The following is a 72,089-nucleotide window of genomic DNA, read 5'->3' as shown; positions in this document are numbered from 1 at the left end:
CAGCCGCTCGCCTACCTTAGTCATCGCCTACCTGATGCTTCGCCAAAACATGGACGTCCACTCCGCGCTGGCCACCGTGCGTCAGAAGCGAGAGATCGGCCCCAACGACGGCTTCCTTCGGCAGCTGTGTCGGCTGAACCAGAGGCTGGCTGCCGAGGGAAACTTCTGGAGCAAATGAGGCACACAGACTGCGAGAGAACAAAAGTAATTGCACATCACTTTCTTTCACTTGTTCTACAGCTTTAATGAGCCGCAGATCTGTGAAGCGAGAGGAGCGGAGAATGAGAGAAACCACAGACTGACAGCTCAGAGGCAAAATGATACATGTTAGACACAATCCTTTGACACGTACGTGCGGTAATTGTGCTCAAACACTGGTGATACGTGTGCTGATCGTATAACGTGTAAATCCAGGTGCACTGTATTCACTATATTCTGAATATTTATCAGGTCAAAGTGACATTGAATTGTCTTGTATAGTTTGGTGTGTTTTCCTGCTGCTCTCTATTCCAGACATCAATATCAGCCTATAAAGGGATTTAAATTCACTCACAGTGGGAATAGATGGTGTAACAGATACGACACTGTCACCGTCTTCTCTCCCCCGTCTCCACCTCTCCTCCTCCCTCCTGGCTGCGTGCCCTTTTTGTCCTCACTCGTGCAAACACTGCCAAATCTCCGTCCCAGCAGCTCCCTGCAGGGGAATCAAGAGGACACTGTGATGTTTCATTTTGAATCAGATTTTACAGTAATAGAGGATGTAATATCTAAAAAAAGGTTTTAATATGCTTTAGAAAACTGCACATCTTTGACCTGCATTGCACTCAGAAGCCTCTGAAGTCCGCCTCAGTGAGAAATTCGTCCGGTGTCTTGTTGGTGCTTTTTAGGAATTCTTGACACTATTTCATGCTGTAAGATTATTACACTTTTAATTGTAAAATAAAGCTGCTCTGGTGTTATTTGAACAGCTAAAACAAAAAGGCATAGTTTGTCATTTTTGGAAATATACAATCTATTGGCCTAAAAAGAGCAATCCCTTCCAGGTAGCAACTGATTTAAATTGCAGAGATATTTGACTTTGGTAAACTTGTTTATCTCTGTTTTCTTTTTCAGCCTTAAATGCGATTTTTAAAGATAAATAGGTCCAACCTATTTTAAAATTTTGTGTCTTTAATAAACTAAATCTAAAGTTAATGTAAACACGTACGTAAAGGTATGTTTGGCTGCAGATGGGTGCTGCAGCAAGACATATTTTAGCCACCTAAAAAAATTAATATCAGTTTAAGTGTGCACTATATTTGGAAAAAAAACATATAAAAGTTATGTTCACATGTGGGAGGTTGGCCATGACTATATATTTAATGCAAACGAGAAGCCTATTTGAATACTTAAGTTCTCTAGTACCTGCGCCTTTCCCTGCTAAATACAACGTTAAACTGCTATTGATTTTTGTAAATTGGCTTTTTTTGGAGGTCAAAAATAAACCAGTTGTTGCACTGTTTGCGCAGTGCTGTTACGTTTTTTTGTACGTGAAGCAGGGGTTTTCTACTGTAAACACACATTGTGCGGTAACGCTAGCAGCAGGTTAGCCTAGATTAGCACAAAGAGAAACAACTAGCCTGGCTGCGTCCAAAACTGAAATCTACCAATCAGCATCCGAAAACTACAAATTAACATAATTATCCGTTTAAATGTCCTAAAATTGAAATGTGCCGAACTAGGCTAACTGATTCAAGTCTTAGTGCTAAGCTAAGCTAACTGTGTGCTGGCTGCAGATTCATATTTTTTGTACAGACGTGAGGTTTTAATCTCGTGTAACTCAGCAAAAAAGTTAATTGTGTCTCAAAAATCCTTTATTGTCAACTTAAGGGTACGATGTGTCTCATCTCTGCATCAAGCGACTAAATCCTCTGATTGTAATCAAACACTGCCAGAATGTGTTATTTGAGAACTTCTCAGTCAACACTTTTTGCACATTATTGTGTTTACATGTGTGTGTGTTTGAATTTTATATTTTACAGATGCATGCTTTGTGATTTACGTGTGAGCCAAAATGTTGTTTATACTCCTTTGTTAGCACAGTGATGTATATGTGTATTTATGGAGTGGTGGTGTGTGTTGTTATGTGTCGCACTGTGCATCATTACGCCTGTAACGTGTGAATCATCGTGTGCAGTACTGAGTAGGACGTGATGTCGTAGGCTTTCATCGAGTCTCACCGTTAAACTGCTTATATGAAGTGCACTTTATCTAATGACACTGGTGATTGTTGTCGCTCTTTTTTCATACATTGAATAATAAACTGAAAATGACACCACTGATTTTCCTTTAGAGTTTCTTTGCGTCGGCGTTGACAGTCGGCACATTGCCTCCTGAGTTCAAGACAAAATTACTGGCTCGTTAGGGGAGTGGTGCTTTCATGTCTGATCTGATTATTTTACTACAAAAATCATTGACACATACCTTTATAAAAATATTCAAGGAAAATGCAGGAAATAAAACGCAATATCAATGTACAAAATAGCCTACCTTTATCTTCTGCAACTTAAAAAATCATGAAAATAACCGAAAGTCGAAACCTAGTCGAAACCGAGATGGCAGTAATTTGCTAAGCTAAGCTAGTTACCTTTTAACCTTTAAACACCTGGATCAACGCCAGTTTTTGTTGTAGTGCATTCAGACGCCTTTCACAAGCATTTAAACCTTTAAAACCTGAAAAAATGGTTTGATTTCTCTGAAAAACATGGGGGAAAAATGTCCCAAAAACTGCAAAAGAAGTAAAAAGTGAAAAGAAAATGGCCTGAAAAAACTTTGAAAATTAGCTAGAAGAATATTAGATATTATCCAAAAACTATAAAAGGATGCTGGACCGTGACCTCTCTCAGTGAGGTTGGCCCCCAAAGGTAGCTTCTCCCTCGCCTCAGGTCTCAGTGCCTAGCCATGTCTCTCTAGTAACAATTGGTGTGTGCTGGTGTGTGTGTGCGTGTGTGTGGGTGGTGAGGGGGGGTGTTCGGGTGCTTTTGCGAATATGTGTGGGAATATCTACATGAATGTGTGTGTTTTGTTGCGTACGTTTATGTGGGGGTGGGAGGGTCAGGCTGTCTGTATTTTTCTTGATTTTCTTTGATGTTTTTCATTTCTGTTATTGTTTTTAATCTCTGTTAGGCACTTTGTGTTACTCTTTGTATGAAAAGTGCCATACAAATAAAGATTTGATTTGATTTGATTTGATCAATATTGACAAATAAGGTCTCTTCTGGGTGAGTGAGTTGCAAAAAATGGTATGTAATTACTGAAAAAATAAAATTAAAACAACAATTTAAAAAAGCTGAGAAAAAGCAACAGAAAGGGTTAAAAGGATACGATACCGTTAACAGGAGATAAAATGAAGCACACCTTGAATAAAATCACAGATTTCTCTAGGTTTTGGACATTGTTGGAAACATTCTGGATAATGTAAGTACACAACTCAACAAAACATAAAAGCAATCATTCTTAAAAACTGAATGCAGAAATGTTTTATATTATGTCTTTAAATGGATTTGGCTGTCTTACTTTTGTTGTATTATTGACAGTTTGGTTTGGTTTTGGTTGTGTTTTGTTGTGATTGCACATTTTTCATTAAAATTTTACATTTCTGTGAAACATATGTGGCAGAATACTTCTGTAAATGAACAGAACATGTATTTTCTGATGTATGGCGGTGTAGTAGACGAGAACACGGTGGTTAGTCAGCACTTTGTCCTGCAGAGGGAGCAGTAGGACCAGTTGTACCAGTGCTGAGCTCAACTGGGTCACTAATTTAAACTGCAAGCTTCACCTGCATCACAATAAAATAACAGAAATCTGCTGCTGCTGTTCAGCAGAATTATGTAACACAATGCAACTTTATCTGGGTGCCTTAAGTTTTGGTTTCATAGATGTTTAAAAAAACATATAAAGGATTTAATGGGGCAGTCTAACTGACTGAGTTTCCACTGACTGATGGTATACAACTTCTTCTCAGGTGACAACATCCCAGTAACCATGGCGACAGATGTTCAAAACATTAGCAGCTTTATTTCTATTGCAGCCGCCGCACTAGCCGTCATTATTTCCAATCCGAGGCCACGTAGGCGTGTTATGGAGCCATGAGGGAAAGGCGAGCCCCTTATACGTGGGAGCGGCCACGTATGAGGGATTTCTGGGAGATGTAGTCCACGATTTCACAGAGGAATTGTGGGTTAAAAAACGTTCTCAGAGTTGTGTGATGCAGTAACAGCTCTTGTAGCTCCTGCTGCATCATGAGGGAGCCAGTTCCTACTGACAAGCACGTTGACACAGCATCATGTGACCTCAGAGCATCATGTGACCTCAGAGCATCATGTGACCTAGAAAAGACTAAAAAGTGTTTATAATATGGCTTTTTCCAAAAATCCTAAAATACCACCGCATAAGAGCGTAAAACCTTATTTGCCTTTTTTTTTTAAATGACGTAGGTGTATTTTCTATTTAAATAATTTCAGAGTGTGCAGTTTGAGGGTTAATGGGAGTCCACGCGTTTAGAAATAGTCTGATGACTGTGTTATGGAAACTGCAGGATCAAGTCCACATGGGCGGCAACGTGTTTCAACACAGCTGGACGGAACGAATCATGTCGCTGAAGGACAGCGTCAGGTAGTAATACTGTAATATAAGGAGTGCGAGTGCGGTTATGGGGTGAAGCGGGTGGGGAGGTGATGGGTCCCACAAACAACTGACTTTCATGAAGGAACCCACAGTTGGCTTCCTGTGTGGACGTATGTGTGTATTTTGTTTCTACACCTCACAATGCGCCTCTTTCGCCTAAATCTAACCGTCTGGGACTGCGTTGCCAAATCTGACCATCGTGTCGTCCGCACTGTTGTGTAAACATAAGGACCGTGCTGCTTCATCCCACCGTGTGCATTTGTTGACATCATGGTAAAAGCATACGGCAGCCGACCCAGACGTGGAAGGTCACTGACAGAGCGGCGCCATGTGACGAGTTTGGAGCGGGAACGTGTCGGACTGTTTCTACCTCCTGTGGCGGCTCAAAGGTCAGACAGCTCTGTTCCCCATTTCTGCGATCCTACCTCATATACAGGATGGCGTAAAGGCACGATATTCGATATGTATGAGGGGCTAGTGTCATCTGATTTATTAAAGTGCGCAACTTCATCTTTTTAAAATGGTCCTCGCCATGCCGACGGTTCAGCATCAAAACAAAACATCAGTCGTGTACTCACTCCCCCCCCCCCCCCCCCCCGCTGCTTCCCTCTAAATCCCCATCATCCTGCCAACAGCCTTTTAAAAGGCGCCTCCTCCTTGTGTGTGTGTGTGTGTGAGTGTGTGTGTGTGTGTGTGTGTGTGTGTGTGTGTGTGTGAGTGTGTGTGTGTGTGTGAGTGTGTGTGTGTGTGTGTGTGTGTGTGTGTGAGTGTGTGTGTGTGTGTGTGTGTGTGAGAGAGTGTGTGTGTGTGTGTGTGAGAGTGTGTGTGTGTGTGTGTGTGTGTGTGTGTGTGTGTGTGTGTGTGTGTGTGTGTGTGTGTGTGTGTGTGTGAGTGTGTGAGTGTGTGTGTGTGTGTGTGTGTGAGTGTGTGTGTGTGTGTGTGTGTGTGTGTGTGTGTGTGTGTGTGAGTGTGTGTGTGTGTGTGTGTGTGTGTGTGTGTGTGAGTGTGTGTGTGTGAGAGTGTGTGTGTGTGTGTGTGTGTGTGTGTGTGTGTGTGAGTGTGTGTGTGTGTGTGTGTGTGTGTGTGTGAGTGTGTGTGGTGTGTGTGTGTGTGTGTGTGTGTGTGTGTGTGTGTGCGCATTCCACAGGTTTGAGCTCAATGTTGGGGCCTCTCTCCCTGATGTTTTCCCTCCTGCTTGTCTTTTTCTGTCTCTTTTGGCCTCTCATCTGTTTTCTCTCTCTCTCTTTCTGTCTCTCTCTCTGTCCCTTTATCCGTCCATCTGTCTGTCTGTTTCTCTCTTCATCTCCGTCCAGGTCTGATGCGGGGAGTTGACACAAGGTCGAGTCTGTTAGGAGAGGAGGCTAACTCTCTTACGTAACACCCGTCTGCATGAATGAGTCCGTGGGGGTGGGGCAGCCATGTGTTTTCAAGTGTGTGTGTGTGTGTGTGTGTGTGTGTGTGTGTGTGCTTTGGGGAGAGTCAGGTGGATGAGTGTAATGAAGTATGACTGCACCATGGAGATCAGCAGCATCTGAAACAAGTTGTTTCTAACTGGTAGATTCATCTTTAGCCGTTTAAACTGCCCTTGCCGGAGGGTCAGTGAACAAACTCGGCGGTCGAGCAGCCAAACATTGTTCAAAGAAATAGAAATTTGTTTTTAATTTAAACAGTGAGCCCTAATTTTTAAATGTACAGAATATACTGGTTGAATTTGGGAACATTTGCATTAAATGATGCAAAAAACATCCAGAATATTTCTATGTGATACAATCACGCAGTAATAAAAAACAAAAACCCAGAGTACTGCATCTGAATATTTGGCCAGTTCTCACGACAAATTTATTGAATACAGACGCTTTAACAGTGCTATTGGTGTGTGATCCCAACACCAAAAGCCAGAATTCGCATCCACATGATATGCTGCTGGACGGCATCAGCTGAAAACGAGACCGGACAAAACCGGTAGCTGTGTTATTATACGCCGCTGGACGGCTGGGTGGCACCTGCCGCGGCAGCATGACATGCGGCTGGACAGAACCTATCACGTCTGCATGATACGCCGCTGTACAGCATCAGGTTGAAACGCTGATGACAACGACGTAATGTAATACGGTGTGCGGGAGGGGTGGTGGATGGATCTAACAAACCCCGGACTTTCATGTGGGAGTCCAGTGTTCTCTTCCCACTTTGTTTCCTCTGAGCATTAACCAAACCATCTGTGCCAGCACGTGTTTGTTGACGTCCCACAGTTGGTCGTCATGTGACTTTGTTTTCTAAACATAACCACGTGCCACATCATCCCACCATGTGCTTGTGTTGACATCATAGGAGCAGCATCCCGTAACGTAAACGACAGACACAGAAGGACACCTAAAACGTAATATGTAGACGCAGAAATCCAACATGGAAGCAGCAACACGTGACGAGTTGATAAGAAAAACTTGTTTTAGCAGTAAAGAATAGGTTTTGTCTGATATGGATCTGACATCTGATGAATTGATATCAGATTTTTTTTAACGAACTCCGAACACCATGATGAAACATTACGAAACATCATGAAATTAAATCAGGTATACTTCATGTAGCAGCATCAATCAGAGGCAAGCGTGTGTGCGAAGGTGCAGGATTTTCTTTGCAAAGGAGTCAAAATGATAAAGAAGAGATGTCAGCGAGTATGAGCATCATCAAAACACACAGATCTATTTTTAGAGCTTCGCTGCGAGCACTTTTCCTTTAGTTGAGGGGAAAAATCTGTAATGGATGTCCCAGCCTGTCAATCTATGTAAATCTCTCTTTACACACACACACGCACGCACGCTCGCACGCACGCACGCACGCACGCACGCACGCACGCACGCACGCACGCACGCACACACACACACACACACACACACACGTGCACATCTGCTCTGTACCAGCTGTACCCTCCTGAGTTTTTTCGTGAGGGATGGAGGGGGTTGGTGGAGAGCAAAGCTGCTGATTGTTACATCATTACCTCCAAAAACAACAACAACATTGCTAAAGCTAATTTGACATCAGCAGGTTTTCACGAGTCTAATCTGTTTCCAGATTTAGCAAAAGTCCCTTATTCAGACTAAACATGTATAGTGTAACTATAACGAGGACTGCAGACAATAATGGTCTTAATTCCATATAGATGAAGCACATAGAGACTATTTTTGGAAATTAGATTCATTAGTTTAATTTGAGAACACTGGCGTGCTAGTAGTGGATGAAATTCACTTTGTGGTCATTATATGTTCGTGTGTGCAGAATCTATTTTTCCATCTTTTACATGTTCTTCTGTCTAAGAACTAGTATTTATCCTCTGAATGTGCATGTTTTTTTTCCATTAACTGATTGCAAAAAAAATGGGGAAACTGATCTTAAAGGTAAAAAGTTTGCTTAGGTACGTGTATGTCCATTATTCGCATGTACGGTCTAAACTGAGACGACTAACCCTAACCCACATGCTGCTAAATGCTAACATCAGGGGAAAACCTAGGCCTAATCTTGGCTGCCCATGTTCATTTTTTTCTGATATTGGATTTTATTTCCACTGCATTGCAGCGGGAATCAAACTAATCATTTCTTGACTATACTGCTACATGTAGCTACATGCTAACGGCAGGAAAACTTGTAATCTTGGCTGTCAATGTTGCTAATATCGCCCAGATTTTTAATAATATTTTGCAACGTGTTGGTTGTGAAAATTTTGGTATTGAAGCTTATTAATGATTTTTCATAGAAAAAGCAGGAACAACCTGCTACAATCGTTTCCTGTCCCCGAGTGCACTGCTACATGTAGCTACATTAGGGAAACCTATCATTGCTGATGTTGTGAATTTCTTCCCAATTTTGACCTCTTTCCTACTGGAACATGTCCGGTTGTGTTTAGCAGCTTTTATTGGTGATTTTCAGTGTAGAAAATGCCACTTTTCTTAATTTTGGTCATTCCCTTGCTGAAAGTACACTGCTACATGTAGCTACATGCATTAATTTTTGGACTAGATTTCCGCTGGAACATGTTCGGTTGTGAAAATTTTGGTTTAGAAGCTTATTAATGATTTTTCATAAAAAAAGCTGCAACATTCTGCTACAATTGATTTTTGTCCACGAGTGCGCTGCTACATGTAGCTACATGCTACATTAGGGAAACCCATCATGGTCTTTGCTGAATTTGTGAATTTCTTTAAGATTTTGACCACTTTCCTACTGGAACATGTGCGGTTGTGTTTAGCAGCTTTTATTGGTGATTTTTCAGTGTAGAAAATGCCACTTTTCTTCATTTTAAGTCATTCCCTTGCTGAGAGTACACTGCTACATGTAGCTATATGCAACATAAAGGAAACCTCTAATAGCCGTTGCCTGTGTTGTTAATTTTTGGATCAGATTTACACTGGAACATGTTCCCTTGTGAAGATTTTGGTTAACCTTTAACACGTAGGAATCTGGTGCCGCTGGACAAAGACAAAGAAGGCAAAATTGATATCAAATAATTTTATAATGTCGAAAATGAATGTCACATAGCCACAAACACGAACAGCTTTGAGCCATTGAGATGCCATTCTCTGATTGTGCCATGAATGATTTGTCACAGAAAACAAGACAAACAACAACCGTGCCCATTACAAACCCACGAACCAGCATTATAAAAGAACACCATCAAACTCTCGTCTGGGGTGCTTCAACCTCATTCAGCTTTACATTCAACACTGTGCTGTGCCAAAAAATTATGGCTGCTTTGCAAACGGGGAATAGCCTACTGCGTGCGCGGGGGGCCTCACATGACGTCTCTCAGATACACTGATTTGGGCTGCAGGGTTGTGTGCTACTGCATAAAGTCACTGTGAAGGGGAGCTGCAGGGGGCGAGGAGCAAAAACAAGAGAGGACATTTTCATCACGGGAAGTTTGGGAACTTTTCTCGTTCAAGGCACAATTTACTGGCCTGAATTGAAGTACACAAGGAAGTGTGTAATTGCATATTTGCACTTGAGATTTGAAGGCCTGAAGAGGATTACATCTCTCTTCAAAGCTTTTCAGGGGGGCAGGAGCACCAGTTTTGATTTCTTAGCCGTCACCGACTCTTTGAAAGTGTAATTTGGATTTAAATTGGCCAAACCACTCAATGCACCCCAACGCTTGTCCTGCTGATGCATCAGTCCTCTCTTGGTTTGTCAGGGCAGAAAACACGTAGAGATGGAATATATATCTGCCAGCTGATGATAAATACTCAAAGCATGGCTTCATATTTCATGCTATCAATTTCTTATAGACATAACAAAGTGCAGTAATTTTCAAACATTTTTTTCTAGAGTCACAACATTGTTACAATGATGTACAACCTGAACAGATCCTGTAAGCATTTTTAGCAAATTCCTCAACCCTCTACAACACATTTTGAGTGTTTTCTTTTTCAGTCCAGCTTACATTTCGGGAACTAAACTGTCCCGACAAAAATGATTCAAGCCGCCAATTTTTTTATTCAAAAATTTGGGGCCGCATTTTAATCTTCCTGAGACCACTGCTGGGTCCATTTTGCCGACCACTTGTGTTTTTCCTTGCTTGAGCCTGATCACTTCATCTCCTTTACTCTGGCACAATGCAGTACAATGAGGTATGAATAGTTGTATAAATCTTTCTTTTTTTTGGTTTCTATTTTGTGATATTTTTTTTCTTATCTATGTGGTGAGGCTGTTTATCCATGAAAAGCAATATTTTTGTTACGACACTGAGATTAATATACGGCAGTTCCATACATCGCAAGATTTTGAGCAATCTAAAGGCTAAGAACAGGATGCAGGTGATATATATTTTTTATTTTTTATTGACCCAGGTTAGGAGTACGAGCAAATGCTCAGCTTAGCAAGTGATACAGCCCAAGCAACTGTGGAAAGCAGGATTCAGGTTCATTCACTTTCAGTTCAACTAATTGGACAGTGGATTTGGCAAAACCTTATTTAACAATAATGAAACATTTTCCCCAAAGTAACCTATTAATTGTGCTGGAAATAGAAAAATACTATCCATAATGAGCTGTAAGGGACTGTGTGAAAATTATTAGTGAGACAGTGTTATGTGACTTTATTTATTTATTTTCTCAAGTTGTCATCAAGTTGTACCAGTAGAGTTTTGATTCTCTGCCCAAAGCAGGCTGTAATTTCTCAGTATTACCCCAGGTTTGAATTGGGTCACATTTTTTTTCCAATTTTACGGCGAAAGAGTGGAAGAGCAAACCAGGACAGAAAAAAATGGATTTTTAAATGGGGTCGAGCCCCAAACTTCTCTTTTAGGGCTCGGGTCAAACTTGGACAGAAATTATTATTATGGGGTCATGTAGGGGTTGGGTATAATTTTTTTTGGGCTCGATCAAAGCTCTGATTCTGTCAAATTATTTTGTGATGTTGGGTCAAAACAAAATAAATACCACTGTGGATAGTCTTGCTTTTTTAAACAGTGAAACATACAGTTAAACTGCATTTCTCGCACCAATAATTTTTGTACAGTCCCTTAGAAAAACAAGCGTATTAATTAATCAGCGTGTTAAGTGACATTGTACTCAAAATGTGTTGTTGTGTGAGCAAGACATCAAAACATAGCGTTTAACCCCACACCAATAACTATCGTACAGTCCCTAAAAAAACATTAACTGTAAATGTTTTACTCAAAATCTATTGATCTGTGAGTTTAGCTGGAGTTTTTTTGTTTTTTTTAACTGAAGGAAATAAACCCCATTTTATGGGATTTTGGCCCATTGATGCACAAAAGACAAGAAAAGAGACAAGTGCTAAGCATTGCAGATAATATAGACAAGATAAAAGTTTGGGAAAAAATAAATCAAGTATGAGTGTTTGTTAACGGGAAATATTGGTTGTAGAAGGCTAATTATTTTAATTTGGGAGTGTATATATAAGAACACATTGAGTTCCACTTCCTAATTCAGTTAAAACAAGTTATATTATCATAATGACAAAGCAATGTGACCTGAGCCTGAATTGACATTAAACTCTACATGATAGAAAGTGTAATTTGTCCTGTGTACAAACTACCAATGTATCCTAGCATCTAGCGAGTTAGCTGCAGTGACTCTGATAGCAGATAAAAGTTAGATTTAAGATTGTTTCTTGGAAAAAAAAAAGTTTGATAAGATTTGCTCTTTGGAGACAATTTAAAGGCCTAAGAGGATTTATAGTGTACATTTCCAGACAGCAGTAGTGGAAGCTAAAAAAAAGGCGGGAAAACTAAACTTTTGGCTTTCCATATATAAAAATGTTTTAGGTCATTTCTGTAAAACCTACAGTGTGACTACAAATCATTGTGAAGTTGATGTTACTAAAAGGTTAAACTTTGAATAATGCAAATCACCTAAAATTACATACTGAAGTGCTAGCATACACACAGCAGCGCTAACTCTGGTGCCAAATCTTGTCAGATTATCTTTTCTAATGTGACCAACAGGTCTTTAAGAAAGTACTTCTTTATTTGAGAAAAAGTATGATCGCGTTTGCTCCTTTAAATAATAACTTCAAAGCTCAGTGTTTTAGCGGAGGCTAACAAAAAAAAGGCGGGAAAACTAAAATTTTTTCTTTCAAAACTCAAGATTTGTTTTTGGTAGTTTCTGGAAAATCTACACTTAAAATCCAAAATATTGCAAAGTTTTTGTCACTGAACAGTTATACATTAAGTGATGAAATTAATCCCAAATTACATATTGAAGTGTTAGCATACACAATGCTAAGTTAGCTTTAATGTCAAATCTCTGCCCATCTGATGTGACCAATGGGCCTTTACCTTCACATCATTTTCATGGTGTTGTTATGAATGTGTAGCACATTTCAACGCATATTTTAACACCAGAATAAGGCAACTAAAAGTTTAAATGCTAAATCTGATTACATATCCCAGAAATTGAATAGCAGGCTGTTTTAACGATCAACGCAGACTCATTTTTCAGCTCAACTGAAGGTGATTTGAACCCTGGCCCTTGGGTGACGTTTGAGCACTAGCTACCACTGCACCAACGATGGTCTGAAAGTGCATATACAGCCATTTTTATCACAGTAAAGCATCAACACAGATAGACAGACATTCACTTACCAAGATAAATCAGATGCAAATTAATAACGGCATTTAAAGAATAATCAGAGAGAAAAAAAACGTTTTTTTCCTCTCTATCCAAAACAAAGTCACTTCATCTGTCCTCACACCACAAGCCTTTTTATAAACATACTATATTAAAGAAAAAAAGGACTTATCAGTAGCAGTCTGTCACACGATCAAGGTTTTAACCCCGCTTGCATCCACTCTAGAATAAGCAGAACAACGAACACTTGGTGCACAACGAAAGCAACATCAACAACATCAAAAATCAACATGAGTGTGGAACTTCACACCGTGTCTTTAATCGTACAATTTCAGTATTTTACATTCCACATGTGGACATATTCCTGCAGGGATTGTCGACTATCTCCACCAAAGAGTGCTAGTATGAGTCGGGGTAGGTTTCTGTGATCGTGCTCGTGGGAAGGAGGAAGGAAGGTGCACACCGAGAGGACAGAGTGAAATAAATAGAGGAAAGGGGACGGGGTTGTAAATTAGGACGTGAAAATAACAGGAAGTAGGATGGGAACGTCGGGAGGAGGGACGGAGTGGAGGTGCAAGGACGGGAAAAGATGCAAGAGAGAGAGAGGATGTTGACTTACAGATGTTTTCCCTGGGTAAAAGTCGTAGAAGTATCTGTGGAAACGAAGTTGCATGAGTACTGAACTGCTTCAGAGTGGTTGTTGTAGTTTTGTGCTATGCTGCAGCAGCAGAGCTCCAGAGCATCAAGTTCACATTTTAGTTTATTGTAAACGCAACATAAAACTTTAATCTAAGAGACAGTTAGAGAAAGAGAAAGAGAGACTGAAAGAGAGAAAACACAATTCAGTGGTCACTGTGCAGAAAAGACGGAGACGTTTGCAGCTCGGGTCGGAAGTGTGGAGAGTGGTGCACGGTGTACAGGCAACTCGAGGCAAACTTTTTGTTTCACTGTCAAAAGGAAACAAGTGTTTGACTCGGCGGCTGTTATAATCGGAGGCATTTCCATCCGGCTTTGCCTGCAAAATTGCCTCGTGTACCACCACTAATGCCGCGTTCAAACACGCACAGCAAATCCATTTATTCATTTTTGAGATTCCACTTATGAAAAGAAGAAAGTTTTTCATACGTTTGTAAGCATCGCGAGTTCAGTGTGAAAAGAAACTATTTTAATTTTTAAAAAGTTAGTGTCCGCGCTGCCTTGAATTATTAAATTGACTGAATCTGAGAAGACAAGTTGAATTTAGGGTTGCAGCAATATATCGGTTTCAAGGTATACCGTGGAATTAAAGATGACGGTTATCGTACCATGACGAGTCGATCTTTCCTAAAATAATCTGGGAAACCAACTGCTTAATTATTGTTTACTTTATATGTAATTGTTAAATTTAGTTCTATTCGCTTGATTTTGTGAAGTTGTTGCAACTTAAAAATGTCATTTGAAATGAAGTTTATTGAAGCTGCTAAGACTTAATGAGATTGATTTTTCATTTTTAAGTTACAACTTCACAAAATCAAGTGAATATAACTACATTTTAAGCAAACCAAACAATAAGATAATAATTAGACATAAATTAAGATTAATAGTTATTATATATTTTTCAAGACAATCGGTTTCATATCTTTTTTAAAGTAAAATCAAATTGACAGATTTTGCAGTTTAATCATTTAAAAGTTACTTTAACTTGTCTTTTCCAATTCAGTCAACTTCGTAAAAAGATTTTAAGGCAGTCAGTACACTTTACACTCTACTTTTATTTTTGTAGTGTTTCTCGTGGAAAACTTGTCGCCTGGTCGCCTTGTGACGATGAAAACTGAGGTCATATAGATTTAGCAAATTGCTTCATTATCCAACAGTTAATTATGCCAATTACAATATGGCGTCATTAAGAGATCAGATTTAAAGCAGTGACTGGATTTGCCTGCTGTCTGGATGGAGAATCATTCTCATAGTTAGCAGTGATGTCCTGGTAAAAATGGCTTTTTGGTGAGTCGGATGGTGGTCTGTCTCTCTGCTATGCTGGTGCAACTGATCATGGCTGAAGGCAGTGTGCTCTGTGGTGCTGGTGTGGTTTTTTAGAGGACGGGGAGGTGAGGAGGATTTCTCCAGTGATCATTTGGCTGAAAGAGAGAAAAAGAGAGAAAGAGAGAGACAGACGGAGAGGCTGCGCTGCCGGCTCAAATCTGAAATCAGGAGCGTTGGAGATGATGGATTTCGGCTTTTTAAGGTACTTCTTGTGCTATATGAGGTGATCTAGAGGTATGCAAAAGGTGGGTAAACTCTGAGGGTTAGTTAGTGATCTCCACAAGGCAAACAAGCATCAGAATGCAACGTGACTGCAAACAATGCAAAAATATTAATATATTAATACAGCTGACACCTTCTGCTACATGACCGGTCAGACGGATGAGATTTGGGCCGGCAGCGAGAAATCAGCCACTGTTAGCTCTAATGCCACAAACAATAACTGCAACATTTATATTTATATATATCTATATCTATAAATATATGCTTCTGTATACTGTATCATGTATATTTGTATTACCGTCCTCTGGGAGGCACATTAACATGTCAGGATTACTAAGCCAGCGGTTCCCTGTCCGAGCCATGTTTCGCTTGCAGCATGGCTTTCATTCACAGTGATAGTGAGCAAAGTACGGTACGAGACACGGCGGGCGTGAAACTGTACTGCTTGATCATCCTATTGCTGTGTGTGTGTGTGCTGCTGCTGCGTCACGTGTGTGTGTGTGTGTGTGTGTGTGTGTGTGTATCCCTGTGTCATCAGGATCTATTTTAATACCCTGCATGTGGTAACACTGAGAGCGGCGGCGCCAGAAGGCCATGTCACAGTCCTCGTTTGGGTTGAGATACCGGAGTGTGTGTGTGTGTGTGTGTGTGTGTGTGTTCAGAGTGTTGTTAAGACAGGCAGGAAAAGGAAAGATGCAGGGGGCGGGGTTACAGAAGGGGTTACTAAGGGATACAGACATTGTGGTTTTAGTGCAACAGAAAAAAACCTGATAGTTATTTGTCGTGGATGGCGTTTTTCGGGATATGGTTGGTGGAGCTTGTTTCAGCAGTGTTTAATAACAAGTTTCTGGGATAGGGCCGTCGCTCGGAGAGTTTCTGCGACGGCGAGGGAAGGATCTGGAGATGGACTGAATGCGCGAGGGTCCGTTTTTAAATTCTTCTTTTTTTGTGGCGGTTGGCTGTTGGCTTGGCCTGAGTCACAACGCTCCGCGCCACCACTCGCTCGCCGTTTCCCTCCCCTCGGCCGGGTGAGACCGTATCCTCAGGCGAATACTGCTGACGCACTTGCTGTTTGTTTATCTCCCAGTCACCACCCACAGTAGTCCGTTGGCCTGACCCAATCGGGCCAAAATGGCTTCCACTGGAGTCCCAGCTTCCAGCTGTCGTTGTCCCCTGACAGTTTCCTTTAATCGGCACACTGTGATGTCACAAATTCACCCCGCCCTCGTTTGTCGTTTCAGGTTCCTGAAGAAAATCCAAAGTGACTGTTGGTCCCTCGTGGTGTGTGATCAAAATGAACAATGAGAGGAAGTCTGCCGTGTCAGCTGTCAGGTGTTGATCCGGTTTGAAAGACCTGCTGTCGGTGGAGTTAACGGGTCCGTGTTGGCCTGCGTGCACCGTGTACATACGGTCCATACACAGGGCTCCCACACATTTTCAAGGACAGAATTTAAAACTTTTCCAGGACTTTTTAATGATCCAGTTTTTTTTTCCTAGCCCCAACTGCCCAAACATACGATTCAAACTCTATTCAAACATAAGCACTCCAAACTTGTTTTCTGAAAAAAATAAAATAAAAATAAAGTTTTTTCAATATATAAAAAATAAAATAAAAATATATCACCAAAAATTAAATATAAAAAATATCCCCTAAAGTAAAGAAATTGTCCTTTTTTATACTGAAATGCCCTCTGAGGGCATGTTTTCACTGTTATGTTACAGCGATGTAATTTAATACATTTAATAAAATTTCCATTTTCCATGATTTTTCCAAAAGTATTTTACTATTTCTGTGACTTGACAGGGCCTGGAAAATGTGACTGTGAAACTCCATGACTTTTCCAGGTTTTCCATGAGCGTGGGAGCCCTGCATATAAACGTCAGTGTGTTGCAGCTGCACTGAGGTGAGAGGTGAGGTAGAATCTGTCGGTTTCAGATGGGACTTGTTACGGGTGATGGAGGGAGTCCTGCAGAGGTAAGTGACAGCATCCCCTCCCGCCGCCGCCGCCGCCGCCATCTGCCCGCACTGAACCTGTTACAGGAGGTGTGGGGGGCGGGGCTACGGTGTGATTAACGGGGGCGTCAATGAGAGGACAGGAAGTGCTGTGCAGCCCAGCGGTTATTGAGGAGGAAGAGATGAGCAACAAAACAACTGAGGTAATACGTCAAAAACATCTGGGTGTCGTGTGTGTGAGGTAATGAAAACAGGAGGTATGTGTCGGAGAGGTATTCTAGCATAAATACATATCTATATATATATCTGCAGTATTCATAAACTGTATGTGAGTACTCTAGATTAGCTGTCAGTGTTAATGAGTGATGCAGTATTTCAAGTCGTGATATTTAAATGTTCTCTAACTGTTCTGTAACTATTTTTTAGAGACACTGTAAAATAAAAGCAGTGGAAACACTTTCTATGCAGCCTGCAGCTAAAATACACCTTATTTTGAAAAGGCTCAAAATTATTTGAGTTCTAGTTTCAACCAATTATGCACGAAAAGGATAAAGTGTTGATATTAACCCTTTGAAACATCACCAGATGTTTGATTGATGACTGTTGATTTCTGTTCAAAACTTGGAAAGAAGGCAATGAGCAATGAAAGAGGAAAACAACAAAAAATGGAAAAAAAAATTAGTAAAAAATTTGTAAATTTAAAGATTAGTAAAAAAAATGAACTCAATGAAAATTCATTAACAAAAGAAAAAAAAGTTTATTTAAAAAGGTGATTCAAAATATGTAATTATTTTGTAACATAATTTCAAATATGTTGTTATGATAATTATGAATATAGTTTTTCCTCTCAACATTTTCCCCTAGCTTTTTAAAATTAATTCACTAAATCTTTTGATTTGTGTAACATTTCTTACCAGGTTGCTCATTGCTTTTTTTCTCACGTTTTTGTAGAGAATCACACCAGTTTGCTCAGGGTGTAAACTTCTTTAATATAAAATACTTCCGTCTGAAAACAGCACAAGAAAATCGACGTCGCTCCACGTTTCAAAGGGTTAATCTGCAAACACGATTATAGACGCTAATAAAGCCTGTTATGCTCACATCTTAGTTTAGCATGTGGTTTTGAAGACATTTGTAAAATAATTTTAATTATATATAATTAGTTACAGTTAATAATGTAGTTTTCTGGACATTTTTTCCTTTTTTTTGCATTTTGCATGACATATCTTGCCAGTGTTACTGAAGTTTTTTCTGTGTTTTCCACCGAAATCAAACCAATTTTCTCAAGTTTCAGAGTTTTAAATGCCTGTAAAAGTGTGTCCGAAGGCAGCACAGGAAAACTGATTTTGATCCATAATAACATAATAAGTATAACGGACATTATACTTCTGATATGAGCGCAGCTATCATGCATTTATGGTGCAGGAACACTGTGTGCAGATAAGAGCTCCATACAAAGTGTTGCCACTGTAACTTCTCCAAACACTGACTGAAGACTGACGGTTTCTCTGCAGACGCAGATAAACGTGGAAATACATTTCAGACATGAGGTAAGAGTGTCGGGGTGTGTTTTGTGCATCATGTGCCTCTGTGTGGACGTGAGAGAGACGGAGGTCAGTACGGCGGGGGAGGGGGGAGGTAGGTTTGACAAACGCTCACGGGGCCTCTGGCGGCAGAGGCCCCGTGAGCCAGGGAGGCGCGGAGGGCGCCTGGAAGGTGTGTGTGAGATGGCGGGGGCGGGGTGGTCCGAGGAGCTAGTGGTCAGGTCCCAGAGATAAAAAAAAGGTTGTGTGAGTGTGTGAGTGTGTGAGTGTGTGAGTACAGCTGTTTGTCCATACAGGTGCAACAGGAGTGGCGTGGAGAGGTGTGTGTTTGCATATGTTTGCACTGTACGCTCATGGCAGTGTGTGTCTGGACCTGTTTGCTGAGTGTGTGTGTGTGTGTGTGTGTGTGTGTGTACCTCTCAGACTGACAGTGTTTCTCTCTGCTGAAGTCGGTGTGTGTTTGCTGGTGGCAGGTGGCGGGTCTTGTGGGTGTTTGACAAAAAGAAAAAAAGGGACAAAAAAATAAAGTTTACAGGGCACGTTCCCACTGAAGAAAACACAAAATCCAGTTTTTCTTCTCTCTCGTTTTCCCCCCACGATTCCTCTGCCCCCAAAGCCTCTTTCTGTGTCCAGAGTCCTTTTTCCGGGGGGGGGGGGGGTGTGCCTTGGTTTCAACATTAAGTCACACGTCCTGGTCCGCGAAGACCTCCAGGAAGAGCGGGGGGAAGAGTTCGTTGGGACACTCCACCTTCATATGGAGGAAGCGGCTGGCGTGGCACGCTCCGATCATGCGCAGGTCCGTCACCTTCATCAGCAGCTTGGGCCAGAAGTGGGGAATGTTGTGCTTGCGGTGGTTGATGTAGTGCTCGAAGGCCAGCAGGTAGGCCTCTTGGCACTGCTCGATCTTGTCCACGCTGGTCAGCCCCGGACGGTCTGCGGCGAGACGCATTACAGAGTTCAAACACATTTTCACCACATTTTATGACTTTAAGACCATGCATCCTCTGAAACAACCATCCTGCTCCTTATTGGTTCTTTTTTATTACTGTAAAATAGCTTTTTTTTAAATAAATATTATTTAAAAAAATGAATTGAGAATGGGAATAAAGGTAATTTTTTTTTTTTTATTGTCATTTTTTTTAAATAAAAACATTTTTAAAGACAAGAAAAGAAATTGGGTTTTTTGTTTGTCAGCAATTTCCTTTTCTTTCTTTTTTTTGTGATTTCTAAAGAGAGGATTTGACTTTTTTTTCTTTAAAATTTATTGTGATTTTTTTAAAGCAAAAATGCATGGAAGCAAAAAGGCCCCATTCATCACGGCCCGAAACTGTAAAAACAGAAATTCTCGTTGGATTTTCAAAATTTCAAGAGTCCTTGAACACATCATGTGTTATTATACAGGTTTGTGAAACAAAATTCCATGAAGTTTCCAAAACCTTTCCAGAACTGGAAATTTTAAAGATATATTTTGGAGATTTTATTAATTTAAAATTTTTGTTGATTTTATCGATTTCTTTTCTTTAATGCTTTTTTAGTAATTTTTAATAACTCATGCAACTGCCGCCACATTCTGATTTTTAAATTTATTTATTTATTTTAAGCTGCACGACTGTTGGAACAAACAGACCATTAAGCTACTCTGGGCACAGACGGAGCAGCAGTGAAAGTGAAACTTCCTCACCTGAGCTCATGAGCAGCACGACCTGCATCAGCGCCACCTCCGAGTCGTCCAGGTTGAACTGAGCCAGGCTCTTACCCAAATCAAAGATGGCGTCCGACACCACGCCCAACCCGCCGTTCTTCAGCTGCTCACGTTTCACGGCCATCTCGCCGTTCAGCGTCAGCGTCTCGCTGTCCGGGTCGTAGCGCACGGCGGCGCGCAGCGACATGATCTCCATGCAGCAGCCTTTCAGCAAGATGATCTGGTCTTCACAGGGCAGCTGGACGACACGCAAACAACACGCTAAGAACACGTCAACAACACGTCATGAAAACATGAAACAACAGGAGATCACAGAAGCAGAATTTTTTGTTTTTGTTTCCGGTCACCCCAAAATTATTCCCATTTATTTTTACGAAATAAAAATTTTATACAGCACATTTTGTCTTATGACAGAACTTTGGATTGAACATAACCTCTGAAATAATTCAGACTAAAACAGAATAATTTGTGTTTTAAATGAAAATAATGGCTGGAAACATATTTATATTTGTTAAAAACCCTTCACTGTTATTAAAGATGCAATAATCAATCATTTATAACAAGTTCAGCAAGGCGTTTCTGCTCCCACCAAGTGGCCAAAAAATGAAAAAATGAAAAATCAGTTGATGCAGACTTAAATATTTACAGACTCAGGATTTGATATTAGCGTCTTTAAACTCATTCAGGGTTCCTTCAGCTTCAGCTGTTGAAATAATGACGAGAAGAAGAAGAAGTGGTGCGTGGAAACAAGTCGCAAAAATAGCTTGCATTAAATATTTCAGTGTTACAAATTAATCAGGCTTTTCTTTTTATCAGGCTCGAGCCTAAAACTGCCGCCGTTGTTCTGGTTGGGCTTAGACAGAAACTGTGAGGGTTTATTTGGGTCGGGGCTGATTTTTCTGGGCTTGTTTAAAGCTTCAGCTCCGATCAGCCTGATCTCAAACAGACGGCCGTCATCTGAAGGTTTATTTTTATTTTTTTCTGATGGGCTGCTGAGCTTACGGGTGAAATATGCAAAAGTTCTATTAACCCCCCGAAAAAACCCAAAGGTGAATCAAAAATCTACTTGAAGCGTACAGTAAGATGTGGCTCAGTGCGGCGGCTCCTCTTCACTCACAGCATTAATTATTTGGCTTCTTGCGGAGAGAAGGTTAACATTTTCTATTCATAACAAGTCCCCTGCTGCACGTTGCATAACAGGGAAGCCCCTACAATATACATGATGGCTGCGAGGAGGAACCACAGGAGAAACACACACACACACACTCACACACACACTCACACACACACACACACACACACACACACACACACACACACACACACACACACACACACACACACACACACACACACACACACACTGTTCCTGTGAGTCACCAGAGAGAGAAGTGGGAGGAAGATGAAGGGTTCATTATTATTTGGTGTAATAGGAGCTGAGGAGCAGCCTGACAGACGCTGCAGAGGGAGGAAGAACCCAGTAAAGTGTTTCTTCAGGTTAACGAGCTCGTTAGTTGGTTAACGAGCTCGTTAGTTGGTTAACGAGCTCGTTAGTTGGTTAACAGCGATCACGAGGTAACGAGGAGACGCGTTCACGTTCCACAGAAGCTGTGAGCAGTGATGAGACAGTGAAGCTCTGTGGTAGAAAAGCATCCAGACGTTTCCGGAAAGTACCTTAAAGTGAGGCGTGTTCGGGCTACTGTAGATTTAAAAAAAAAGAAAAAAAACAACACAAAAACGGAAGGCATTACTCTGAGAAAAAAACCTGACTTTTCAGAGAAAAAAGTTGGATATTTTCTGAGTGTATAAAGTCGCAAATTTTTGAGAAAAAAAGTCAAAATAGGCCATTTTCAATAAAGTCCAGATGCTGGTGATAATTTGGTGATTCTGGGCTTAAATCCGTTTACAAAAAATTAATGAATAAGTTCATCCACTTGATGAGGTCGATCCAAAGGGAAGTGAGGCGTTTCTTTGACCCCAAAAAACAGAACAAAACAAACAAAAAACTATATCTGCCGAATCTCAACAAAAATTTATCTCAAATTTGTGAGTTTTTTTCACAGATTTGCAACGTCATAAACTTATCTGACGTCTTTTCCCAGAACTTTTAAAAATGTTTTCTCTCAAATTTGCAATTTTATAAACTCAGAAAATATCTGACTTTTTTCTCACAATTTTGTGATTTTTTCTCTCTCAAATCTGCAACTTCATAAACTTGGAGAATATTTGATTTCTTTTCTCTGAGATTTGAGTTTTTTTTCCAAAAAAATGTACAACTTTATAAACTCAAGAGCGAATCTGAAATTTTCTCAGAAATTTGTGACTTTATAAACTCAGAAATTATCCAACTTTTTTTCTCAGAAATTTGTGTTTTTTTCCTCTCAAATTTGCAGCTTTATAAACTCAGAGAATATCTGACAAATCTCAAACATTAACTCTGAGGTTTTTTCCCCGAACATTGCCCTCCTTTGTTTTTAAAGAAATCTATATCTCTGTATCTACAGTGGCCTTATATGCTGTCACAGCTCCAAACACACACACACACACACGCACGCACACACACACACACACACACACACGCACGCACACACACACACACACACACACACACACACACACACACACGACTGAACCTACCTCGGAGAACATGGGCAGCTTCTTGGCGAAGTCGACGACGCGCGTGATGGCCGGAGTCATGATCTTTGTGAACTCGCTGAAGGCTTCCAGGTCGACCTTATCTCCGTCTGACGTGGACACCATCGGACCCTGACCGATATCATCCGACTGGACACAAGAGAAACAAGACTTTGGATTCTCGGTACATAAATACATAAAAATTCTTAACACTAAATTCTTTATATTTAAATCAAATTAAATTATTTTAAAAAAAAATTTACAATCTAGGCAGAAATTGAAGTATAATGCAGATATTTTTATTTTATATTTTTACTAATGCACTTTAAAAACATTTTTTTAGGGTTAGGGTTATTCTTGTTGTAATTTTCTTTATGCTTGTCATCAGATCAACTTTAGAAATCACAATTTCTGACTTCGGATTCTGTTTTTTTTCGTGTCTGTGTTTTACGAGACTTGTAAATATCCTGCGGAGAGCCACACAGCAACAGTCTGGAACCAATAAAAACATTAAAAACACCACCGCTCTCCGTCACACGCCGAAACCGGATTTCAGGACCTTTCTAGGTATTTTGGACATTACTCCAATTTTGGGATATTTCTTTGATTTTAGGATGTTTCTAGAATTTTAGGACATTTCTCAGATTTTAGGACATTCGGGTTTTAGCTTGTATTCACTCGGGCAGTATGGATATTAAAAGTACAAAAACAATTCCCAGTAGGGGGCCTCCTGGCACCTTATCAGGGGCCAGATTTGGCCCCTGGGCTCTAAGTATAATTGTAGTAGAAACTGAAGCACTGTGATGTAAAAATAATCAGCCATCTTAACTCCTAATCCATGAAAGTGCATCAAAAACCTCATCTAGGAAAATAATGAATAACGTCATATTTTCATTACTGGGCTTCTGACGAGCTTCTCTTCAGGGTTACGGCGCCTAAACCTCCATCACACTTGTTGAATCTGTCGCTCTGATTTTTATTAATTTCGTGCCGTCTGCACACAGTAGCTAATTCCTTCTTTTATGTGGCTCATTAATCCGAAGTGTTCGGCCCACGGCGTGTTTGAAAGTTGTTTCCACTTCAGAAATCAAAAAGCGAACACATGAAAGGAAGCCACTTCTTTTCATTTTCAAAAGAAACCGTTTTTGACAGCCCTCCTTTTCATCACAAACTCGCTCCCGTGTGCGTCGGCGCCACGTGCACATGCATGTGTCTCCGCCGCAGATGGCTACCTTGAGACAAAGGTCAGGTGACAGTTACCAGGCAACCCATCCATGAAGTCAAAGACAACATACGGTCGAGAACGGCCTCTGAAGGTCTGCTCAGTATTTGCTCTGGAGGGGGACGGACAGTCCAAGGTGAACAAAGAGGAGCAGAGCGCCAAAAGAGAAAAGAGCAGAGTCTATTTTTGGGAGAAAGTGATGCAGCCGTGAGGGCCAATCAGAGCGCAGATGCTGTCGTTACCAACTGTACTTTACAATCATTTAAATGCTGTTTTGTTAGAAGAACTATGCTGTTTTGTTAGAAGAAAAATTTGGCTAAATTCAAAATTTAGCCAAATTTAAATGGCTACATTTTGAATTTTTTGGAAAGCATGAAAAACATTAGATTTTTTTGTTTCATTATTGTTTTTTTGTTTTTTCTTTTTTTAAAAAAAAACTTTTTTTAATTACATTTTTTGAAAATAAAAAATAAATTATTTTGGTGATTTTTAAAGAAAAAAATTGACAATATTTTTTTCTTTAAAACATTTTGGTGACTTTTAAAAAAGCATGCCTTCAAAATCTGCGGTTAATAATATAAGCCCTGCTTAACTCTCCGTCTGCTCAAAACTTACCAGGAACTTGCGTTTCTGTTTCCAGGCAGAGCCCTGGGCGTTGGTGTGCCGGTGGGCTTCGGTCGCCATCCTGATCAGCTCCCACTCCGCCGTGTTTGGCTCCGGCCTCGTCTGCAGCGTCTTCACCATCTCCTCCCTCTTCCTCTTCTGTCGATTCTCCTCGATCAGACGCCGCTTGGCCACGCGCTTCGAATCATCCAACACCACTGAGAGGCAAGACGCAGAAAGAGAAGATTAATGCAGCGATTCAAAGGACTTGAATGTTATCACTAACGGGGTCACAGGGTCATGGGGTCACGGGGTCATGGGGTGGTACGTCTCCGTGCACCAGTCAAGTTTCTCACACAAAATGTCAAAACTTCATTATTTTGTTCTACTGACATTTGTGTGAAGTCTGAACGTATAAATTCTTGAGTTATAGCCGAAAACATGTTTTATGAGGTCACCGTGACCTTGGCCTTGTCCTTTGATCACCACATTCTAATCAGTTCATTCTTGATTCCAAGTGGACGCTTGTGCCAAATTTGAAGAAACTTGCTCAAGGGGCTCTTCAGATATCAGGTTCACAATAATGAAATGGTAGCAAGGTCAGCGTGACCTTGACCTTTGACCATCAAAATCTAATCATTTCATGCTTGAGTCCACTCGAACGCCAAATTTGAAGAAACTCCCTCCTTGGGTTTGGCGTTCACAATGCGACAGACGAGGTCACACCGACATTGACCTTCGACCTATGACCACCAAAATCTAATCAGCTCATCGTTGAGTTTAAGTGGACGTTTGTGCCAAATTTGAAGAAACTCCGTCATGACGTTCTTGAGATACGGGGTTCACAAGAACGGGACGGACAACCTTAAAAAACACCAAGCAATGACCAGCGCGGAGACGTAAAAATTAATTTCCTGAAGAAATATTGAAGGAAATATCGTATTTACGAGTTACGAGCAACGGCCCTCCAAAGTTTTGATTACGAGTGGGAAATAGTGAAATTTTGTTGATAACCGAGTGGCTGAGTTGTGATGTTTGCGTGATGTTTCAGGGCGGTAAAAAATGATATTGCTCAAGATGTGACAACAGAGGAACAGATTCATCCAAAAGAAAAAGCTGCTCGATATTTAACATTGTCCGAACTGAAGCCGGATGACCTTAAAAACAAACGTCAGATTGAACACTGAATGCTAAAATGATCTTCAGGGAGCTTTTCTTTGTGTCGGGGGAGTTGTTAAAACTAAATAAATAAAACAAAATCTTCTGTCTTTAAATAAACTGGCGAAGGTGAAAACATGACGGAGCTTGTTTATTATTTCTCTGATTTTTGCTTCTTATTAGCTGCCGTCATCTATAAGAAAACATGACAGGCTGCTGGGACTCAAACTCAGGCAGCGTTATTTCAGTAAAGTGTGTTGTTTTTTTTTTTTTTTAGAAGTGCAGATTTCTTCTTTCTTTCTTCTTAATTTGTGTTTCCATCAAAATGTCACGAGGACCAGAATCCATTTCCTTTATCCACAGGAACAGATGAACTGCTAAATTAATATCATCCCCAACATGAAATTAGATTAAATATGTGTGTGTTGTTCCACTTCTTAACTGGACAAGGCACTGCAGGAATGTGTGTGTGTGTGTGTGTGTGTGTGTGTTCACATTAGACAATCGTGATGCAAACTGTGTATTTTGAGCACCTTGACGTCAAGCTTTTGTTGTACATGAATGACGTGTGCTACCAAAACTGCACACTTTTTTATATTTTTCATCTGAAATTAAACATCAAAATTATCAGTTTTTATTTAATCCTTTGAAACCAGAGCTTCATTTCTCTCAAAAACATGGGACGAAGAAGTTAAGTGAAGAAGAAATTATCTGAAAGTTTGCTAAATATCTGTAAGAAGTACAAGAAAATTACCTGAAAATTAGCACAAAAAAGAAAAATAAAGGAAAGTAAAAAAAACTGAAGTAAATGACCTTAAAAATACAATCATTCTGTAACATAATTTTGAATATGTCATTGTGATAATTATATATATTGTTTTCTGGACATTTTTCCAGCTTTTGAAAGAAAAAAAATCTAAATAAACTACATTTTTCCAATTTTCTGAGCATTTCTTGCCAAGTTTTCAAAAGAAATCACATGAATTTGCTCAGTGCTGAACGGTTTAAATAACTCAGAGAGGCAGCTGAAGACAAAAAAAAGTGACAATCCAGGTTTCAAAGGGTTAATATTACCATGCAGCACTTTGGTCAACTTTGTTGATTTTAAAAGAGCTTTAGAAATAAAGTTGCACTGGACTGGAGTCGTAGTGATAAGATGACATGAGCTATGACTCACGGTCCATGGCCATGCCCACAGCGATGCACTTCTTAAAGCGGCACAGCTGGCACTGATTCCGCGTGATCTTATCGATGATGCAGCAGCCCTCGTATTTACAGGAGTACGCTGGATGGAGGTTCTTCTGGATCGTTCTGCGGAAGAAACCCTGAAAACAGCAAAGAAAAGGGAGAGAGAAGATGTTAGAATAAAGAAAGGAAATACAGAACAAAAGACTCTAGCTGCTGCAGCAATGCATCGGGGCGTTTTTAGCAGCAAGCAGCAGACAAATTTAAAGACAATGAACAACTCGGCATCAGAATGCGCATTCTGCATCACATGAGGCTCGAACTCACAACCTCAGACACCGAGAACGAGTCAGCGTCACAGTGAGCTGCATGAGAGAGAAACCAGAGAGCTTCACACTGTGACTGAGCCGACCAGCAGGGGGCAGGATATCAGCTGTCTGTGCATGGACAGGCAGATTTCAACCTGCTGCCAAAAATTCACTCAAGACTAAACTCTGAGAATCTGCAGACTTCATCTAGACGGCAGAGAGATGTTGATCATGTGTTTTACAAAGATCGATTTGCTTCTTAAGCTAAAAACTGATTTAAAGACGCTTTTCCCACAGACTGCAATAGTTTACATGAGGGCAGAATTCAGTTTTTGAGATAAAATTATAAAATGTTACATGCTTACTCTACCATGACAGCTAATTTTTGTCTATTTTTAATGAACCTTGAAGATTTATCGAGGAAGCATCTTTGCAAGTTTATGTTTACAGCTGCGTTTACAGCCAAACATTTTGATGCACTGTGGGCTTAATTTTTGATGAATCAAAAATCTGTAGATGGTCTGTGTAGGACAGCTTGAAGATGCCCTGCAGCAAGTTTGCGTCAATGGAGCAAAAAATGTGGGAGGAGATGGTTAAATTATTTTTACAGTTTTTGATTAAAACAGAGTGATGGACTTTTGAAATTTAGACGCCGCTGTAGCGCCACCTTCAGGGTTTTCGGCTTGTGTTTGCAGCTGCGGACGTTTGGCATGGGACTGGACTTTTGTGCAAAGTCTGGCTTACTTTTAAGAATGGGAAGTTGGATTTCTTTGGAAGAATAATAATAATATTCAGGAAAACAAGAGGGACCAGCAGATTTGCTGCCCAGCCTCTGATAAACATGAAGCTCCGTCACCTCAAGACTAAATCGTTCTTAAGTTTAGATTTGCAGAAAACGAGCGCTCGGCGGCTCGTATCACACGGCGTGCCGATGACTGCACGGCAGGATCCTGCGTGCCAAGAGTGGTTAGGTGATAAAGTGACTGAGCGTCGCTTAGGAACCGCTTTTGTGGCAGACAGTCGGGGAACAGTTTGATTTGAATCTCACTCTGGAGATGTTTTTCACGGATGCTGAATTTAGAACGGAGGCAGGAAAGACAAAGGGCTCAAATAATTTATCGGCACAGGAAAGACAAACTTTTATCCCGATACTGCCGTCAGTTCTTCTCTCCGCTGAAGTTAATTTCTGCTTTTCAGCAGGATTTCAGCACGCATCATTTCCTCCGTGTGGGAACCAGAATAGCTGGAGCCATTTTTAGAGGCCGTGGACAGGCCGCTCTACAGGACGCCAATCATTGGATAATAAACATCTGCTCAGTGGGAACCGTCACCCGCCATCAAGAGGCTTCCTCGACTCATTACTGCGGTCATCCTTTATTTTTGGAATAAGGCGGATAATGTTCTGTTGCTTCAGGCCTGATTCCACGGATGATGAGAACCGACAAAGTTTGCTGTTCATTAATGTCACAATCTGAGTGTCAGATCTGAACCATATTACTCTGCTGCGCTCCACGTGCTGCTGCGAACCTCAGTGCAACAGCACGAGTGTGACGGGACTTAACCCTTTGAAACCAGAGAAGGCAACGAGAACTTAACAAGACATGGACAGATAATTTGCAAAAACATCCTTAAAACGTGAAAAGAATTAAAAAAACAAAAATGAGAAAATGCTGAAAATTTTAAAAATGTGTGTATCTGTTGCATATATTTTATACTTTTTCTGTAGCATAATGTTAAATATAACAATTTTAAGATTATAACTACTTGGATTATTTTTTACGCTTGATGCTTCAAAACCTGCTGTACTTCCTTGAACCGGTGATGTCAGTGATTCGCGGACGTTATCTCCATTGATGTATTAAAGACAGTCTGGATACAGCGGTGGAGGCGGGGCCTCGTTCTTTCCTTTGAGAGCTGCTCAGTGGTGCATGAAGAAAAACTGCTCTTTTTCCAGGCGTAAAATATCAAGATCTACTGGCCCACGAGGCACGAGCACTAGAGACTTGCGGCCTGAGCAGGTAACTTTTGCCGGCGGAGTAACTGAGTTCCCGTTTAGCACTTTGCCAGGTTGAATGGCGGTCTAAAAAATTTGATCTTGCGGCTCTTGAAGACTTTCCAAACGTTATCGAACTGGATGGCTTAAATCTAGATAGTGAAATGAGTCGTTTCATGGCGGTTTTCACGAAAAATTGTTTACTGATTTACAGACATCTCTTTCTCTTTCTTGATGTAAGTCAATGGGGAAAAGTGCATCACGTGACCGACCCTGGCGGTGTAATTCCACTTTTGGCCACTAGGTAAAATTAGCATCAGAGCCTGGCACACTTCCTGGGGATTGTGTTGTTTCAGCATGTATTTTTTCGCTTTTATATCTTATCTCTTCACTTTTTTATTGTAAATCTGTATCTTTTACATTGGTTTTATATTTTATTGCTCTGTAAACCTTCTGAATTGCCCGGTTGTATGAAGTGCGCTATACAAAAAAAAGCTGCCTTGCCTTAAGACACTTTGACTTTTGTAAATCAAGGCCATGTTTGAGACCTCCACGTGCTGGGCAGCTGCAATGCATCTGTGCACGTCGCACTGTAACAAGGGCTTCAGTTGACTGCATTTACCATCAAAGCTGATTGGATATTCACTTAAAACATTGTGAATTTCTCCTTTAAGGATGAAAACGCACTTTAAACACTGAGGTCGGAGGCGTGCAGTGTTGACAGAAAGTACTTGCAGTTCGTAAAACAGACACACTGCTCACTGAATGGTGCAAGTAGAGAAATCTGGTTTCCTTTGTGATCATTTAAATGAGAGCGAGATGATGCGTCGTACCTTGCAACCCTCGCAGGTGATGCAGCGGTAGTGGTAGCCCGTCGCCTTGTCCCCACACACCACGCACGGCTCATCCTTCTCCAGGTAGCTGGGGATGTACCCTGGAACAGAGACACTAAGAGCTATAGGAGAGGAGGAGGAGGAGGAGGAGGTCGAAGAGGAGGACAGGGTGGAATGAGAGAGGGGTGAACCATGAGTGCGAGCGAGCAAGCAAGCGAGCGAAGGAAGGAGGTCGGGCGGCCGGTGAGAAGAGCAGGAGTGATGAGGAGAAGGCAAGGGGGGGGGGGGGGGGGAGGAGGAGGAGGAGGAGGGGGTCAAGTGTTATCACAGGGGCCTCAGAGAAGCTCCTGTGCAGAGGGCCCCCACAGACTGAGATACAGGACGGAAAATATATGAGACCGCCAGTGTTTTCTGCACACAGACCGACCTGACGCCATGGCAGCTTCTGAGGTTTACAGTCACTTTTCCAGGATTCACATTTGATTTTATTTAAGACGTTCAATTTCAGCACTCTACGTAAGTCATTTTTCTCCCGAATGCTCCTAAATAAAAGAAAATGTAGGAGCAAAATTAGAGCTACAGGAGAAAAGGAAGAACTGAAGAAGCACACAAATAAGTGAAAGAGCACAAAACGAAATGTAGGAGAACACAAAAACATGTGGAGGAAATGTAGACGCCCACAATGTAATTTAAGAGCACACTTCGTAATGTAGGAGCACATAAAGTAATGTCAGATCATATACAGAAATGCTGGAGCACACAAGAAATGTAGAAGAAATATAAGAGCACACGACTAAATGTCGGACCACAAAGAGAGATATAAGAGAAATGTACAAGCACACAAAGAAATGTAGAAGAAATGTAAGAGCACAGAGTAATGTAGGAGAGGACACTTTCGGAGGTAATACAGGAGCTCACAACGAAATGTAGGACAATACAATGTAATGTACGAGCCCATTAAGATATGTAGAAGAAATGTAGGAGAGGTAAAATAATTATCAGAGCACACAAAGAAATGTAGCCAATGTAGAGTAATGTAGAAGAAATGTATAAGCACACAAAGTAATGTAGGAGAACACAAAAAAATATAGGAGCAGAAAAAGTAATGTCGGAGCACAAAAGGAAATGTAGAAGAAACGTAGGAGCCCACAAAGTAATGTACAAGCACTGAAAACTCTTTAAGTAACACTCGTAAGTACCTATTAAGTAAATGTACAAGCTTGTACAGTAAATTATTTTTCTGGGTTTGCAAGTATCGATTTTAAGGGAAAGTGTGAGTGAAATATTTGCACTGTCGCGCTCTGTATTTGCTTCTTCTTTTCTGCTGAGAGTCGATATATTTGCTTCGGAAGCTCAATCTTTTTTACTCACACTCACAATATGAACGTGACTCGCCCTCTCAGCTGCCATGTTGTTGCACAAAGACTGACGTCTGGGCATGCTCAGATGGGACGCTTTTGAAGAGCACAGACAAGAATTCACACACTTTAGATCCACTTGCTGAAATGCCCGAGCACCTCCTTCACCCGGACACACACACGACGCCGCTACCCAATCACAGCCACCCGCAGACTCACAGACGGACGCATGTTCAGAGGCCTCTGGAGAGCGCCGAGAGCGCTCCAGTGGAGGAGATTCACTGAGAGTCTCTCCTCGCACTACTGAGCCCGCAGAGAAAGTAGATCCAAAGTGCAGAGCCGGACCTCTAAAAGAGCTCCTGATCCTGATTAGTGTTTTCTTAAAGAGCTGCAACTGCACTTATTACGCTGTAAAAAGTAGAATTTCGGCCTCAGTTACGTATGATAGTGAAAGTCCCCCCACTTTTTCTGATAAACGTAATAATGCAAGATATATTTATTTAATGTATTTTTCATTAAAATGACTGAGAGTTAGTTGTTAGCTAGCTGAGATGAGAACATCCCATCTATAGCTTCCTTTAAGTCTTTTTGTCCACACATTACTATTATTACATGGAAAACTGGAAATTTCTAAATTTAAGCAAATCCAGTGGAATATATATAAAAAAAAGTTCAACATATTTCCTGTTTGGGTATGAATTTACTGTGTCATTATTAAAACAAAAAACTTACCTTAAAACTAAAATAATTATCTAATTTTTGATCATTTAATAAACAGCTTTTAATTGTGATGCGACCCCCACTCTTTCTGATAAAAAAAAAAAAAAAAAAAAAAACAGCTATTAATTCAAATTAATATCAGCGGAGAATGAAAGCACAGTATTAAATAATATTATATTATTATAAATGAGAGAGAATGAGAGCGGAGTATTAAATAATATTATATTAGATTATTATAAATGAGAGAGAATGAGAGCGCACATGGCTGGACTGCGTTCTATCGACTACATCTCATATTTCAATCAAGGAAAAGTTATATTGCGATTGACATCGTTACTGTTTTATCGCCCAGCCCTACCTGCAAGATATAAAAATAAAAATGAAATTAAATAAATTAATGAATAAATAAAAATGGACAAAACCTGAATGTGCACTCTGAGTTGCTTTCTCAGTGGGAATGTTAATTTTATTCTCACAAAAACATTTAAAATAAAAATGAAGATGTGACTTTTGCTGGGGAATCTCTGTAGCACCGTGATGCATCAGTTATAAGAGGTTGTATACGTAAAAATTGCAGCTCCTGTGATTTGGATTTTGAACTTTGCCATATTGCCCCAGTTAATATTTCACTTAACTGTGCAGCCTTTTTGCTCATAATTTGTTTCTAATAGTTGGACTTGTTGCTTATTTTATGCGTTAAGATGCTGCTGAGAGATTCAGGATTTTAAGAATAGGTTTTTTTTCATGCATAATTAAGCATGCAGGATTTGTTGGTCACGTGTGAAGGGCAAACACGAAACTGAATCACATTCATCTGGTCCCACATTTGTGTCTGAACCTCTGGAGTCCTGTCTACAAACAGATCTCTTCAGCTCAGGTTTCGGTCACCTGGGTGAGCTCTTGGAGGCGACTAAAAACACAAAGAGGCGACGGCTGATAAATCCTTACCAGACACGCTCTTCACCGAACACTGGCTGTTCTTGCTCTTTCTCTTCGGCACATCCGGCCACCTGGAGCGGGGACAGGAAGGAGGACACGATTATTCACTAATGGACCTTTTTTGGTCACTTTTTTAATTGTATAATTTATAAGAAAGATGTAAATTAAACACTGAAAATATCTCTTTGTCTGACCAACAATCAAAATCCGAATTTTATAAAAATTTTCCAGTGAGGCAAAACTGACAAAAAGCCATAAAACCTCACAAGCTAGAAATCAAAAACTCTTTTGCTTGATAAATGACTAATAAAAACAAACATTAAATTATACGATTGATACAATCTTACAATCATCGACTGCTCTGCTATTTAGCAAATATTCACCTTTATTTTTATGACAACAAATAAGACTTTGAAAGTAATTATTATGCCGTCGAAGCGACTCACTGAAACTCAAAGCTGCGGGAACTGATTTTTTTGGCCACTGGGGGGCAGCAGAACGAACCCCGACAAATGAAACGATGAGTAAAAAAAGACCTAAAACGGCGCACAGAGCTTTGTAGAGCTGCAGAGGTGGTCAGAAATTTTTCTTCACGAGACGACACACTTCATTTTACAATCATTCTTTATATCGAAATAATAATGCAGTTTTAACTGATTTTTTCTCACTCTGCAATAAGCTACTGAGCAGAAGCTGATTTGAGGAACAAGTTTGGTGCAGCGTTTTCACTTTTAAAAATTGTCACTTAGACACGAAAACATGGGAAAATAGAGTCCAGACTGCCAAATACCAAAGCCTTTATCTCCGCCTGCTGTTTGTGACTGACCGCTCACGAGCAATTTAGGTCCAAAGTTCAACTTTTTTCACACTAACAAACAACAAAGATGAAGTGGCCTCGCGTCACACGACTCGTGGACTTGCTGCTGGTGTCATGCAGTTTAAGATAAGTCGCCTCGAAACAGCTGGAGTCTGAGTTTTTCCTCGTACTTGTGTCTGCAAACTATATATTTATTCACTTTCAGTCACAGTTAAAAAACACACTGAGGGGATTTAAAGCCGAGCACATCTCGTGCTTTCAGTGTCCCTGTGAATACTCAGACTTGAATGAATGACTCATTGCTACATGTTCACACATCCTCTCACACATACAGGATTCGAGCTGAATATTTAAATATAACTCAGGGACTGTTTGTTATTTATGAGAGAGGAGAGGGTGGTGCAAAAAGGGTTGCATATATGTTTATTTTAAATTTTGGCTTAAGGGGACGGGCACTCAGCTTTAAATGGCTGTGCTCTGTATTTATTTTACCATCAATTTTTAAAGAAAACATGCCTTTTTATTTTTTTCTTTTATTTTGGCAAAATTTGAAAATTTAATTTAATTTTTAAAGAAAACATTTTGCTGATTTTTACAAAATTTCTGGCAATTACTTTTATTTAAAAAAAAAAAAATTTTTGGTAAGGTTTTTATTTTGTTTAAAGAAAACATTTTAGCGTTTTCTTCACCAAAATGACCCCATCTATCACAGCTAGCAACTTTAAAAACAGAAATTATTGTAGTTTTTTTTTTAAATTTCTGACAGTCCTTGGAAACGTAATGTGTTATTATACAGACTTATGAAACAGATTTCCATGACTTTTCCAAATCTTTCAGGATATATTTTGTTTTCCAAAACTTTTCCAGGTCTGAAAATTGCTACTTGCAAATTCCATGACTTTTACAGGTTTTTCTCAACCGAACGAACCCTGACATGTGGAGATCTCTGTCTGTCTCTCTCTCTCTCACACACACACACACACACACCAGGATATAGATAATTCCTTCACTCATCTCTTTCCGTCTTCCTCTCTCTTTCTATAATTCTCTATCCTTCCTCTCCTCCGTCTCTCACAGGATGGAGTCTGCTTTACTCCTGGCAGCAGATTTGGATTACCGTCCGCTCTCCCTCCCTTTTTCCTGTCTCTTCTCACGTCTGGATGTTTGCTCCACACCCCCAAAACAGTCCTGTTACCTTTCTCTCCTCCATAATTTCCCATTTCTTTCTGTCCACTGACCCTTAACTTTCATTCTTTCCTCCTTTCCTCCATCTCTCTCTCTGCTCCCTAAACTTCCATCAGCAGCATTAGGTAACAGCGCTCTCCTCCCTCCCTCTGTTCCTCTCTCTGGCTGTCAAATCCACTTTCCTCTTCCAGTCGAACCCCCCCCAAAAAAATCCTGACGTCTCTTTCTGTGTTCTTGCTGCTCTTCACGGTCGAGCAGACTTATTTATTTTATTGCCGTGCACATGGCCGGGCACGAACACGGTGGGAAACTGTCCGCTCGGGCCTCTGATCACTGTGAGAAACACACATTCTCATTTCTGCCTCCATTAATTCAATAAACGTCATCTTACGGAGCTCGTGACAGTGTTGACAGTGTTTCCACAACACGTGGCCATTACTTAAATTTATTGGACGGTTGTAAAAGACGTTAAGTGTCCAATAATGGAGACGAAACAACTGGAGTAATTCATTCGTCTACTGGTCACATTCGAGGTCAGAAATGCATCAGGAAACAGGGTGAGTAAGAGCAGAAAGCAGCATGGAGGCCAGTGAAAATGTTATAGTTACAAGTTTGAACTCGATGCAGAATAATTCGGAACAAGTTTCGAGCGCTGCTTGGATGGAAATGGACCGAACTGGCCATAGTACGTCTTTGCATCTGAATTTAAAAATTTTAATGAGCACTTTGGCAAGAAGCAGATAATGTTTGTGTCACTGCAAACTCTTTGTTTAGTATTTTTCTGATCAGGCATCTGAAAAAGTTAATTCATTATTATTATTATTATTATTATTATTATTATTATTATTATCATTATTATTATTATTATTATTATTATTATCATCACTATTTTTGGTTTCGTTGTTTAAGAAAGAAATTCTTAGTTAAACTAAAATAATTTTACATTTAATAAGACAAGTTTTACAATGTTTTTTTAAGCTAAATTACTAGTTATAGTAATCAAGTAATAAGAAAAAATGGTTTAGAATAATTCACAAATTTGACTAATTGAAAAAATAATTGTTAGACTAATCAAGAAAAAATATCACAAAGTGATTTATGGAATCCCTAACATACATTAACGTCTGATATCACCTCTCACACAATGAAAACACTGAAATAAAATGAAAAAGACACACAAGCGCTGAAACGTCAGCTGATGGTCAGACTACAGACCCTCCCACTGTACGCTCGTGTTCGGAAATCTCCCCAAATGAACATCGTGTTCAACTCTGAGGGAGTTTCCGCACCAATTACTCACAGCAAAAATAAACCATGGCAACAAATTAGATCATGAAAAGAAACCTCAGAAACATTTTATTTGAGAATTCCAGACACGTAATTAGATTAAAGTACTTTAATGCTCTAATTGTGTGGAAAACCAATTTGTGGACGACTGTGACGCAACACTAATGAATCTGTCAGCTTACACACTGACACAGAGGCTGGTATTTCTTAACACACACACACACACACGCACGTGCACACACAAACACACACACGCACGCGCACACACAGACACACACACACACACACACACACACACACACACACACACACACACAGAGACAGACACACACACACACACACACACACACACACACACACAGATAGACTTACTTTATCTACTGGAAACATGCAGCACACACCCACATCCAGCACAAAACCACACACACACACACACACACACACACACACACACACACACACACACACACACCGACCTGTTGATGCAGTAGGGCTGTAAGATATGCATGTTGTAAAATCTGCAGGAGTGTGAGCGGAGGATGCAGCTCTCGGTGCTGCAGGTTCAGTTCTCGTGTCCGGCTCAGCTCGTTTACATCGGATCGGACCGTAAAGTTCCGCTCGCTCAGGAGCGATCTGTGCGTCTAACAGCAGCTTTCGTTGATCTGTAAACCTCTGAGAGGAGCTCTTTAAATCTCCGGCCACCGCCACGCTGAACCGACCTCCCAGTGACCCAAGCGCTCAAGTCCATCCCAGTCAAGTCCCGCACAGAGGAGCAGAGAGGAGCAGAGAGGAGCAGAGAGGAGCAGAGAGGAGCAGAGCCCGGAGCTGTGGCTGTCAGCTCTCTGAGGCAACAGTGGCTCTCCGCCTCAGACTGACTGCTGGGAGGAACCAGCGCTCTGTTTATCTCCCTCCCTCCTGCTCTCGTCCAGCCTCCCCTGCTCTGTGTGTGTGTGTGTGTGTGAGAGTGTGTGTGAGAGTGTGTGTGTGTGTGTGTGTGTGTGTGTGTGCGTGTGTGTGAGAGTGTGTGTGTGTGTGTGCGTATGCGTGTGTGTGTGTGTGTGTGTGCGTGTGTGTGTGTGTGTAGTTCCTCCTCCAGTGACACTCTCGCCGTCATCACAATACACAGGGCGCGTGCTGCGGTCCACAGCAGGGACACTCAGTCTGCTCTGCCTGGGGGCCACTTCTGCAAAATAACAAGAGGCCAGGGGCCAGACGAAGCAGCAACAAACACGTTTCTAGGATTTAAGGACATTTTTAGGCTTTTTGGACAATTTTTTAAAAGATTTTTCTAGGATGGTAGAACATTTCCAAGATTAAAGGATGTTTCAAGGATATTAGGACATTTTTAAGATTTCAGGACTTGAGGACATTTCTAGGATTTTAAGAATGTTCTTAGGATCTTCGAAGGATTTTAGGACAATTCTAGAATATTCTGACATTTCTGGAATTTTATGACATTTCTAGGATTTTAGGATGTTTCTAGGATTTTTTATGACATTTCTAGGATTTCTGGACTTTCCTAGGATGGTAGAACATTTCAAGTATTATCGGATGTTTCAAGGATTTTAGGACATTTTTAAGATTTCAGGATTTGAGGACATTTCACCAGGTTTTTGCAAAGTTTCTAGGAAGTTTTGAGGACTTAGGGACTTTCTGGGACTTTAGAACGTTTCTAAGGAGAATACAAAGTTTCTCGTATTTTAGAACATTTCTAGGTCATTACTACATTTGTAGGAGTTTAGCACCTGTCTAGGATTTAAGGACATTTCTAGGATTTTTGGACTTTCCTAGGATGGTAGAATATTTCAAGGATTATAGGATGTTTCAAGGATTTTTCAAGGAGATTTCCAAGATTTTACAACATTTCTAGAATTTGAGGATATTTCTCGGACTTTAGGCCGTTTATAGGATTTTAGGACATTACTGGAATTTTAGGACGTTTCTAGGATTGTAGCTTGATTGTAGGATTTTAGGACGTTTTTTGGATTTTAAGACACTTCTTGGATTTTAGGACAATTCTAAGATTTTAGAACTTCCTGGGTTTTTAGAAGGTTTCCAGGATTTTGGGATGCTTCTGGGCCTTTTAGGAAGTTTTGAGGACTTTTAAGGGCCTGTCTAGGATTTTAGGACATTAGGGTCTCAGCTGTGTCCACTGGGGGTGTGGGGGATCCTCCTCTGGCTCTTTTTTTGATCAACAAGCTCTATCTTATGCTGTTTTATGCTCTCTGACACCTTTTGGAGACTAAAAGGACAAAAACAATTCACAGTGTGAATCACTTTATTTTTAGTGTGGAGTAGAAAATGTTCGGGGGCAGATTTGTCCAGAACTTCTCTCCCTCTGTCACTTCCTTTCTTTGTTTTTCTGTGTTTATTTCATCTTTTCTTTCCTGACTTTTCCCAAATATTTTCCATCTGCTCTTCTGTCTCTGTCTTTGACGTTATTCATTTATTTTAATCTCACTTTTGTCACTTTCTGTTTCTCTTTTTTTCATTTCGACCCCAGTAGAAAACAAAACAATGTCGCCTCTCTGCATCCGAACTCGCTTAAGCTTTGACGGTAACTTGATTACATAAGAGGCGGCTCTGAAGTCCTCTGAGGACACAGAGATGCCTGATATCTCACTGACTGAATTAAATACTGCCTAGTTTACTAGTTAAAGTGAAGGCCACAGTCATAGTACAGAGGTTCCTGATGCAGCTCCTCAGGACGCTCTATATGCACAGCTGAAGAGCGTCCCCACAGCTGAAGAGCGTCCTCACAGCTGAAGAGCGTCCTCACAGCTGTAGAGTGTCCTCACAGCTGAAAAGCGTCCTCACAGCTGTAGAGCGTCCTCACAGCTGTAGAGTGTCCTCACAGCTGAAAAGCGTCCTCACAGCTGTAGAGCGTCCTCACAGCTGAAGAGCGTCCTCACAGCTGAAGAGCGTCCTCACAGCTGTAGAGCGTCCCCACAGTTGTAGAGCGTCCTCACAGCTGAAGAGCGTCCTCACAGCTGTAGAGCGTCCCCACAGCTGAAGAGCGTCCTCACAGCTGTAGAGCGTCCCCACAGCTGTAGAGCGTCCTCACAGCTGTAGAGCGTCCCCACAGCTGAAGAGCATCCCCACAGCTGTAGAGCGTCCTCACAGCTGAAAAGCGTCCTCACAGCTGAAGAGCGTCCTCACAGCTGTAGAGCGTCCCCACAGCTGTAGAGCGTCCCCACAGCTGAAGAGCGTCCCCCCACAGCTGTAGAGCGTCCCCACAGCTGAAGTGCGTCCCCACAGCTGTAGAGCGTCCCCACAGCTGTAGAGCGTCCCCACAGCTGAAGAGCGTCCCCCACAGCTGTAGAGCGTCCCCACAGCTGAAGAGCGTCCCCACAGCTGTAGAGCGTCCCCACAGCTGTAGAGCGTCCCCACAGCTGTAGAGCGTCCTCACAGCTGCGTCCTCTCCACCACAGCTCCTCAGTGTAGATCCTCTGACAGGTTCTCTGTGTTGTTCTCCCTGAGGAACGTAACAGCGCTGACTTTCTCTCTGTGTTAACGGAGGAATGCTCGTCTGTAATCTTTCGCCACCTGCTCGGTCTTACTCATGTAAAGGTATCTGGCTGGCACCGCCGCCACGGATCTCTTTACGTCTGCCCTAAACGCCGCCTCGCTGCTGTTCGTGATTAAGACAACAACTGCTGAGCTTTGTGGTGGCGCAGTCACGACTCCAAACAGAGGACACAATGTACGAGAGGGAACAAAAAACTGATAGTGGCTTTTAATTTAAGTTGATTTGGTTTAAAGAGTACACACGCTCTCATGTGATGGATAACTGTCATGCTAAAATGAAATTACACCCTGACATTTAATAAGAGGAGAAATCCGCCTGAAACAATGACAATGCTTCTGCAGTCAGATGGAGCTTGAGGTTCGAACCTGACACATGATCAGCGGCGGGAAATCGAATGATTGAGCTCACGTGACTCGAGTCAGTGTCGGTTTGGTCTGAAGACTAAAAGTTTGACAGTAAAACCGCATTCACCACCATGCTGTTGCACTTACAGTTTACATGGAAACATGGACGCTTCAAACACACATCTTACCCCCAGCTGCACGAAAACAATGTTTTATGAGGTCACCATGACCTTGACCTTTGACCACCAGATTCTAATCAGTTCATTCTTGAGTCCAAGTGAACATTTGTGCCAAATTTGAGGAAACTCGCTCGAGGCCATCTTCAGATATTGTGTTCATGAAAATGAGACGGATGCAAGGTCACGGTGACCTTGACCTTTGAGCACCAAATTCTAATCAGCTCATCATTGAGTCCAAGTGAATGTTTCTGTTAAATTATAAGAAAATTCCCTCATGTTGTTCTTGAGATTTTGCTTTCACAAGATGAGATGAATGCAAAGTCACTGTGACCTTGACCTTTGACCACCAAAATCTTAGCATCATTGAGTGCACTCAAATGTTTTTGCCAAATTTGAGGAAATTCCCTTAAGTGTGTTTTTGACTTGTAACATTCACTTGAATGAGACAAATGCAAGGTCACCATGACCATAACCTTTGACCACTAAAATCTTATCAGCTCATCCTTAAATCCATTCCATCCTTTGTGCCAAATTTAAAGGAATGCCTTTTACGGAAAACCCATTAAAAAACCCAGAGACTTTGAGATGAGGGAACCAGAAGTGCAAAAAAATGCTAACGGACCTCCGTGTTTTCGGACTCATTACTTCACCGCTCCGTTGACTTACATCCGGAAAGAGACGTCAGTACATCAGGAAATAATTTTTTGTGAGCGTCAAATCGCACATGGTTGCTTCTATCACTATCTAGATTAAAATCATCCACTTCGATCACATTTGGAAAGTCTAAAAGAGCCGCAAGTTTAATTTTTTTTCGACCGTCATTCAAGCTAGCGAGGTGCTCTGCCGGCGGAGGTCACTCGGGCGCACTCTGTCGCTCTGTCGTTAATCTCAACTCTGCGTGCTCTATGGGCCAGTAGATATTAGGGTATTTTACACTTTTTTACACCTGGAAAAAGAGCTTTTTCTGCTTCCTGCCCCGCAGCTGTATCCAGACTTCCTATAATACATCCATGATGCGTATCCTGATGAAAACAAGGCGGCTGTAATCAGAGCTCGTAAAGCGTTTCTCAACACGTGTAAACAGCGTGTGAACATTAAAACAGGGACCGGCTCTGAATGCAGCGTTCTGATTTCTGATGCAGACAGTTTGTGTCCTTCAGATCACAAAGAAATGATTTCATTGTTAAATAACAGAATATTCTCCGAGGCGTCTGAGCTGGAAATAAGTATCGATGGTTTCTCCGGGCAGACGTCCACACGAGGGACATTACAGCCGCGGAAACATTGCAGTGCATTATTCTCTTTAACTTGTTTTTGTACATTACGGGGCAGAAAAGTCACCTGATGTCAAGTGACAAATGTCTGCAGGCGATGTATATATCTCCTCTCCAGAGCGCTGACTGCACCGGGAACAGCTCGGCTCTGCAGGTCAAAGAACAGCCAGGTTTTTTCCACTCCTTTTCAAAGAGCCATTCTTCCCGTCGTATTGAGGCCTCGTCCTCAGGTGACCCCTCTGTAGTTGTACATTGAGTTTATTAGCTTAAGCAGCGCGAGCAAACACAACAACAGCTGTGTGTTAATTCACAAGCCTCTTGGCCAGTCGACCTGCGAGCGTGTGGCACCGGCACGTAATGTAAAGCGCTGAGGGGTTTTTATGGGGAAGGCGTGAATAAATCTACGTTAAATGTTTCCGTTGTTTACCACGCTGTGACTCAGGAAAGAAAGGTACTGATTTTCAAAACAGACTGCAGACTGAGAAAAGCCTCAGAGTACCTCAGCAGTTAATGTTTCTCCGTTCTGTCGGGAGATGCAGCGACTTAAACCACTAACAAAACGTATAAATAATACATGTTATTTGTTAACCCTTAAGGACATTTTACACTCTTTTCCTCCTTCATGTTTTGATAAATGTAGTCCAGATTGTGTATTTGAGTGTAATCAGTGAATTTGCAGCTCAGCTCCTACAATAAGTCTAAAATACACTGTGGAAACTAAATAGTTACATTCAGACTGTTCAGGTCCAAAAATGCTCCATTGAAACCCATTCAAACTGACATTTTTGATCCCACAGCCATCAGAGCAGAAAAACACAGGACTTGTATTATTTCTGGGTGTCATTCTGGGCTTTTGACTCTGAATTTGTCATTTTGACTATTTTCCACCTGATGAGGTCATTTTGACCATATTTGGCATATGGAGGAAATACATGCTATTTCCACTAGGTGACCTGTCACAGTCAATGTAGCTGCTGATCACTGACATATCCCAGACTGTCAGCAGCTACACTCACACACTGACATATCCCAGACTGTCAGCAGCTACACTCACACACTGACATATCCCAGACTGTCAGCAGCTACACTCACACACTGACATATCCCAGACTGTCAGCAGCTACACTCACACACTGAGGAGGAGGAGACTCAACATCATTCATTTTTATCATCTATCACCATAGTGGCATAATGACAAAAACCTGTCATTTAAAGGGTTAAAATTCTGACTGAATATTTGATATTTATGATTAGGACTTAAAAAAAACAACCTCAATGAAGGTAGAAAATCATGTTAGTGTGCCCATAATATTTTTGAAAGCTTAATTTTTGAAAAGTTTATTTTATGTGCAGAGTGATACAAGTTTGTTAAATACTAAAGCGGACCCTAAAGGGTTAATGGCAACGTCTGTATTTTTCAACCTGGACTCTATTTTCACAGATTTTTGCATTTAAGTGACTAATGGGAACAAGAATATTTTGAAAATGGTTTAGTATTGAGAGAGCGCTGCAGCAGTCACCCATAAAAACTAAAAATACTTCACAAATACAGCGAAATATTCTAACCACAAAAACACACAACCCTCTGATCTTCGACATCAAATCAAACCTCTACAAACACACACAGCTACTGTCCGCCTCTGTTAATGCTACTGCAGCGGGGAGAGCCAACAGACTCCTGAAATAATCAGAGGCTTCACACTGCACACACACATACACACACACACACACACACACACACACACACACACACACCCGCACACACACATGCACACACACCCGCACACACACATGCACACACACACACACACACACACACACACACACACACACACACACACACACACACACACACACACAAAACACAAATTCTATTTCACATCCTGTACTCCAGGCTGTGTGAAGGTTTGCATCAACAGCTATTTGAGTGTGTGTGTGTGAGTGTGTGTGTGTGTGTGTGTGTGTGTGTGTGTGTCAACAGAGGTTTGCACACACAGTGTACAGTGTGAGTGTGACACTCATGCATGCACGCACACAACGCACACAAACACAAAAGCGACTCTCACCGTAGCACACATGCCACACGAGCTGTTCTGATCCTGTGCATCAATCCCGCTGATGTGTGTGCCAGTGTGTGTGTGTGTGGTGTCCAGTGTGAGTGTGTGTGTGTGTGTGTGTGTGATTTCTGTGACTCAGGCACAGAGGGGAGGGGACTGAGCATGAGGCAGCGCGCACAGGAACACGTGTATGCTCAATGACAGTGCGAGAAAGACACACACACACACACACACACACACATGCACGCACATGCGCACAAAAACAAAGCGATCAATCTCGTCGATGTCACACAGCGAGCCGCATCCTGAGCTGTCCGCTGCTTTCTGAGGCTCCATCTGCCCTCGCTGCTCCTAATCCAGCTCCCTGCACCGCACTAATCCACACACACACACACACACACACACACAACACACACCACACACACACACACAGCACACAGCTGAACAACACACACACATTCCTATAGCTGCATAAACACACACACACACTGACATCCCTGCTCTAACACAAAGACTGACACACCTTCATGCACATGCATGTTCATCTGTTCACATGAGGACACACACCAGTGTTACGGCCTGCGGGTCAAAGCTGGACACTAACGTCCTAAAACCCCAGACATGTCCTAAAATCTTAAAAATGTCCTGAAATTTCAGAAATGTCCTAAAATGCTAAAATGCCCTTAAATCTTAAAAACATCTTAAAATCCTAGAAAAGTCCCAAAATCCTAAAAAGGCCCTAAAATCCAACAAATGTCATTAAATCCCAGAAAACATCCCAAAACCTTAGAAATATCCAAAAAGTAAAAGGTCCGAAAATCTTAGAAAAGTTCTTAAATCCTAGAAACATGTGTGGGGCCGCTTTGACGGGCCCCTGACCTCCTGTCATTTTGCAAAAGTGGCCCCCGAGCAAAGAGAGCTGAGTATCACTGACACACACACACACACACACACACACACACGGCACACACTTCGTCACCAGGTAGATGCTACTTCTCCACGCTGCGTACACGAGGGTAACCATGGTGATGGTTTTTGCCAAATATCACGAAGTCTACTGAATCCATCCCCGACTTCCTGCCGAAATGCTAACGCAGCGTTTGTGTCTGACGAGCACGACGGTGAAAGGTCGGTCTGGGAAAGTGAAATATGGCCTGCCACCAAAAAAATATATAACTAAACAACTTTTCTCTTGCAGGACTGAGACCCAACTGGAAAAAAATATTCAAAAGAGAAACCTAAGACGCCCCAAAAATCAGAAAAACCAACAACACTCACATACTTTCTCACTGCAGCCAGTGTTTTCCTGTAACTGTTCAGGCCCGACGGGAACCCCCGCCAGGAAAACGAAAGTTTTTTATGCCAAAAATAACACAAAGTGTCCTTTTTTTCCCCTTAATTACGCTACACTCTCAGAGAGCAGAGCGTACTGTGGGCACAAACGGAGCAGCAGCGCAGTGAAAGTGAAACTTAACCCTTTGAAACCAAAGTGGCTTGATTTCCTTCAAAAACACACCAAAAAAAATTAGCAACTTAAGAAAGGGCCCCAAATATTTGCAAGAAATTAGTAAAAAAAAAAAAAAAATAATTAAAAAAAAAGAAACAAGAAAAAAAAGAAAAGTAAAAAAACGAGAGCAAACAGAAATGTAAGTGTTAAAAAATATATTCTGTAATATATATATATTTTTTTAATTTAACTAAAATTTGAAATATAGTTTTCTGGATACTTTGCTCTTTAATTCTGTTTCGTCACCTTTTTACTTTTTTTTCTTTGTTTTTGCAAGTTGCGGGACAATTCTTGCCGAGTTGCTGTTTTTTTTCCATGTTTTCCAAAGAAATCAGATCAATTTTCTCAGGTGTCAAAGATTTAAATGCTTGTGAACGCAGCTTGAGAAAACTGACGTCGATCCAGGTGTTAACGGGTTAACCGGAAAATTTTGCAATTTGCAGGACATTTTATGCCGATGCCTTTTGTCTGCACACAGCACAAGGAAACTGCTGTCGATCCAGGTTTCAAAGGGTTAACACTGATTGGGAAATGTGGGATTAAAGTAGCTCCGCGTTTATGTTCACTACCTCAGCGGCTCTGACTTCTCTGTGAATTTATTTAATGAAGCGGTGAGGACAGCGTGTGTGTGTGTGTGTGTGTGTGTCTGCACGTGCTGCAGAGACGGAGAGCACAGATGGCAGCGTGACAGTGCTCTGTCTTCTCTTTTACATCCAAAAAACACGCTAAGCACACTGCCCCCCCCTTATCTTTTTTTCTAAAGCTCCTGCAGCCGCTCGTCTGCTATTCATCATTTCTTCTTCACTCTCACTTTCACTGCAGCATCACAGCGTTTCTGTCTGTTCTTCTGTTTCACGTCCTTCAGAATTTTGTTACCTTTATTTTATATTGACTGATTTCTTTTGTATTTTTGTCGTGCACACAATGTGCCCAGCCCTCAGGGCTTTATAAGACACCAAAACACAGCTGCAGCAGTCAAATTATTCATTTCATTACAAAGATGATTTTACAGTTCGGTCTGAAACAAAACACGCAGCCCTCCCTCCCGAAGGTGAGCGAAGAAATATGCAACTCAAAATGTTTCTTTTTGAAGCACAGCTCAAGTTTTTTATGCTCATCAAACCAAAAGAAATAAACTGACGATATTTTAATAAAAAGTGCATCTCTCAAGTCATAAACACGGCAACATCAATATCGCTGAGATCACACAACAAACTGTCTGTCCTCCTCTGGAGCGTCATCGAACCTGCCGCGCTCAGCTAACGGCGACGCTCCTGAACGTAACTCTGCACACAGCGAGCTTTGTTTACGTCTGACTTCACCCTGTGAACGTCCTTTATCAGACACAAGTTCTTCATTTTGGTTTGTCACCATAAACCAACAGACCATTTCTCTTTATGCATGTGAAGCTTCCTGCTCCTGAGTTTCACAGAAGAGTCTGTTTTCCTTTGCATTTCATCTAAATAGTCTTTAAGTACTTAATAAAGCGCTAAATAATAAGAGTGGGAATCACCAGATCACCATGATACAATATTATCTTGACAGTTAAGCTTTTACTTTTTTTTTTTTTCAACTGCATTATTTTCCCCAAAGGAAAACTTTGGTAAAATTTGTTTATAATAATAATTATAATCTAATAAGTTTTCAGTCTGTTCATCTCTCCTCAGTCATTTTTATTGCTGCAAAAAACACTTGACTTTTGTTATTCGAGGAGGCTTCCAGAAGTTCATATTTGCATTTAAAATGTTAATATTTGCATAATAAAAAAACATGATACTTGTTGTCCGTGTATCGATGAAATTTTGCCATGCAAAATATCAAGATAAGATCATTTTTCTCATAACTGCTACTACATAAGTCCTATTATTATTATTGATGTTATTATTATTATTATTATCCATACCTCTGTCCACCCTCGTCTAGAATAAGCTAAATCTTGTGTGTGTGATGCTTGTCTGAGGACAATTTGAGGACATCTATGAGGACAATTTGAACTTGTGTTAATGCAGCTCATCTGTCCATCAATCCGTCCATCAATACCTCCATCAATACGTCCACGCCTGCAGCAACTATTTCATCCGTCACTTCTGTCAAATCCACCGTTAATCTCTGCTTTCCTTTCATGTTTACATCAAAGGTACACACACACACACACACACACACACACACACACACACACACACACACACACACACACACAGACACACACACACACACACTCACCCTTTCTCGTCTCCCTCTGATGAGTTGCTATCCTGCTTGTTGGACATTGGCTCCATGTAGCCTCAGTCCCGTCCAGCAGCCAATCACAGGACAATGAGGCGGACCTCGACCTCGCCAGCCTGCTCAGCATTCGCCGGCGGACCCCTCAACAGGCAGCCATCTGAGGATCTGCGCAGCGATTGGCTGGGAGGAGCACAGTGGGCGGGACATCAGTGGAAGCGAGAGAGAGCTGGAGGGACAGAGGAAGATGCTGCAGTCAGAGACGGACAAAAAAAAAGCTCCATTCCTATTAAACTCTTAAAAACCTGAGAAAATTAGTAAAAGTTACATGAGTGTTACAAGGAAAAGTCCTTAAAATTAGCTAAAAGCTAGAAAAAATGACCTAAAAAAGTGATAAAATAATATAGAAATGTATTTATGACATAATTTTAAAGATAAAATAAGAATAAACTTATGCAGTTCTCTTTACATTTATTTAAAAAAAATTTGTTTCTTTTTAAAAAAAAATTCTAAGAATTTTCTCTCTCTTTTTCTTGTCATTTTTCCAAATTTCATGCAAATTTTTTCAGTCCTTTTTTTGACATTTTCAAAAGGAATCAATGCCAGAAAGGATCCAGGGGTTAAATGGACACTTCAGCCATTTCTTTGCTCAGTTTGTTTTTGATGAAACAGAAAAATCGACAAATCTTCACATTGTAGAAAAAAACGTGAATGTTCAGTATTTTATAAAAACGGGTGATTTTTAAGCCTTTATTTCCTTAAAAATCTGAAGGTGACACTGTTGGAGATACAGACAGCAAAAACTTTCGTTCTCGGACTAAAAAAAAAAAGAAATATGTTGATATGAGTCTTCATAAACATCATAAACTACCTACATTTTGTCAATGTGTGTACAAAAAGTTTTAAAACTACTGAGGACCTGATGATGCACTTTACATATTTTCCAGTGTTTACAGCGCTGACCAAAAATATGATTTGTTAGGTCACCATGACTTTGACCTTTGACCTTCAGTCACCAAATTCTAGTCAGTTCATTCTTGAGTGCAAGTCAGGGTATGTGCAAAATTTAAAGAAATTACTTCAAGGTGTTCTTAAGATCACGTTTCATTGCTTTCACAAGAATGAGATGGATGCAAGGTCACAGTGACCTTGACCTTTGAACACCACATTTTAATCAGCTCATCGTTGAGTCCACTCAAACATTTGTGCCAAATTTGAAGACATTCCCTCAAGGTGTTCTTGAGATATCGCTTTCACAAGAATGAGATGAATGCAGGGTCACCTTGACCTTTGACCACGAAAATCTAATCTGTTCTCATTTGACTCAAAGAAGACAAGTTTGTGCCAAATTTGAAAATAAATACTGTAAATAAATACATTCCCTCAAAGTGTTCTTAGAGATATCGTGTGTACAAGTATGAAATAGATGAGGTCATAGTGACCTTGACCTTTGACCACCAAATTTAACCAGTTCATTTTTAAGTGCAAATGGATGTTTGTGCAAAAATCAGGGTGGTTTTAAGATATCATGGGATGAAGGCCTCTGTGGGGGCTATTAAATATGAATTTGTGAAAATTTAAAAAGAAAATTTTCAGGGCAGGGAGAGTGAGTACGGATAATTCTGAGTATTTCCTTTTTAAGGAACCGCAGGAAATTTGATTTTCACTTTAATACGATTATGAAACAGATTCCATACTTTATAAAAAGCCTCTGTGGAGCCATTTAACAAGTATTTTAATTTACCAAAAATCATCTTGAGGGAGAAATGAATGTCTGCAACAAATTTTAAGCAATACCATATGATTTTATCTCCTAATTAAATGTAAATTGATTTATATTTTGATCTTTGCATTTTGTATTCATTTATTTTTTTACTCTACAAATACGCTTACATTACATACATAATTACAATAATAATCGATTATATATAAAATATTAAGATAAAATAGGATAAATTATTATGTTATATATTTAGTTTTCTGATCTTAATGTCTCAGCTGAGACAAAGTAACCATAAAGCCTTTGAAACATGAATAAAAACGCTTGATTTCTCTAAAGAACATCAGAAGGTGGCAATTAGCACCTCTGCAAGAAATAATTTTAAAAAGTAAGAAATTACCTAAAAAGTGTTTAATATAATATAATATAATATAATATAATATAATATAATATAATATAATATAATATAATATAATAAAAATATATATAATATCTAATAATAATAATAATACTTTTAAATTTTTTGGGTCACTTTTTTGCCAAGATGCATGCTGCATTTTTTTCATCTTTTCAAAAGAAATCAAACCAATCTGCTCAAGTTTTGATGGCTTAAAGAAAAGATGTTGATCGAGGTTTCGAAGGGTTAACTCAGTATTTGAGGATGAAGAGCTTCAGCGTGTTTAACAGACGAGACTTTTTCAGTTAAATTTCATTTAGGGAGAGGAAGTTCATGACTCACATTGACAATGTTTCAGACAGAAAAAGAGCTGCTTTGACAGGAGCAATAAACGAAATCATCTTCGACTTAAAGGTCGGACACTTCGGACGTCATTCTTCAATTTGCTCGTTAAGCGTTTGAAGGAGACTTCACAGAGAGGCTGCTCGGCTCTCACCACAGAGCCGTTACTGTAAGCTTCTTACAGTCCTCCGAGAGGAATTTAGGCTAAATTACTCTCCACTATTTCAAGTCTTTCTTCAGATTTGTATTAAACAGTAAACAGTGAAGTCTGTTTGCTTCTCTGCCAACGCGCAGAGCACTGATACTCAACTCACGGCTCGCAGACCAAATATGGCCCCCGATAGGGTCCCTGGTGGCCCCTCAAACATTTTCTAATTCACGATAACAATAAAGTGATTCACACTTTGAATCGTTTTTGTCCTTTTGGTCTCCATAAGGTGTCAGAGACATAAAACAGCAAAATAGAGCTTGTTGGTCCAAAAAAGAGCCAGAGGAGGATCCCCCACACCCCCGACAGAGGACACGGCTGAGACACTGATGTCCTAAAATCTGAGAAACCTCCTGAATCCTAAAAACGTCCTAAAATCCTACAAATGTCCAAAAATCCAACAAACACCCAACATATCAAGAGATAAAATCTAAAATCCTGGAAACGTCCAAAAATCTGAGAAATGTCCTACAGTAAAAGAAATATCTTAAAATCAGAAATATCCTAAATTCCCAGAAGCATCCTAAAACCCTAAAATGTCCTCAAATCAATGTCCTTAAAATCAATGTCCAAAAACCCCAGAAATATCTTAAAATCCTGAAGAAATGTCCCAAAATCAGAGAAATGTCCCAAAATCCTAAAAATGTCCCCAAATCCTAGAAATGTCTTAAAATCCTAAAAATGTCTTCAAATTCTAGAAATTTCCCTAAATCCCAAAACATCCTAAAATCCCGGCCTTTTGCAAAATCTCCTTTTACAAAAGTGTCCCCGAGGCGAAACGACTCCTCGCTGTAGAATTTTTAATGCACGTACATTTTTAATGCGCTTTAAAAACCTTTTCATGCTGTAATTTTGCAGAGTCGCTGAAATGACGAATAAATAGTTTAACAAAAGCCTGAAAGTCTGAGGGAACAAAAGGCAGATGCTGGTTTTCAGGCGTTTGCAGACTAACGTGATGAGAAATAATGTCCTCCCGCTCATTAATTATTAACTGTGTCATGTTTCTGTGACTGCAGCGTTCACAGTGGATTATCCCGCTGACACCGTGGACCCCGGCCAGAGATTAAACTCCTACTGTCTAGTCATGGTTCAGTGTGTGTGTGTGTGTGTGTGTGTGTGTGTGTGTGTGTGTGTGTGTGTGTGTGTGTGTGTGTGTGTGTGTGACAGGAGTCATTTAAATGCACTTTCAGAATAATAATAACTAATAACTAATAATAAAAAGGTGTCACCATTCATGTGTGAATAAAACCACGGCTCCACCTCAGCTGTATGAGCCGTGTGTGTTAACATGTTAACGTGAACATGTGAGGAGCACGGTCAGAGCGCCACATGAGGCGTGAAGACGAAAACCTGCAGGCACTGACATCTATGAATGTGCATTATGTGTGAAACGCTGCAATTAAGAATCAATGTTTAAAATTATGACCCTGACCAAAGATTAACACTAATAATTATACTAATAATTTTTTTAACCTGCAAGAAGCAGCAGATGTTATTAGGGTCATTACATTATTATAAATTATTACAACATTTACTAAACTTTGTGAAACAAACACGTGTCAACATATCAGATTTTTAATAGACAATTATTGTGGCCAAAAGATTTCAGAACTATTTATATAATTATATCTATCTATTACATCTATCTATTTATATCTATAGACATTTTGAAAATACATGAATGAATGAATGAATAAATAAATAAATGAATATTTCCATTGGTCAAATTTATCTTTAACTTTGTTTATTGTGTGTTTATTTTGGGGTTTTTTTTTGCACATAAGTTATGCTTTTTTTTTTTTGGAAATATAGTATCATCGTGTGAAATCAGATTTTTAATACACAATGATTGTGGCCAAAAGAGTTCACAATAGAAATATTATCGCAATATCTATAGAGATTTGAAATATAATTTGAAAATAAATTAATGAAGCTATTCATCAAATTCAGCTTAAACTTTATTTATTGTGTGTTTTTTAAATAAATGATGCTCAATTTTTTAAATTATTTTTTTGTCTGGAACATTCTGTATCATCATGGCCGGCACGATATCAGATTTTTTAATCAAATGATTATTGGGGGAAAAACATCACAATGATAAAATTATTGTAATAACTGTATAAAATTTGAAAAAAATAATAAAACTTACTTTTTTTAGTGAGCATTTTGTCTGGTTTTTGGTGAATAAATTATACTTGAAATACGAGTGTAATGGGAGACGGGGAGGAAGAAAAAGAAATGATTCAAGAAAATTATTTACACTGTATTTTCATGTATAGTACTAATGTGATATAAATATATATTTTCTAAATATCAAGGCTGTCATAAATTTTGGGTATATATACATGAAACATATTGCTTGTTTTTAAACAGTTTTTTTTTCAGGAATCTTAGATTCGATATAAATGTTGGACTGCAGATAAATTATCTCTTTGAATGACCTCAAGGTAACCTGATGATTATTTTCTGCATTCATCTATAATTTAAGGTATAAAATGTCAGGAAGTTATGAGAAATGTCCACCAAAATCCAAAAATATCATATATATATATATATATATATATATATATATATATATATATATATGTATACTTTTTTTTTTTTTAAATCAGAGAGAAGATGCATTTTTTTTAACATCCGAGAAGTTGAAGTTTATTGACATGTGAAAAATGAAATGCATGTGCTCAGAGGCGCTCTCTGCCGGCACAAAGGGCACAAAAACCTGCAGAGAGCAACAAAATAAATCAAAAAATCAAAAATCCAAAAATCCTTCAGTCTACAGTGCATACAAGTGCAGTGCAGAGCGGGAACCACAGAGATAAAATATATTTTTTCTTAAAAAAAAAAACCAAAAAAAAAAAAAAAAAACAGAAATGATTATTAGCTTAATAAAAATAGCTGATTTTTATTTATTTATTTCATTATTTATTAATATATTTTTGCTTTTATGGAACATTTTTGTAATGTTAGGGTTTTTATGCTTGTTTGTGGAATAAATAATGAAATAAATGAATAAAATAATAGAAATATTAAAATAAAAAACTTAAAACTCTACAAAAAAAGCTACAGATTAATTCTCTATCAGAGGACTAATTGATTGAGTTTGGTATCGTCGTCAACTAACAATTATTTTCATGAGTGAATTATCTTTCAGTTATTTTTAGGATTAATGAATTGATCTTTTACTCTTTAACGTATCAGAAAACAGATCCGGTCGCTGCTAAATGATGAAGTTCTGTGGCGGAGGAATTCATGAAAAAGATTTTTTTTGGTGCATTTTGGGTCTTTTTATGGGAGTTAAGTAACAGCTTCTCTCCGTGATAACAGACATCAGCGTTTCATTTCTCTGCAGACGCTCTCAGCGCCGAGCTGCAGAGCGACTCTCCACTTCTCCACATGTGACAGTAGATGGCATCAGAGTGTGAGAGATCGTCATCGTCATGTTTGCACACATCACAACAAAAAGGTCTGATATTCAGGAGCTGATTGCAGCTCGAGATAATTGCTGTCAGTCAGAGCTGGAGCGTTTCCAGGAGGTTTTATTGTCTGCGAGCTGTTTTCAGATCAGCTGAGCGACGCAGTGACAGCTGTCTGTACGTCCAACGCCACAACCAGAACCGCTTTCAGCCAAACCCACAAACCTGCTCATGTAAAGGATGAAAAATAACAACTATTTTAAAAAGAACCTGGATCCTCATCAGTTTTCCTGTGCCGTGTCGAGACGCCTTTCAAAAGTTATTTAACCCTTGCAACCTGAGGAAAGTTTGAAAAACACAGGTGTCAAAGGTGGCAAAAAGTGACCTGAAAATTGGTTTAAAAGATAAATAAAAAAAAAAAAATCCTGGGAAAAAACGACATGTATAATTATGTCACCACATATTTCAAATTTTCACAAAAAAAGCACAAAGGCATTTTCTTGTTTGTTTTTGACTTTTCTATTTTTTATTTTTTTGTTGCTAATTTTAAGGTTATTTTCTAACCAAGTTTTTCAAAAAAGTCAATCCGATTTGCTCAAGTGTCAAAGTTAATGTGCTACATGTGTAATTATTATAACAATATAATTATTATCAAAAAAGTACACATCATTTCTTTTTTTTTTGGGTAATTTTCTTGGGTTCTTTTGTTATTGTTTTTACTTCTTTTTTTCTTTTGTTTTTTTTAAAGTTACTTTTCTTGTCACTTTTTTTTTCTAATTTCTCGCTGGTTTTTGAGCCATGTCTTGTTGAGTTACTCATTGCTTTCTGAAAGAAGTCAAACCAATTTGCTCAGGTTTCAAAGGGTTAAAGTGCTGCAGGTTTTTCTAAAATGTGTTTTTCAGCTACAGCTGACTCTTTTCTTTGAGCCAGAATCAGATCAGGACTTAGTGCCAGGTAGCTTTTTTTTTTTTTTTTACAGATTTTTAATTTGCCTTTTTGAAACAGTAAACATGATAAAATTAAATAATGTCAAGTGCTGCAATACTCAAGCACTTAAACACAGAATAACAAAAAAATGCAAAGTTTTCAAAAGTAAATTAACATAAAATAGTTTTGAGCAAAAGTACTCAGCAGATTGCTGCATCAGACGTGACTTCGGAGATGTTCGTGTGCAGCCACATACACAGAGCTGGCGTGGAGGCTGCGAGGGTGACTCGAGGTGAGGTGACAGAGTTCATGTTGCAACACACTCGTGCTGAGAGCAGCTCACACAGCTGAGAAAGTTTCGCCACACGAAGTCAATTATTACTGCATCACAGGGATAAAACAGCAACACTTTACCGAGAGTTAAATCGGCGCCCCGTGAGGACTCACATACACTTCACGCCAAAATCTGGAAAAGGCAAAAACAACCCAGCTGAATGTGAAAATACGCCCCCCTACTGTGGCTTTTCCTTCTCTCTCCTAAGCTCCTCCCACCAGGCGACCGCCGGCATACGCACGAGCGCCATCACCGCGATCTCATCTAAAGTCATCACATGTTGCCGCTTTGTCAGTGGACTTCTGCGTCTACATATCACGCTCTAGGTATCCTTCTGCGTCTGATCTGACAACACCAGCACGTGGTGGGATGACGCTGCACGTGGTTATGTTTAGGCAACAAAAGCACATGGCAACCATCGCCGGGACGTCAACAGACGCACATGCTGGCACGAGAGGTTAGGATTAGGCAAAAAAGGCGCATGGTAAGGCGAAGAAAAAAACCCCATCACATTCAGACGGGAAGCAAACTCCGGACTCCTGAGTGGAAGTCCGCGGTTTGTTTAATCCATCCGGCACACCGCCCGCCTGACCTTTGTCTCCTTAGTTACCTCATTACGAGGAGTATTTCAAACTGAAGCCATACAGCGGCGTATCATGCTGCTGCAGCGTATCATTTCAAAGCTTATTATGGGATTTTTTTCCCCAATGATGCCAAAATTAAAGTGCCTACCCCAGCTTTAACTCTTATGATTTTCATGTTTGTTTTTTTCTTTAAATTTCTGCAGTTTTGTTTGAAACCTCATATTTGGCTGTTACAAGTTTAAGTCCTAGTACTTCAGAAAAAGTAAGTAAGAATATTCAGGAAAAAGTACTTTAAGTATTAAAAAATAAAAATATCCAAATGCAGAAAACAAATACACGAGCAAAACTCCCCCAAAACTAAAACTGTCAAAAAACCCTCAAAAAACAAAATAAAAACAAAACAACATGACAGACAACACAAAACAAAATTATTTAAAAAAAAAGGAAAATGCAATCTAAAAAGCTCAAAAATATTTTAAAACAAAAATAAAACCAAAATACCAAAATAAAAAATAAATATTTTGAAACAAAATCCCCCAAACTCAAAACCATAAAAAGTTTTTTAAACACTCAAAATTATTTAAAAACAAAGTAGAAAAAAGTCCTAAAATCTCAGTTATCAGAAAAAAAGCACACAAAAAAGTGAAAAAACTCAAAATTATTTAAAATAAAAACAAACAACTCAAACAAACAAACAAGTAATTAAAACAGTTGGTGGTTTATTTTCTGTGTTAATGTGATTTTTTTTCTATTTAATGCAAAAATCTTTATAAAAGTATCAAAAGCTTTCAGATAAATGTAGTTAAGCGAAAAGTACAATTTTTCCCTCTGAAATGTAGAAGGTTAAAAGTATAAAGTGACATGAGAATAAAATAGTCATGTAATGTAAAAAGTACCTCAAATCTGTACTTAAGTACAGTACTCGAGTAAATGTTCTTAGTTACATTCCTGCACCGGTCAAACACACACACACACACACACACGCACGCACGCACGCACGCACGCACGCACGCACGCACACACACACACACACACACACACACACACACACACACACACGCGCGCAAACATCACATGAGGTCATGGTTGAGTGACGACACACAGATGGAGGTGATGTGTGTTAACTGCAGACAGATCAGTATGTTCACTGTGCTGTGTACATACTGTACCAGTCTGTCTGGAAACAGGACTTGGCAATTAAGAGATCATACATGGGTATTACAACACACACACACACACACACACACACACACACACACACACACACACACACACCCTCTCGCTGTCTATTCAGCACTTAAACACACACATACCGTACATACCTCTGTCTTTGTGAAACATATTCTCCCAACACACCAAGTCAAAGCCTCAGACACAATTGGTGTGCAGCTAAAAACACACACACATGCACGCGCATGCATGCACGCACGCACACACACACACACACACGCTGAGTCTGTCTGTGAGTAGGGAGGCCTTGGATGGCGTCCAAGCTGATTAGATGGAGAGAAGCAGCAGCGCAGCGTGATCAAAGATGACTTGTCTGTTTCCCTCCCTCCCTCTCCAGATCTTTCTCTTCGTTTCCTCCAAATCACCTCTCTCTCCCTGCACTTCCTCCCACTGTATCACTCACCCTCTCTGTAATCACTTCAGCAAAATCAGCACAACACTCAGCACACACACACACACAGATGAAAGAGCCCAAAAACAGGCCGTGTTTGCAGCTTTGCTCAGAGGGAGGCAATAAACAAGTGCAGCTTCTCTGTCCAAAATAAGATTCATTGTTCCTTTTTCAATAAGCACAACTTTCTGTGCCAAGGGAGCGTACCATTTCTCACTGCCAGAGGGGTGGACTCCAGTCACATGACTTGGACTCCCGGTTTAATGACTTTGGTCCGGACTTTACATCAATGACTTCACCTGAACTTCAGCCTTTCGAAGTGAAAAATACTTCCACCCAAAGATTAAAAAGTAAAAAAACGTCTGCTGTGAATCAATTCATTTCGCCGTTCCTGATTCAGCTAAATGCTGTTGATTCCCGGGAAGTCGACACTTAATTCCACAGATTCGCTTAGTTTGAACCGGTCCGACAGCATCATGAGACAACTAAGGTTCCCGAAAACACCAGCTGGAAAAAAAGATACCAAAGATCATTCGATTGCGAACAAAAGTACGTGGTGGTCAACAAAATTAACGAATTACAAAATGCAAAACGTGAATCAAAGATAACAGATGGAAATACGACAATACCAACTTGGTTCTTAATCTGAAGATGCACAAAGAACGGAGAGCCGAGGGTGGGGCGAGAGAGTTTTTCCTAAGTGTTCCTAAAAGCGCTTAAAAATAATAATTCTGTACGATATGTTTAAATTATACAGAATTCATATCTTTAAGCACATATTTTTTTTAGTCCATTTCTTTATATTTTTGTCTTTGACTTCTCTTTTAGGTGAATTTCTTTTACTTTTACTCAGAAGATTTTCTAATTTTTGGGTCATCTGGTCTTAAGTTGCTCACTCTTTCTGTATTTTTGAAAAGAATCCAGCAGATTTGTTCAGGTCATCTAAACTTTTCGGGACGTTTCGTTTCTGTGCTGGAGCGACGTCGTCTATCATCTCATCTTTTCAGCGTGCAAAACACTTTAAATGTTGCATTCTGCCAAAATAAGATGTTTGTGACGTTTCTGGATGTTGACCCTGACAGTTTGCTCGTGCAGCTGCCTCTCCTGAGGCGTTGTAACAGCTGACATTCGGATCTTTACGGTTCAGCGGGTGCATGTTAAACACGGGTGGCCTTGGAATGATCCGTGACGGCGTACTGTAAACAGCACGTATTAGCCGATGTGTATCTTGGCCGAAGATGTCGTGTAGCCGGTCAGCTGCTGCATGATCTCCGGAGTTAAACTCTGACAGATCAGGTGGCTACGGCGAGCTGAAGGCAGGACTTAGAGGGCCAAGCCAGGGTAAAAAGATTAGGATGTTCTGGGCTAAGAGTCTGTCTCGAGTCCATGAAGCGAACGTGGAGGGATTAAACACCAGCTGCGGTCCTGCCTGCAAAGATCTTCTCTGTCAAGCATCCTGCTGGCCAATAAACAGGCCGTGAATGAAAAACTGGACCAACTCCGTGCCCACGTCAGAGCCAGACAGGACATCGGGAACGTCCTCGAGTAAATCCTGGAAAACTGGAGAGCGCCATTCAGCCAGGGGAGACGCTCGCCTGACCCTGAGTTAATGTCATCGAACGCAGTCCGAACTTTCTACTGAGGGAGTTTACATCGGCCATCATCACAGCGAGTAAAAACAGAGACTGTCCTCAGATCTCTGCAGACCTGCACCCCTCTCAGACCCGTAATCCCGACACTGTCCTCATTGTTGCAGAAGACTTGGATCAAGCAAAACTTACGAAGGTTATAAACGACTCCCATCAGCAAATCGACTGCTCAACACGATGAAACACTCTGAAACGCTGCTGCGCTCCATTCAGAGATGGCTGCAGAGCAGAATCGCCACCGCGCTCGGTAACAGCGACCATCAGGGTCGCCGAGGTCAAAGCGCGTAAACAAACAAGGACGTATGCAAGAGGTCAGGAATCGATCAGGCCGACCCGAGATCGCCCTGAAGTCTGCGTCACATGACAGTTTAGAGTTCAAGAACACCGTCAATGAATTTGAGTCTGTGCAACTAAAACTACAATCAAACCACAGATTACTCTTTTTTTTAATGACTCATTTCGTGCTAACTTTTGGGCCATGTCTTATGAAGTTGCTTCTGAATGAAACGGTTTCGCTCCGGTTTCACAGGGTTAAAAAAGTAAAACCGTGATAACTCGGGGTGAGCAGCTCTTTCCGGAGCTTTCCGCTGTGTCGCGCAGCCACAGTTTGCTCGGTCGTCACGGCAACGCAAGGTTGCCATGGAGTCACTGAGTTCCCGGTGACCAAAGCCTGATGATAACTCGATCTGAAGTTATTAAATGTGAATATGTGGACGTTTATCCTGCAGATGGGAGTCTGGAAGTGACGTATGCGGCGGTTTGGAGCGTTATGAATCAGCAGACAGGAACGCTGAAGCCCAGACAGTCCAGACACAACGTACAGACAGTCAAGTGTTTGAATGTCAGTTTCAGGTTATTACTAATGTCGACCTTTTTATTCCTCCCCTCAGTCCACCTGATGGGATTTCCAGCGTCCCTCTGACATTTTCTTTCAGGAAACTCTTCCTCCTTCTGCCAAACTGCATCAAACACTCAATTTATTCATTTCAAACACGCACAAAAATGAAAAAAACCTAATTCCACATCCCTCCTCATTTCACCCTCTGTTCTCTCCTCTCCTTCGTATCTCCCCTCTTGTTCTTTCCATCCCCGTCTCGCTCTGTGCCAGTGGCCTCGTGTCCTCCTCCGCTCCTCCCTCGCTCCACTTTCATTCTTTTATTTACAGCAATCATCTGCTCTGTGTGTTCATTGTTTTCCCCGCTCTCATTGACTATGTATAGCTGCCATTTCTCTGCCAGCTACTGTAATTACAGAGTGTGTGTGCGTGTGTGCGTGTGCATGTGTGTGTGGGCGCTTGCATGTGCACATTCATGTGTGTCTTTCCCAGCAAGCACGCATATATAAGTGCCTTTATGTGACTTTGTGTATGTGGGTGTCTGCAAACAAATGTGTACGCACTAATGAGTTCGCACGCATGCACGTCCGTCTGGTTTGCATCTGTGTGTGCACATTAGTGGACATGGACACACACACATGCACACACACACACACACATACACACAGGAGTGTGAGGAAGCACCGTCTCGCAGCGCGTCTCGCAGCGCGTCTCTTCGGCGCTGTTAGAACTCGTCTCGCCTCTTTCTTCTGCGCTTTAACGTCCGTTTTAACGTCCCTCCCGTCAGACTGAATCTCACTTCCTCCCCTTTCCCTCCTCATCTTTGTTCCATCTGGACTGATGACAAATAGTATTTTGGATGATCTGTGAGGTGATGGGAGGACAATAGAGGAGTGGCTGTTTGGAGAAATGTGACATTTTTAGCAATAAAATTAGATTTGAATGTATTTCTGAACGACCGGCTGAGAGAAATAAATCTGCTTCCTGAAAAATGAGAAGAGATGAGAAATTATAAGTGAGTTCCTAAAGACTAATTCAAACGGAGCGTAAACTTAAACTAGTCCACTCGTCTAAACTAAGAAGCAACAGCTCACTCCGCTCGCCAAATATCGACCCTCTCTGAGTGCTTTCGGCGTGCGAGCGTGACGCCCAGAGCCACCTTAAACGTCCAACCAGAACGCTGCTGGACGGCGTCAGCTGACAACGCACTTGGCCAGAACCGGTGCCGTTGTTCTTACACGCTGGTGGACAGCCGAAAAACTCTGGGTGCATCCGCATGCAACACACGGGCGGCGTCACCTGATAACGCCGCCAGACAGAGCCAGTTGCACGCACAAACGCTGAAGGACATTGTCAGGAAATAACGCTGCCGGTAACCACGTAATTTAAGGAGCGTGAGTGCGCTTACAGAGCGGGAGTTTGGAGTTCGCTTCCCTGTGTTGATGTGGGTTGTTTTTTTTTTTTTACATGTGTATTTTGCTTTAAACTGACCATCTGCACACGTGCTGCTTCATCTCACCACCTGCACTTGACATCCCGGTAACGGCACCGCGGAGCGTGAACAGCTGTCACATGAGGAGAGGCGGGGGTCACTGACAGAGCGGCGCCGTGTGACGCGCTGGATGAGAACGTGTTGGCAGCGACTTCCACGACTCAGAACATGAAGCCGACACTGAGGAGCCAAAAAAGCTGCACTTCCTCTGATGTCCACTTGAGGCTGGCGCCAAAAACAGAGTCAATCCGAAACTTTACAGCAGAAATAAAGACTTTACAGCCTGAGACAAACTTTATTTACATTATAATTATCACAGCTACATATTTAAAGTCATGTTATAGAATTATTATAATATTTTAAGCAGTTTTTCCTCTGTGCCTCTGTGTTTTTTATTCTAACTTTCATGGTTTTTTTTGGACTTTTTACTGATTGATTACAAATTTTGGAGCCATTTCTTTTTAATGCTCATTGCCTTTTTCCCATATTTTTGAAGATATCATTTCTTTCAATTAACGACCAAATCGTACTTTAAGGGCCGTTGTATCACAATTTTTGAATTTAAGAATTATCGTTATCGTGACAGGCGTCAGATATTGGGAGCAGCAGTGACGACGGAGAGGCCGCGTGTCGGTGGCTTTAGTGTTAAGTTGCTCTTTAAGCCGACACTCCGGGGACACACCCACTGCTGGACACAGACAGTGCTGGACACACACACAGCTGATGGACACACACAGCTGAGGGACACACACACAGCTGAGGGACACACACACACAGCTGGTGGACACACACACAGCTGGTGGACACACACACAGCTGGTGGACACACACAGCTGTGGACGGTTTCTGACCTCGCTCCTCATTTTAACGTGAGCCGTCCGGACGCCGTAAATCCACCCATCTGCTCCTCCACACAGATTAAAGGAGTGTAAAGAATTATCTGACATTATATCACAGTTATTCCCGCGGAGAGACGTCAGCGGGTTTAAACACACGCTCTGAGGAGGAGGAGCTCGTCATCAACCACAAAAACACTCACTGACCGATTTCATGTCTGTGTGGTCATTTGACGGAGTCATTTCTGATGTAAATTGCAGCATTTGGGCTCTGACGGTTTGTAAGTATTTTAATTGCCTCCGTCAGCTTTGTTTCAACAGCTCCTGCAAATACTGACTCGCTGAGGCGCCGAATCGACGGGACAAACGACACTAACTAACTTCCCGTTGTTTGCAGAAGTCCAGCGTGCACCTGTCCCTTTCACCTCACACTGTCTCTCTGCTTCATGTCTGTCGCTCTGCTGCACCAATCAGCTCTCCCACGGTCCCATGGGGGCGGGACAAGATGGAAACAGCAATCAGAAGTTAGCAGAAACTCTGTTTTTGCGTTACAGTATTAAGGTGTTTTAAGCTTTTAGGCGTGAATGAAAATGTGACTTTTTTAACACTTTTATGTTGTAGACTGCATTCGTCAGAGATTTTATGAAAAGCATCAACATTTAAGAGCTCTGACAAATGTAAAAAGTTCTCAGTTGTTGCTCAGTTTTAGAAATTAAGAAGATTTTGACTAATTTGGTTGCAAAGAGAGAATTATTTCTGCATATCCAGAATCCTGAGGAGTTATTGGACATACATGAAGAGACTTTGCAGACGCCACGTGCACTAAAAGTGCTGAACTTTAATTTTTTCTCGAGGACAGTGATGGCCAACCTATGGCCCGCAAGACACATCTGCCCCCCCCCCCAACCATATTTCTTATTAACAATAAAAATAAATTGACTGACACTGAGAATTGTTCTTGTACTTTAAGGTCCTAAAATGCTAAAAATGTCCTAATGTCTTGAAATTTCCCACCACTTGAGAAAATGCAAAACCTGTCCTAAAAGCTTTAAAATGTCCTAAAATACTAGAAACTTCCTAAAATGCGAAATAGGTCTAAAATCCTTGAAATGTTCTAAAATCCTAAAAATGTCCTACAATCCAAAAAAAATCTTAAAAGCTTAAAAATGCCACGAAATACTTGAAACTTCCTAAAATACTAAAAACATCCTAAAATAATAGAAATGTGTTACAATCCTTAAAAAACGTCAAAATATGCATAAAATGTCCCAGAAAACTAAAAACTTCCTAAAAAAATCCTAAAAAGTCCTTCAATCCTAGAAACGTCCTCAAATCTTAGAAATGTCCTAAAATCTTACAAATGTCCCAGAATCCTAGAAACGCGCTAAACTCTTAGAAAAGAAAGAAATTGTTAAAATGTCCTAAAATCTTGGACACATGTCGGGCTGCTGCGACCGGAGTCCTGCTGCTGCACATCTCGCTCCTGCTCAACAGAACAAAGTCTGCCGTTTTTGACACATTTGCATGAATTCAAGCAATAAAGAAACTGTCATGAAGGCAAACGCAGCGTCCTGCTTCTCTGCGGTCAACGTTCTAAATTTAAATTTTAAATTTTTTTGACTTAATGATTAAACACACGCCGAGGCCGAAAGCACAGACTGACCTGCTCCAATCAGAGCTCTGCAGCTCTCCGTCTCCTCGTCCCTGCAGCCTCTCATCCTCCACCTCTCCTTTGTTTGCATCCCTCCATCCTGCCCGTCCTCCGCCTCTCTAATGATCAGCCGGCGTGAGGCCTGCCAAGAATCTGAGTCTGCCACGGCTGACCTTCCTCTCGCCTCCCCTCTCTGTTTCTGTGGATGTGTTGCTCGCCCCCTCATCTCTGCGTCCACTGTTGAGGTTATTCATGCAGCAGAAGCTGCAGCTGCACATCCAGCCTGCTGCTGGAAACACGTAGGAACAATCACAATCTGACACCCGAAATGACTGACGGGCTCACTCGTTCAGCCGCGCTGCTTCACTTCGTCTCCTCTGATGCACTTTCACACTTTCAGTTTTTACACCGTTTAATTGTCTATGAGCTAAAGTCCAGATGAGAGAAACTCCGAGTTCAAATGTTTGATGTTCATTCATGTTGCCTTCAGCCGTATTAACCCTCTGAGGCCCGGCATTTGCTCAATTTCTTTGAAAAACACGTAAAGAAGGCAATGACCAATTTAAAAATGTAATAATACTGTAAAAAAATTGTAAAAAAATATAATTATGGTAATTATGAATACAATTTAGTTTTAAAGATCTTTCAGTAGCTTTTACATGCTTTTATTTAACCTTCTGACACCTGGGCATGTGCTTAATTTCTCTGAAAAACACAGAAAAAACACAATTACATATTTTAAATTATGTTACAGAATTATTATAATTAAAACACTTTTTAAAAGTCATTTTGTTTTTGTTTTTTTTCTTTTGTTTAAATTTAAAAAACATTTTGTCTATTTTTTAACGAATTTCAGGTATTTTTCTATAATTTAGTAAATTTAGATTTTTTTTATCTAGGGAAAATGTTGAAGGACAAAAGAAAAAGCTGTAAAACTATATTTATAGTTCTCATAATTACATTATGTTAAAAAAATTCTTATTTTTGGGGCACTTTTTCCAAATTTTTCCCTTTTTAAAAACAACTTTTTTCTTTTTCACTTTTGTTTGTTGTTGGGTTTTTTTGTTGCTATTTTTTAGGTAATATTTTCAGCAACTTATTACTTTTTTCTTGCTAATTTTTGGGTCATATCTCCTTTCATTGCTCACTGCCTTCTTCTCATGTTTTTTGAAAGAACAAATCAGGCCAATTTGCTCTGGTTTCAAAGGGTTAAATAATCATATAGTTAGTGGGAGCATGTTTCTGCAGCTAAACAGAGCTCATGCAGCAGCTCTAACTTCCCCACATATATATGTATATATACATATATATGTGTATATAGATATATATAAATATATCTAAAAACCTGGATGCTGCTGCAGATGCACGCTCTCCCTCTCTGCTGTGTCTTAAGCTGAATCTCCTCGGGGAGTTTGGCTGCTGAGGATAAACAGTCGTATGACCCTGAGGAAGCAGCGCCGGTGGTGGGAATTAAACCTGTGACTATTCTGTTATTGGACGGACTTAATAACCTCTCGTGCAGCCGTCCTCCCGCTGACCTTCCTCTGCTCCTCTAATCCGTTCCTTACACTGCACGACCTGTAATGACCTCTGTGAGCTCCACACAGCCAATCTCACATCTGATTTTATCTCTAAAAGTCATTTGGAAAATGTTAGAGTTGCTGGAATTGAGAAATGAACCCGGAGTTAACGCTCTGCCGGTGTCTCCGGGAGCGTCTCTGCGAGCGTCTCTTATTAACCTTTTTGTCTCCGTCTTCCTCGCTGTTTTTATCTGCTTTTTAAAAAGTTTCCCTCCTTGTCCTGAGCTCACACCTGTCGAGCACCATTCAGACCGATAACATGTTGTGCCAATTATCACTTACGCTGACAGTACAGTCAAATACCTGCTCCTCAGCAGGGTTAACCCTTTGAACCCTCCGCAAAATGGTTTAATTTCTTTCATAGTGTCGCACACTGATGCACTCATTTGTCCATTATTCTGGTGAAATTTAAGGAAGATATGACGGTATTAAATATTACATCATGCCAAAGTCTATTTGGAGCCCACTACATTAAAAATCATGAGAATCACTGTCGGTACAGACAGACTTTTAAAAACTCTAACATCCAGCAGAGAGCACAGGACGCTGCAGCAGGGACACAAACAGTGAGAATTTAGACAGCCAGAGTGTGAAAATGTCCACTGGATTTACTGAGGACAGTCAGATACACTCTGTGTGTGTGTGTGTGTGTGTGTGTGTGTGTGTGTGTGTGTGTGTGTGTGCCATAAACAGGTAAACAATTCATTTTCCGCTAACCTTGCAACAGACAAGAACACCTGTAACCGAGCGAACTGACAAACAACAGTGCTGACAGCTGTTTCCTCAGAGCGCCTTTAAGACATAAAAATAAAAAATGCATGACAAAATGAAGACAGCTCTTTACTGAAGATTAGATCTGAGGAAACAAACCAAAAAAAAGGAAAAATGAAGAAATGTTCTTCTAGAAGACTGGCTCAAGGACATATTTCAAAGGACATAACATCTGTCTGAGGACAAGCAGACTTTTCACATCAAAACACAGCCAGGAAAGATTTTTATCATAAATAACCTGAGCAGAAACACATCGACTGCGTAAATATGTTGTTTCAAATCTGAAGTTCTGCCAACTGTTCACTGTGACTAAAAATCACAAACTCGTCCGTCTGGAAAACACAAGTGAAGAAAAAGAAAGAGTGCTACAGCCTCAGTGATGTTCAACTTACGGCCCGCGGGCCAAATCTGGGCTCTCAATAGAGTGCCGGGCAGCCCCCCAACTATTTTCTAATTTACAATAAAAATAAAGTGATTCTCACTGTGAATTGTTTTTGTACTTTAAGTCTCCATAAGGTGCCAGAGACATAAAACAGCATCAAAATAGAGCTTATTGATCAAAAAAAGAGCCAAAGGAGGATCCCTCACACCCCCGACAGAGGACACAGCTGAGACACTGATGTCCTAAAATCATAGAAGGGTTCTAAAACCCCCCAAAATCCTAAAACCTAGAATCATTCTTAAATCCTAGAAATATCGTAAAATCCAAGGCACATCCTGAAATCTCAGAAGTGTCCTGAAGTCCTAGAAATGCCCTAAAATCCCCCCAAATTTTCCTAAAATCCAAGATATGACCTGAAATCTGAGAACATCCTAAAATCCTAGAAATGTCCTACAATCCTTTAAATGTCCCCAAATCATAGAAACATCCTAAAATCAAAGAAACGGCCTAAAAACTGGAAATATCCTCAAATCCTATGTCCTATAATCCTAAAATCGAAGAAACGTCCAAAAATTCCAGAAACGTCCTAAAATCCTTGAAACATCATAAAATCCCAGGTATCCATGAAACGTGGCCCCGGGCCCTGTGTCATTTTACAAAAGCGGCCCCAGAGCAGAGCGGTATCTGAAGCCGCTCTGTCCCCGCTCCCTCCCAGCAGCCCCCTCTCCTCCTCAGAGCGTCTCCCTGCACGGCGCTCACAGCTGTGGAGGGCTCTCTGCACCAAGAGTGAGGGAGTAAATAAACAGCTGAGCGGCGGGAGGCAGACACGCTCAAACTCCGCGGAAGACACATCCGTCACCATGGTTACGGACGGACGCAGCGCGCTCACAGCTGCCTGGGTGTATTATGTGTCAGTGCGGCACATCACCAACACACGGCTGCAGCTCGTAAACTGACTCATTTACAGAGTTACCCGCTGAAGTTTAGCAGCCTGCAGACTCTCTACATGAGACAGCTGTGCAAAGTAACTCAGTACTTTTACTTAAGGAATATATGAAAGAACAACTGAACAATTTGTACTTTTTTTGTCTGCTACTTTAATCCTTCAGCAGGCCTTAAAACCGCACGGTTAACATCTTTTGCTTTACTAAAAGCTTGGAAAAACCCTATTTGACTTTATACAGATGTTTTTATATTATAGTATTTTTATTATGCTGTAATTGGGGCTGGGCGATAAAAGGATAACGACATCAATCGCAAAATAACTTTTCCTCGATTGAAATATGAGACGTAGTTGATAGAACCCGTTCCAGACATGTTTTGACGGACAACAGGAACAGCCAATGATAATAAGAATAGCGGAGAACCAAATGCAGTGACGGACTTTGACTGTCAAACAGCTGAGTGTTTGACAGCCACAGCGCTGAAACAGCCACATTTACAGAGGTGGAAAGTGACTTCTTTAGACTCCTACAGACCACTTCGTGTTAGTTTCAACTTTAATCAGACTTTGGATCAATTATTTAGAAACACCAGGACGCATCGCTCCGTGTCTCATCCAAAACGTTTCTGCAAACCACGCATATGTTACATTTGCACATTTTATAGTTTCATATCAACGTTTCTTATCTGAGCTAACTTTGACGATGGGAGGTGGATGGTGACAGCTCAGAGAGATGGCTGCCAAAACGCAAAATGTTGCATATCTTTGCTGAGCAGAAACGTACAATATCAGTATTTATTCTGACAGCAATAGTAACTTTGGATGAAGTTTTAAGACACAAAAAACAAAATTCTAAAACTTGGCCACTAGATCTGAATCTTTAGTCCTGACATTTCACCTCACAGTGCTATTTCACTTAATTTCATTAAGTTATGTAACCTTTTTCTGGCAGTAATGCCTTTTTTTAATTAAGCACATGAAAATTTATGATCTAAATCTACATGTTCTTTTATTCTGTCTCCAAATACTGTAAATCATCTCCAGCTATTTCTGCATCCCATTTTCACACCCTGAATAAACGTTCCCGCACCTCGCTGCAGATTTATGGTGGTAAACATCTGTCAGCTCATAAATCCGTCCAGCACAGGAAGAACATGGCTTTTTTCCTTCATATGTTCTGTCTTTATCTTCAATGGGTCGGTTTATTTCTGCAATCTGCCGTCTATGTTTCAAATTATGATTGATGTTGAGCTGTGGTGAGCCAGCGTCTCTCCGTCGCTGCTGCTTCGCTAACCTCATTTCCCACACTGATCATTCAAAGAGTCACTTAGCTCCAGTTGTATTACCGTGATGTGGGGCGGACGTGGGAAAATCTGACAGTCCAAACTCTCAAGGTCCCGCTGACGGTCAATAAACTTCCTTTCTGACTTGGCCTGTATCCCGAATGAAACATGTTCTCGGTAAGCGTGCATTTAAAGTTAAGGCTTGACATCTTCTGTCCGTGTCTAGTTTATTTTTTATCCATTTATTTTACAATGTGTGATGCATGTGTAAGATTATTTTGCCTTTCAAAAACTGTTTTAAACCTAAACTTCACACTTTAAGGAGAGATTTGCTGCCATCCTAAAGTCTTAGAAATGTCCTAAAAACCAACAAACGTCCTGAAATCGGAGAATCGTTCAACAATCAGAGAAAAGTCCTAAAGTCCTAGAAACCTCAGAAAATCATAGAAACGTACTAAAATCCTAGAAATGTCTGAAAATCTGTGAAAAATCCTAAAATTCAAGAAACTGCTTAAAATCCTTGAAACTACGATCCTAAAACTTGTCGTAGAGATGACCTAAAATCCAAGAAACTTCAAAATCCTAGAAACACCCTGACATCAAGGACCAAACCAGGTTTACATCAACTTGCAACCTGACGTTTTCTCGATTTTTCCCCGAGATATTTACATTTCTAAACAAAAAACACTAAATAGGAACTGCTACAAAACCAAATTAAAGCTTCGTGCTAAGTGTGATGGATTGCAGAGCACGGGTAAATTTCAAAAAAAGTGTTCGTCATAATTTGCACAAATGGAAAGCAGCTTTTTGTGAGGGGAGGAAAAACAAGACGTGATAAGTGCAGATATATGAGCTGTGTGTGTACAGATAAATGAAGAGTCGTGTAAATATGGGCCGAGAGGAACGGTGATTTTATGATGTCATTTGCAGGGATGCAGGGAGTAAAATTCACAAGCAGCAGCATCATTTTCTACAATTAGGTCCAAACAGACAAAACAAGCCAAATCTAGCCCCCAACAGGGTGCCCTGTGGGCCCCCAACCATTTCCTAATTCACAATAAAAATGAAGTGATTCACACTGATAATTGTTTTTGTCCTTTCAGTGTCCATAAGGTGCCAGAGTACATAAAACAGCATCAAAACAGAATCTGCTGATCAAAAAAATTAATAAAAAAGTGCCAGCGGAGGATCCCCCACATCCCCCGACAGAGGTCCGAGCCAAGACCCGAATGTACTAGAAACATCCTAAAATCCTAGAAATGTCCTTAAATTTGGAGAAATGTACTAAATGCATAGAAATGTCGTAAAATCTGAGAGACGTCTTAAAATCCTACAAATGTCCTAAAATCTGAGAAGTGTCCTAAAATCTGAGAAATGTCCTAAAATCTGAGAAATGTCCTAAAATCTAAGAAATGTCCTAAAATTCTGGAAACGTACTCAAATCCTATAAATGTCCTAAAATCCTAAAAAAAAAGGTCCTGAAAGCTGGGAAACATCCTAAAATCCTAGTAATGTTACTGAGTAACTGAGAAATGTCTTAAAAATCTAGAAATGTCCTAAACCCCCCCCCCCCAAAAAAATAGGGGAAAAAAAAGTCCTAAAATCCGACAAACATCCTCAAATCCTAAAAACGCCCTAAAGTCCTAGAAACAAAAGTGGCCCCAGGGCAAATCCCTGCTGTACTGCATTTAATGAAAAATGGATCAAAAAGGATTTGTAAACCGTTGCATTCTGTTTTTATCGACATTTTAAGCGACTTTTATAAAAACGGGGTCGAGTTTGAGAGGTTGTATTTGAGTTGAATCGCGGTTCTATAAGTCGCTGTGGCGCTGGTCATTATCTATTAATAAACCGCGCTCAGTGTGAAACATGAGCCGAGCCGTCGCTGATATTTAACTTTATCTGCTGCACAGTGTTCGACACGTGTGTTTCTCTGTCTGTGCTCTTCATGTGTGACCGTCCCGGCACCGTGATGGTGTATCGCACTGATTGAGAGCAGCAGGTTGGCGTGTGTGAGGGGACACTAATCAACCCCGAATAGCTGGTTATAAACAGGAGCATCTGCACAAGAGGACACAGAGACAGATGGAAAGGCGAGCGGGCGAACAGACAGAGGAATCATGTCACACCGAGACACTCGCACACTCGATGTTTAGACCAGCAGGCGGACCGCTTGGAGGTTTTCCAATTACTATAAAAACACGCTATAAATACAGACCTCTTTTCAAACTGGACTCGTCTTTTCGCCATCAGAGAAGTTCGATTTAAAACACAGAAACATCGACAACGTCCAACTTTTTCAGAAAAACTAAAAAATGAAAAAAAGGCTTAACTTTTTTTTCTACACCCATTAACTGGTAACTAACTGGTTAAGTTTTTTAACCCTCTGAAACCTGGACTGACATCAGTTTTGTTGTGCTGCATCAGTCCTCTAACAAGCGTTTAAAGCAGGCATGTCAAACCGGTCCACAGGGGGGCCGGTGTGGCTGCAGGTTTTGTTTCCAACCAAGTAGCAGCACACCAGACTTGACACATTTAATCAACTGATCTCCGTCTTCAGACAGTTGATTGGTCAAACTGTGTGCTCTTGGTTGGGTGGCACAAAAACCTGCAGCCACACCGGCCCCCCTGTGGACCAGTTTGACATGCCTGGTTTAAAGCTTTGAAACTTGAGCAAATTGGTTGATTTCTTTCAAAAACGAGAAAAAATTTGGAAAATAATGTCCCGCAAATTTAAAGAATTCGATTTTGAAAAATATTGAACTGAATTTCATTGAATTTTTTTTAACTATATAAATTATAAAATCATACTTACTTATTAAAAACAGGCTCAGCAAAGTGTCCAGAAAACAATATTTATAATTATCATAATTATATACTGAAAATCATGTTATTGAGTTATAATTATTTTAAGCACTTTTTATATTTATTTCATTTCCTGGTTTGTTTTTGTTTTTTCCTTAACTTTTATTTATTTATTTTTTATGTTAGTGTTCAGGAAATTCTGTTGTGCTTTTCACTAATTATTTGCCCATTTTTGGGTTATTTCTTTTCTTTCAATGAAAGAAATAAAAGTAATAAAACCACAAATAAAAAGAAATAAAAACATAAATAAAACAGGTAAAATAAATACAATAGGAAAAAAATTAAATTAGAAAAAAAAAGACAACATCAAAAGCGAGTCTATAAAATTGGGATTTTAGAAGTGATTTAAAAGAAGTCACTGATTCTGCAGCCTTATCTTATAATATTATAATATTATATGATACTTATGTTTATGTACTGAAAGCATTTGAAGGTCTTGAGTATTTTTACTAATAACACACCAAAATGTACCTTTGTGGCTTTTATTTCTGACTTATGAACTGCAAACTGTCCAAAACTGCAGCAATTCACCTCCCCTGCATATCAGGTTTGATACCGAAACGTCCGTCTCACCTCCTGCATCGAGCAGAATTTGAAGCCGGGACCAAAGTGACTGCGCCAGTTTGCTGACTGCACCCGACAGTCTCGATGAAGCAGTCTTGATTTACGGTATAGCCGCCGCTCTATAGGGAGACAGCTGGCA

The 72,089-nt window shown here is 40.5% G+C and overlaps 2 protein-coding genes across 5 annotated transcripts in view; one reads left to right on the top strand and one right to left on the bottom strand.

Moving 5' to 3' along the window:
- Positions 1 to 2,307, top strand: part of LOC121956320 (dual specificity protein phosphatase 3-like) — an 11,926-nt gene extending 9,619 nt beyond the window's left edge. Inside the window, exon 3 of the mRNA XM_042504466.1 lies at positions 1 to 2,307. This exon is cut by the window's left edge and continues 31 nt beyond it. Coding sequence (XP_042360400.1) covers positions 1 to 178 — 178 coding nt within the window. The 3' untranslated portion in view covers positions 179 to 2,307.
- Positions 2,308 to 18,645: 16,338 nt separating this feature from the next.
- Positions 18,646 to 47,640, bottom strand: LOC121956318 (thyroid hormone receptor alpha). Of its 4 annotated transcripts, none has more exons than XM_042504460.1 (8): positions 47,552 to 47,640; positions 33,159 to 33,220; positions 30,133 to 30,254; positions 26,991 to 27,138; positions 24,668 to 24,873; positions 22,834 to 22,980; positions 20,176 to 20,434; positions 18,646 to 19,427 (listed from the first exon to the last, which is right to left on the bottom strand). In XM_042504460.1, exons 1-8 carry the CDS (start codon positions 47,605 to 47,607, stop codon positions 19,177 to 19,179), a joined length of 1,251 nt encoding a protein of 416 aa, XP_042360394.1. In that variant the 5' UTR covers positions 47,608 to 47,640; the 3' UTR covers positions 18,646 to 19,176. The 4 variants fall into 4 exon arrangements, with proteins under 4 accessions (XP_042360394.1, XP_042360396.1, XP_042360397.1 ...); XM_042504462.1 differs by having other exon boundaries at positions 30,133 to 30,233; XM_042504463.1 differs by lacking the exon at positions 47,552 to 47,640 and adding an exon at positions 36,915 to 37,140.
- Between the last annotated feature and the right edge of the window lie 24,449 nt (positions 47,641 to 72,089).

The sequence above is a fragment of the Plectropomus leopardus genome, chromosome 17 (genome assembly GCF_008729295.1).
Source record: "Plectropomus leopardus isolate mb chromosome 17, YSFRI_Pleo_2.0, whole genome shotgun sequence".
NCBI classification, from domain to species: Eukaryota; Metazoa; Chordata; class Actinopteri; order Perciformes; family Serranidae; genus Plectropomus; species Plectropomus leopardus.
This window is presented reverse-complemented; position numbering and strand designations above follow the sequence as displayed.

What these genes read in the sequence shown, in the direction of transcription:
- LOC121956318 (XM_042504460.1), bottom strand. Translation starts at nt 47,607, where the DNA reads ATGGAGCCAATGTCCAACAAGCAGGATAGCAACTCATCAGAGGGAGAC. An exon ending in TGTGGGCATGGCCATGGACC is followed by an intron (nt 24,874 to 26,990) that starts GTGAGTCATAGC and finishes CTTGCCTCTCAG; the next exon opens with TGGTGTTGGATGATTCGAAG. An exon ending in AACAGAAACGCAAGTTCCTG is followed by an intron (nt 22,981 to 24,667) that starts GTAAGTTTTGAG and finishes TCTTGTGTCCAG; the next exon opens with TCGGATGATATCGGTCAGGG.